Source organism: Tursiops truncatus, chromosome 10, assembly GCF_011762595.2.
Source record: "Tursiops truncatus isolate mTurTru1 chromosome 10, mTurTru1.mat.Y, whole genome shotgun sequence".
Classification (NCBI taxonomy): Eukaryota; Metazoa; Chordata; class Mammalia; order Artiodactyla; family Delphinidae; genus Tursiops; species Tursiops truncatus.
Window position 1 is genome coordinate 86,821,206 of NC_047043.1, and position 72,089 is coordinate 86,893,294.

At 37.6% G+C, this 72,089-nt stretch overlaps 1 pseudogene; it reads right to left on the reverse strand.

Moving 5' to 3' along the window:
• Positions 1–6,932: 6,932 nt before the first annotated feature.
• On the reverse strand, positions 6,933–44,253 carry LOC101331272 (ubiquitin-conjugating enzyme E2 Q1 pseudogene; annotated as a pseudogene).
• Between the last annotated feature and the right edge of the window lie 27,836 nt (positions 44,254–72,089).

Below are 72,089 nucleotides of genomic sequence, written 5' to 3' on the forward strand. Positions count from 1 at the left end.
TTACAAAATAGGATTAGAATTCAGGTTTCCTATCCATACAGGACTTGGCTTTTGATGTGCATTTATATGTTTAGCAAGCCATCTTGTCTGTGCTACATGAACCCGAATTAGTAAGATTTCTTGGATAAAAACAAGGAATAAAATAAAGAATAAAAAAAAAACAAGGAATAGCCACAGATATATTTCTTTTGTACATAAACCCTAATTATACCTGTAAAAATAATAGCATCTGTTTAAATGCAGGTAATAGTTTAATATAGATGTCAAAATGTGTTAACATTTCAAGTACTTGGGGTGCTTCGGATGGCTCTATAGCTGCTAGCATTTAACATACCTATTGCTTAAAGCTTTGCATGGGGTATCTTTCGACTCAGATTCAAAGTAAATAGGAGATGGCTTTGGAATAATAACAGAGGGATTTTGGGAAGTCACTTAACCTCAGTGAGCCTCAGTTTCCTCATTTGTAAAGTATTTATAATATTAGTAACTTTAGCTTAGTAATAATGTAGGTAAAAATCAAATGAGACAATATCTGTGAAGTATGTAGCACTGGGCATGGCACATAGTGCCTTAGTCTGCTCATGCTGCCATAAAAAAATACCACAGACTGTGTGGCTTGTACAACAAAAATGTATTTCTCTCAGTTCTACAGGCTGGAAAGTCCAAGATCAAGATCAAAATGCCAGTCAAATTGATTTTTAATGAGAGCTGTCTTCCTGACTTGTGGATGGCTGCTTTCTCACTCTGTCCTCACATGGTCTTTCCTCCATGCTTCTGTAGACAGAGAGAAAGAATGTGTGTGTGTGTGTGTGTGTGTGTGTGTGTGTGTGTGTGTGTGTGTGAGAGAGAGAGAGACAGAGAGAGACAGAGAGAGACAGAGAGACAGAGAGACAGAGAGAGAGAGAGAGAGAGAAAGAGAGATATCTTTCTATTATCATACCAGTAATCCCATCATGAGAATCCCACCCTATTAAAGAAAAAATTATTGTGAGCCTTGTTAAAGTGGTAAGGCAAGCTGTGTTCAGGATTATCAGGCTAGGTATGAGGGCTACTGCAATGAGGTTTTTGAAGTAAGAGAGGTGGCTCAACTCTAAATACAGCAAGAAATGGTGGGAATTTGTAGCCAAGGATCAGGGTGGGGGTCAGTAGACGGAATATTGCTAAGAAGAAACATCAGGGGTAAGAGAGGATTCTAGCTAAATGAACCTAACAGGATTCTTGCTTAAGGGGCCAGGGAGATCAGATGTCACCTGGCGTAAGGTGGGGGGAAGAGGAACCCAATTAGCTATTGAGGGTGATCAGATATTGAGGTGGGAAATTCTGGCTAAATTGACTTAGCAGGACTCTTGCTAAAATTGTACAATGCAAGAGGTAGAAAGAGTAGGACAAAAGTTGAGGCCCAGTTGGGAAGAAGATCAAAGGAACCTGACTAAAATTTGGTCAAGGAGAGACACTTTCTCAAATCTCATGACCTCATTTGACCCTCATACCCCACAAAGGCCCTCTCTCCCAATACCATCACATTGAGGGTTAGGGCTTCCACATATGAATTTTGAGAGGATACATTCAGTCCTTAATGATTAGTAAGTGTTCATTTTAAGATTATTATCATTTTGTTTTCCTAGTCTTTCTTTAGCTCAAATATTAAACCTGAGCCTAGGTTAGCTATTTGGAAGTTTTTTCTATCCTCCCATATGTTATAATGCTTTGTTTAGAAGTCTGGGATTTTGGTGAGTTTCCTCAGGTATTTTGTCATGTAACAGACTGTGTAACAGAAGTGGAGTGGAGCACGCATCTGAAATGGGTACCAACCACAAGTTGATCTATTTGTATGAATAATAGTACAGTTAAAAATAAATAGGCAACCATACTTCTGAAAAACTGAACTACAATTTCAGGAAGCCAGTGAGTTCATTAGTTTCTTTTAATGATCTAACAAGTAACATTTCACCGGAACGCTAAAAAAGATAATTAAGCTTTTTGCATCACAGCCTGTATTCTGTTGGTATGATACGTAGCAATCCTACTCACAACAGCAAGACGTTAGAGAGGGATAGTACAGGGGAAAGGATGGGAAGGGAAGACAGCAGGGCAATACCTGGAAATCATGTTTGGAAAGAACTGTAAGACAATCTTTTTTCCCCCCAGATGTAAAGCATTTGATTGGAACCAAGTGGTGTGTATATTTCACTGAGTTCCCAAGGGGACTTGAGGAGATCTCATGAAATTGAGGCTCAAATTGGTACCAGGCAATATCCTCATCTCTTCAGTCATTCTCTATATTGGAATTTTCTCTGTGCTTCTCACCCCATTCAGAGTAGCAAATGAGGGGCTTCCCTGGTGGCGCAGTGGTTAAGAATCTGCCTGCCAATGCAGGGGATACGGGTTCGAGCCCTGGTCTGGGAAGATCTCACGTGCTGCAGAGCAACTAAGCCTGAGTGCAACTAAGCCCGTGTGCCACAATTACTGAGCCTGCGCTCTAGAGCCCGACAGCCACAACTACTGAGCCTGCATGCCACAACTACTGAAATCCACACACCTAGAGCCCATGCTCTGCAACAAGAGAAGCCACTGCAATGAGAAGCCCGCGCACCACAACAAAGGGTAGCCCCGGCTCGCTGTAACTAGAGAAAGCCCACGTGCCGCAATGAAGACCCAATGCAGTCAAAAATAAATAAATAAATTTATTTTAAAAAAGTAGCAAATGATTAATAGGATTCCATTAAAAGGTCAGTTACCTTTTAGAATTATGGTTCTCAAACTTTAATATGCATACAGGTCACCTAAGAATCACCTTCAAATGCAGTGTGGGACTTGACATTGTGCATTTCTAACTAGCTCTCAGGGGATGTCTGCCATGCTGGGGTCTGCAGACTACACTTTGAGCAGCTGTGCCAATAGAACTCTCTGGGACAATGAATATTCTGTATCTGTGCTGTCAGATAGGTAGCTACCAGCCACATGTGGCTTTTAAGCACTTAAAATGTAAATAGTGTGACTGAGAAATTGAACTTCTAATTTTATTACATTTAAACATAAATAGACATGTGGCTTGTGGCTAGTGGCTACCTGATTGGACAGTGCAGCTCTAGTATAAGACGAATGTCAACTATAACACTGCCAGTGTCCTCTCCCCCATTAAAGCCTCCAAGAGGTTCCCTCTGTATTTGTAGAATAAAGGAGGAGCTAGTCTACAAGACTCAGCTGTCACCTCAATGGCTTCTTCTCACAATCTGCTTCCCCTTCCCTGTTGCTATCACGCCCTGGGCTTTGTGCATTAGTCCTTCTCTCTGCAAGCTCCTTTACCCACCGTGTGATTTATGACATCATTTTCCTCTTGGCTGGAACACAACCCCCTTTTCCCCTCTTCCTGAGTTCATTTATACTCAGCTTTGGGTTTCAGTTCAGAGATGCCTTCCTTGAAATTCCTGCCTAACTGTCCATATTTCTGAATTTCTCTCCTTCATAGCCCGGATCCCGGTTGAGAGTCTGTGCTTGTTTGTGTGGTGGTTGTTTACAAATATCTGGCTCCTCACTAGGCTGAAATTTTATGAGGACAGGGATTATATCTCTTTCTGTTTATTATTATATTCCCAGAAATCAGTATAGGAAATGGCATCTAGTAGAGGCTGAACATTTATTTGTTGAATAACGTTTAATGTATATATTATACACACACAAATTACTTGGGGGTACTTGTTAAAAATGCAAACCCTTTTGTCCTACCTCCTCAAATTTCAGTTCACTAAAAGGTCAGGATGAGGGGTAGTGGTCCTCCTTTTTTAACAAGCACTCAAGCTGCCTGTGATGCAGTTGTTGTCTGTGGGTTCTATTTTGAGAAACAGTGCTCTAGGCAGTCCTAGAGGACAGCTAAGTTTAAGTGTATTTTTGTTTTCTTTTGGTGAGAGGGGCAGTGAACAGTAGTTTCTGCCACTCCCTTTCAAGAACTAAAGGAGAAGCCCTCCTCCCTCCCTCATATGACATACTTAAGCAAAGCTAGAGCAGAGCTGCGCACAGCTAGAAAGTATTGCTTTCGTAATACAGCCCTGTGGAGTTTCATAATGCATCCAGCAAGCAACTCGTATCCCAATAAAAGAAATTATATTAAAGGGCAGTATGTATAGAGTGGCAAAAGAACACAGTATTCCAGTGAATTGAACACAGTTATGATGTAGTTGTTCGAAAACTGCTGCTATTAATAGTATACTAGCAAGTTGTGCTATATTTATTTAAAATAAAAAGGTAACATGCTCAAGTTAAAGGGAAAACACACTGGCTAGCAAAGGTTATTTGCTTTACAGATGCAAATCATTAGTGTGGAGCTGGAAACTGAGTGAAGGTGACGAAAATAATAAAGGAAAATCCAACATATTTGGACACTCAGCCAACAGGAAGGTGGCCCATCTCATGTTGAAGGTGAGATGAGAAATGAAAACCTCACTATTCTACCTTCTTGCCTGCATTCCTCTGGTGAGAAAAAGATAATCTTAGAAGAACTAGAATTCACTTTTTTTCAGAAGGAGGTAGGGACTACCAAAGAAACGTGATCCTGTTGATATGACAGCGCTTCCTTCTTTGGTTGGTTCAGTTCATTCAATCGATACATATTCAGTAGAAGCATAGCATAGTGATCAAGAATATTCTGTCTGGAGCCAGACTGCCTGGGTTCAAATTCTTTCACCACTTACTAGCATTACCAGTTGGGAAGGTTGCTTATATATTTGAATGCCCCAACTTTCTTATCTATAAAATGGAGATCATAATAATAATAATCCCTATTCCATGGGTTGTGGCAGGAGCAAATGATTAATATATTTTAAAAGCTTAGGACAGTGATGGCATTCTAGGTTCTATATTAGTATTAATTTTTTGTGTATATGGGTGTATTTTTTAGTGCAGTTTTGTTTGAGGAACACTTCAGGGTGAAAACCTACCTTTGTAGAATTTACAATCTAGTGAGAGATGAGACAGTCCACAATAAACATATCAGTAAATTATAATAATAACAGTAATAACCAGTAAGTAATAGAGTATGCTATGAAATACAAATGGACTGTGGAAAAAATAGCATTAAGAAAAGAGCTGGGGACTTCTCTGGTGGTCCAGTGGTTAAGACTTCACCTTCCAATGCAGGGGGTGCGGGTTCGATCCCTGGTTGGGAAGCGAAGATCACACATGCCTCATGGCCAAAAAACCAAAACATAAAATAAATAGAAGCAATACTGTAACAAATTCAGTAAAGACTTAAAAAAAAAAAAACAGAGTGGAGTTTGGGCCCTGAGAATAGTTATTGTTATTCCCCAAAGGACAGAGAGGTTCAGCAGTTTTCCCAAGGTCACACAGCTAGCATGTGAATTCTGACTCCAGAGACCATGACCACAGTCACCTGATAGGTCATGGTACATCCCACAGAACTTTGCCATTTGGAGGAGGAGGAGGTGGAATGAACCATGCACGTCAGGAGAGGAGGGACTGCAGGCCAAGGGGACAGCTACTACAAAGGCATTAACTTGGGTCCATCACGGCACGTTGGAGGAATTGCAGTGGATTTGTTGCGACCAGAGTAAAGTTAAGGAGTGGGAGGTAGTTGGGTCAGATAGATAATGAGAGGATGCAATTCATGTAGACCTCTGCAAGAATTAGGCTCTTACTTAAAGTGAGATGTATGTTTATTGAAAGTTTTTTCTTTTTTTAGCAAATGATTGTCATAGGAAAATATCAAATATAATAAGTGTATATTAAAAAAACAAGATGCAGACGATTATATATACAATTCTAGAAAATAAATTCTGGAGAGAAATACAATACACTGTTAACAGTAATAACTATCTTGTGTTTGGAACATGGCAGGCTTTTATTTCCTTAATACCTTTCAGTATTTTCCAAATAATATAAAATGATATGCATCATATAGTCAGAGAAATAGAATATTATTTTCTAAAATACAGGTGGCTGCTAAGCAACCAGAAGTGAAATATTAACATCTGATAATATAATTATCAGGTACTTGGCCACTTTACTGATGGTCGCCAAAGAAAACTTTTTACTGTGTCGAGGCAAGCTGATTAAGTTTTCTTTACTCAATTACAGAAAAAACACTTCACCTATATTATCCAGAAAAATAGGTTTATGTAGACTTGACTCTAGGACAGATATAATTTATTCTCTCCTTCATCTGAGGTATTTTTGTGTCGTGTTTATAAACCTGGTATTAAATTTGTTCATTTTAAATTTAGTAGAGTTTTAGATAGTCTTTGTTTTTCAAGTTAACAAACTGTAATTGTGTTCCCAAAGATACATTTTTTTTTTTCATAAACATCCATCATACACTGTAACCAAAAAAAGCAGTGTACATGAAATAAGGGAAAATAAATTAAAAATCCATAGCATAGGTAAGGAGGCTCTCGTCTGGAGCACAGCTGAGTTTCCAGCCGTATAATGAGGCTCGAAAGTTTCTTTTATAAGAATGCCTGCTAGCAAAGGTTCCAGCCAGGTGGCTGGTTGGTCTGTAAGTCAGTCTTGAGTACTTGAAACAGTTCTGTGTCTGTTTTTTTTTTTTTTTTCCTTAGCGTTTAGAATAGCCATCATTGTCCTGCAATAGGCAGAGCGATCATGTCCAGGAAAAGTGAGGGAGGGAACCACAGAGGCAGAGGGAGATCCAAATACAGCATTCAAAGGTAACTGGTCCAGAGGCTTCCCTGGGGCTTCCCTGGTGGCACAGTGGTTGAGAGTCCGCCTGCCGATGCAGGGGATGGGGGTTCGTGCCCTGGTCCGGGAGGGTCCCACATGCTGCGGAGCGGCCGAGCCCGTGAGCCATGGCCGCTGAGCCTGCGCATCCGGAGCCTGTGCTCCGCAACGGCAGAGGCCACAACAGTGAGAGGCCCGCGTAGGGCAAAAAAAAAAAAAAAAAAAAAGGTAATTGCTCTAGTGATGCCTAGGGAAGGAGGAAGGGGATGGCATTCCCGGGTTAGCCATCTTCCTTCGGGGGTGTGTACCAGCCGTTTTTTTCATGGATCTGCACCAAGGACTTGTAGGCCTGCTGTGCTCTTGTCGGGCTGTATTGAGATTTGTTGGCTCCAAACTGCGCTCGTGCTTTTCCCTTCACCCGTGTGGCACTGATCTGCATGATCGCTGACTCTACTGAGTAGGCACTGCTCCAGCCCTGCTTGGTGAGAAGTTCCATGCAGATGGCACCTCCGCCCAGAACATACCCTCGGAGAGGACTGGAGACACAACCCTGACAAACGGCACGTCAAAGGGAAAGTTATCTGTAAAAGAAGAGTTAAGTAGGATGAAGTCGGCTCCTTTCTCTGAGGATCTGGAGATGGTTGTGCAAAGCACTGTCCTGGTCAACTTTGAGGAGTTTGACATTCCAATCATACAGGCTGTCATTCACGAGTTCGACTGTATAGTTTCTGCCTTTGAACCTCAGTGATCAGTATATATCCCTGAGCTCCTTCATCACCTGGTCAGTAGCCTGCGCCGAGCCAGACACCGCACCATTTAAGTAATCTTGCCTCTGGGTCTTTTTAATTTTCTTTGGTATGGCCAAGTTTTCTTTTCCAATGCCGTCATCTTCAGATTTCTTGCCCTCAGCTGGCGCTTCTTCTCTCATTTATTTCATAGTGATCTAGGTCTTCTGTGTCCTCAGGCATCTCTTCATCTTCACCTTCCGAAGATACATCTTCCTGTGTACACTGCTCTTCTGGCAAGGGCTGATCCAGCATCTCCACATCTGGATGCTGAGGGAGGTTACAGAGTTTACACAGGTCGGAGATGATCCTCTTCAGATGCTGCAACAGCAGAGTATTCCCCTTCTTTATGTCCACCAGCCTCTCCAAGAGAGCAGCCAAGTTAGCGTCACTGGACTCCGCTGACCAGATGGGGGGCACAGCTGGGTATGACTCCGTGATGTTGCAGTGGATGCAGACGGGATCCCCAGGCACCGACCCCTGTGAGGAGAGATGCAGTCCGGGCGCGGCCCTCGTCCCGGCCCCTCTGGCCTCAGCCAGCGGGAACTCGCATCTCAGCTGGTCCAGGAAGGCGCTGGCAATGCGGAAGCGCTCGAGGCCGCGGGGGAGAAGGAACTGGAGCAGCTTCAGCTCCCCACCCAGGCAAGGCCCCGGCTCCGGGCCCCGCCCCCATCCCGGGACTGTCCCCCTCCCCCCGGGCCCCCCAGCTGCTGCCGCGGCCCTGGCTGCTGCTGCTGCCCCAGGGCCGGCGGGCAGGAGCCTCCGGCCTCCGCTCCAGGCTCCACTGTCGCCCCCGCCGTCCACACTTCCTGATCCCCCCTTCGACAAGATGGCGCCACCGCCACCTCCGGGACAGGCCCCCCCCAGCTGCCGGAAGCCAGGCGCCCCTCCTGCTCCTCCTCGGCAGCCCCGCCTCCCTCAGATAGTCTCTTATACTTCCTGTGAAGTTTGGAAGATTATAAATTTAGGTTGAACTGATAAAATATTTTGGCCTGCAGGAAAAATATTATAATTCTATTATATCTTTGAAATGTTAATCTTACATTGGGATTTGGATAAACTATAATTATGTCAAAATGATACTCACTTTTACAAGAAAATTATATGAATAGAAGATTTAGACATGTATTTTGCATATGCTTTTATAATTATTCTGTTCCTGCGATAAATTCTTCTTTTTATACACATTACAGAATAACTGAGTGTTTCAGTTCAAATAAAGGAAAATTGTGTTTAAGAAAAATATTTTCTCTGGATAAATGCCGAGAAGTGGGATAACGGGATCATATGGTAGTTCTATTCTAAATTTTTTGGGGGGAACCTCCATACTGACTTTCATAGTGGCTGCACCAATTTACATTCCCACCAACCTCATCCTCACCAACACTTGTTATTTCTTGTCTTGTGAGCACATTGTAGGGTGTACAGAAGTATAATGCTGTGCACATGAAACTCATATAATGTTATAAATCAGTGTTACTCAATAAACAAATTAATTAATTTTTAAAAAGACAAAAAAATATTTTCTCTATTTCTTATCCTTTAAATTGACACCATAGATACTGTATCCTTTAGGAAGCTCTCTGTGGTCAGAGACCATTAACTCAATTAAAATTAGATTAAGGAATAAATGGAAATTGTCAACACATATAAATATCCAGAGCTAGATTAATTTTCAAGTATAGTTGGGTTCAGAGACTGGGCCACCTCCTCAGGATTTGTTTCTTTCTGTTTCTTGACTCTATTTTCAACTTGGTTGGCTTAAGTCTAGGTAGCACTAGATTTCTCCTTGTGTCAGGAAGATGTCGGAAAGCAGCTTAAACTTCACATTCTTCTAGTAAGAGACTATAAGGAAACAGTGAAATTCTTTTCTGGTAGCTTTTCCAGAAGTCCTGAAATTTATTGTGATTGGCCAAACTAAAATCTTATGTCCATAACTGAATCAAATTACAGTGACCAGAAAAATGCCAAGACTTGGTTTACTCCAGAAACTCCTTCCTAAAGATATGGAATGAAGGTGGATCTTCGATTAAAAATCAGGGAGACAAATGCTGGGGCGGTAAACATGAAACATCCATAGTATAAACATTTCTGGAAAAGCCTTTATTAAGGGAAATAGTAATTTCTGCTGTTAACAAACAAGTTCAAAAATCTCACTGGCTTACAACGACAAATACCTTCTTTGCTTTCAAGTCGTGGGTCGGCTCTGCATTTCTCTAATTAGTTAATAGTCACGTGAGGCATGTTTCTCTAATGGCAAATGGCATGAAAACAAAAAAGGTGAGCAGAGTTATGAAATGCCTTTAAAGGCTTCAGCTTGTGTCTAGGGCCCATCACTTTAATCCACATGCTATTGGACAAACAAGTCATGCGGCTAAACTCAACATCAGTTGAATGAGGAAACATATTCATTAGTGCGAGGTAATGCAAAGTCCTGTGACAAATGGTATGGAGTAATTCGAATACAGGACAGAAGTGAAGAATTAAGAGTAATGAACCTATTTACCAGAGGACGTTTCTAGTGCTCACTTGATGACAAAGTTAGCTGTCAGAAGAATTTTCTCCAATTCACGTCTCCATAGAGTTTATTATTAAGATCCAAGAAGATAGTGTTCATCACCATTACATTTCTGTTCAGATTAAATTATACACGAATATCTGTATATAAATTTGTTTTATAACAGATAAGTAACCAAAACAGTAACAAATGTAATTTATTTTTAAATTATTATTGACATTTTCCCATATTATAGTTTTTGAGTACCAAACTTTATTGAAATCTTTTTTATTTTTTTTCGGTACGCGGGCCTCCCACCACCGCGGCCTCTCCTGCTGCGGAGCACAGGCCCCAGACGCGCAGGCCCAGCGGCCATGGCCCACGGGCCCAGCCGCTCCGCGGCATGCGGGATCCTCCCGGACCGGGGCACGAACCCGCGTCCCCTGCATCGGCAGGCAGACTCCCAACCACTGAGCCACCAGGGAAGCCCTATTGAAATCTTTTATACTAGTTCCGGAAGAATTCTGATATCAATTTCAGGTTTCCAATTAAGATTTTTATACTATCTTTGGTTTATTCCTGTGGAGTATATTTTCTAAATCCCCACAAAGGAAAGTTAGGTCAAATCACCATTAATTCTGAATATGCTTGTGTTTGGTTAGTGTCATAACTTTAATATGAGCTAAGTGTATTTTTATGCAGTAATTTGGTAAATCATCTCAGTAGATGATAGCAAATTACCCACCTTTTTTCTGCCTGATGTATAATATGTTCTAGTTGAGTAATTAGGTATTAGTTAGACACAGCTGCAGCTTGTGTTCGACAAGTACTTTTTCAGTCACACATTTATCTCTCTCTTTGTGGATGAATTGGCAACATGCCTCATACGGGTCTTTAATGTACTGTTTTTATGCAGCTATAGGCTGCTGTCCAAAGGGTTTATGTATACAGTTTGATATATACGTAATACCATCTTTGAAGAAGAGGACAACTTTTTCTTAAAAATCATACATGGCAATATTGATATATTATTATTTTTTATATAATACAATATTTTTAATCTTTCAATCATCCCTACATAATTCTTTCTTTTAGGCTGTCCTTTCCAACTGTGAGAGTTTAAGGGTTATATTTCATGACTTTGCAGATACCATTTGCCTATGCATAATTAGTATGTCTGAAATGCTGGAGACTGTGCCATTGGCTGGAATGCCATTGTGCTACAGTGGTGCTCCTTTAAAGTGGCATATGTCAACCTGGGCATAACTGAAATTTTGGGCCAGCAGATAATTTGTTGCAGGAGGCTGTCCCGTGCTTTGTGGGATGTTTAACAGCACCCTGGCCTCTACCCACAAGATGTCTGTAGTACTCTGCCCTACCCCAGGTTGTGTCAATCCAGAATGCCTCCAGACATTTCCAAATGTCCCCGGAGGGGCAAAATTGCCCCCACTGAGTGCTACCGCTTTAAAGTAATTTCTAATTAATGGTGACATATATTATAGCAACCTCTCCCTCCTATCTATCATACTTAAAAGTGTTGGCCTGAAAATTGATAAAGGAATGAGGAAGAATGAGGCTAATATGTCTCATTTAACATAAATCTCTGAATTTGGACAATAGTGAATTACATGTTAGAAAAAATTGTTTACATTCTTTTATTCAGGTTTTTCATGTAGACCTTTATAGGATAGGAAGGTTCTGGTCTACCAGTTTTCTCTTTCCTTTCATTAGAAATGTCTCTCTCCATTGTTATTTGTTGTTATTATTGTTCCCTTAATGGCTATTAATTTAAAAGGTTTCATTTATTCATTTTCTTTGCTGTGCAAAATATTTTAGAATAGATGTTGTAAGTGAATTCCATTATGTCTATGAAAACTTACTCTGAGTAGGTGGTTTCTGTAAATTAGGAGGGTCTGGGGAGTAAGATTTTTTTACATTTGCAGAGAGAATGATTTGGGGTTAATTGAACGTAGTTATTAAACAGTCTCACTCCTTCAGTGTGCATGTTGACAGGGATAACAGATGAGGTTTCATATCTCATTTCTCTGCAAGAATACTTTGCCTTCTAAGTTCACGATTTTTGGAATCTAAAACAATTTCATGAGGCTTGAATTCTGGGCTCTCGAACTTAAATTCTAGGGAAAATCCAATCTAGCAGAAAGAACATGGGTTTTGATTAAACAGAACTGGATTCCAGTTCCAACCCCTAAGTACTTGCTGTGCAACTTTGGCTAAGTTACTCAAAATCTCTGAAACTGTTTCCTCGTCAGTGAATGGAGATAATACATGTTATTGCTGAGAATGGGGCAGGAATGAGTTGGTGGTGGGAAGGTTACTGCATTTATTCTCTCCACTTTCTTTTATCCTATTCTTTATATTTAGCATCAACTGTTTTACTGAAAACTCCTCTCACAGAGTCTCCCAAAACCTACTTGCTGATAAATCCAAAGGACTCCTGGTAGTCCTATTTTTAATCAACTGCTCTTTTGCTTTAAAAAAAGGACTGGCAAACATTTTCTGTAAAGAGCCAGATAGTAAATATTTTTGACTTTATGAGATAATGTCTGTCTCAATTACTCAACTTGGCCATCATATGTAAAAGTGGCCATAGACAGTGTATTAATGAGTCGACTTGGCTGTGCTCCAATAATACTTTATTTGTAGGCTGTGGGCTGGACTTGTCTCACAGGTGTAGTTTGATGATCCCTACTCTAAGCTCCGCATTGGCTTCTATTTCACTTTATATCCTCTAGTTTTCTGGCTACAAAGGATTCGTCTCTTGTCAATGATAACTCCTCCTCTATCTCCTTCACTGGGTTTTCTTTTCTTGCTCACATATTAATTGTTTAAATTAAGATAGTGCCGGTTGGGAAGAGGAAGCAGATGTGAATCAAAATGAGACCATCATTTTCTCTCTCAAGCCTTTATCCTCTGTGTGAAGGTCAAATCTCAGAGGCATACAAGGCTCTTTATTATTTAATTTCTGCTCAACTTTGCATCTTCTTCTTAAATTCCTCAAAGCTGTTACCCTCCCAAGCTATTTACATTTTCTCAGTTTGTCTGGTGCTCCCTCTTATCCCTGAGCTCGGCACATATGACTTTTTCCTCTCGAAAGATTTTTTCTTTATCTTTTTTTTTTTTTCCTGGATGGAGAAAGTTCATTCTTTATACTCTACCTTAATTAGCTTCTGCTCTCAGCAGATTTCTTTAAATCCCCACCCAAGATTGGATTACAGCTTTTTCTACATGGTTTCTTTGAGTATATTTTAAATTATCTAGAAATAAAACTTTAATGAAAATATCAACGTAGTCTGTTCCATAATAGAGTTATGGTTGGATTGCTACGGGACTGCACAGAAAGGGTACTAACCCTATTCTTGGAGACAAAACTGCCAGGGAAGGCATAAGTGGAAAGTGATTTTTGAGTTGGGTCTCGACACAGAGGACCAGGGGAGGAATGTTCTGCCAAGCTGATGGAATGTCAGAATTCAAGACTGTGGGGCACTGGGCAGTTCATGGGACAGTTCATATTCTGGATGACATTCTATGATTCACGTCTGTTCTCTGCAGTAAAGCTTCACTTAGATAACTGATGCTCAGTAAATGTGCATGGTCAGATGACAAATTTCTTGTTAGAAGTTACAAGTTAGGCTAATTTTTTTTAAGGTAGGCATTTACTTTTGATTGATCTTAATATATTCATCAATTAAGATAATTTAAAATGCACTGACCTTTAATCACAATACTCTAGGTGAGCTTTCACAGATGTATGTATGACTAATTCATCTCCCCTCCACCCATTCATCTCCCCTCCATCAAAACCCAGCATAGTGCACAGAGAAGGTCTTCATAAATATTTGTTGAATGAAAGAAAAACACTGAATGTTCCAAGGAGGTGGCACCAGATAGAAGACAAAGAGTAAACAATTTGCTAAACTCAAGAATGCACATATGCAAGGCATAAAATAGATCTTGGTACTACTTGTTTATAACAAAATAATTACCTTTTAATCATAAAATGTAAAAGCAACTAGAATATTAAGCAAAGGAGAAATACAATAAAGAAAAATGATTATGAAAATTCTAAACTCTGAGTTGAGATTTATAATAAACTTCCATTTTAACTAAGGCAGTCCAGTGATATTCATCATTTTCTCTTGCCGTTCATCATTCATGCATTCCAAAAATATCTACAGAATACTACTTATGCAAAGGCACTACTATAGGCTCTCATTACCCTTCTTATTAAATTCTGAAACCTTAAAAAAAAAATTCTGAAATCTTGGTATTAGCTATGTATATATTTACACACACATACACAATTATGGATACACATATGTGTACATATACATGCAAGATGAAATTGTTTCTCAACACCTGCAATTACCATGTCTCCTGTACTGTACATTCCTTGACTACTTCTGGCAAAATGCCCTTATATTTCACGCTAAGTTCTTCTAAAAGCTCTTCATGAAGTTATTTATGCTGGGAATAAAGTTTATGAGAGAAAATAGCATTAAAAAAATAATTCTTATTGCAATGTGACCAAAATCCAGGAAAAGACAAAAAGGGGGAAGCTGGACTTTCTTACAGACCCCCTTCTACTTATTCTCAGAATTGGAATTAGGAGATATAACTTATGGAGAACATACACCATTGAACAGGTGCCTAGGGAGTTAGAGCCAAATTCTCGTTTCAATGGGTGAACAGTCAGTCGCTGCCATATGGGCAGAACACGGTTTCTTCTCAGATGTCTCCTAGGTATTTTGTGCCCTATCAACTGTGGCTACATCCACTCCATTTCTAGGCCCAAAATATTAAATATAGTTCAAGTATCTTATGCTGTATTTTCCAAAAGAATGTTCTGATAAAACAATGCATATCGGGGCTTCCCTGGTGGCGCAGTGGTTGAGAGTCCGCCTGCTGATGCAGGGGACACGGGTTCGTGCCCCGGTCCGGGAGGATCCCACATGCTGCGGAGTGGCTGGGCCCATGAGCCATGGCCGCTGAGCCTGCGCGTCCGGAGCCTGTGCTCCTCAATGGGAGAGGCCACAGCAGTGAGAGGCCCGCGTACCACAAAAAAAAAAAAACAATGCATATCATATATATTCATAACCTATTAAAGAGTTCATCACAGACTAATTAGTTGCTCATTAAATATTTGCTGAGATCAAAAGAATGCATTATAACTCTATCAATGTAAAAGATTTGTCAAAGTCCACAAATGAAGCAGGAAGTTATCACTCTTTACAGACATATACAATAACATCTCACTGTTGACAACTTCTTGATAATTCACAGATCACTCATGCTCAGGAAATAATAAGGGAGTACACACAGTATGATTTGATTTGGGGTGATTAAAAAATGAGGATGTTCTATCCTAGGATAGATGTAGTAGTAGAACTCGGTGTCTAATTTCAAGTAATTCTGCCAGCTAGCTGTAATCCCTCTGAATATAGGAATAATAATAATTTCCTCAAAAGTTTTTAGTGAAATTTAAGTGAAACAATGCAGGTAATGTGTTTGATTCAATACTTATCACATCATAGAATCTTATATAAGAGAAATACTAAGATGAGATCATGAAATCAAAATAAAATAATAAAAATAGTGTTCATCTGTAAATGTTTGTACTACAGTTTCCTGTGCTTTTAATAATTTTCTATAAAATAAATTTGTGCTAATCATTGTCAGGTTTGCAGTGTTCTGATACTCCAGGGATGTAATAGTAACCATATAATTTGAGAAAAGATAACAATATTGGTTGTAGCCTTTTCTGTAATTCTCAATGGCTATTTCTTTCTTTGCATCAATCTTGGGACCCATGAAGAGTGGGAATAAGGAACAAATAAAATCTTTAAAAATGTTGTCAGCTTGAAGGTTCTCCTTTTTCTATACTATTCCTTCAACACCCTAAATGATCAGTGCTGGGGAAGAGGTCATCATCTGACTAGGAAAATGAATTATTTTATAAGTGTGGGGAGAAAATCATTTAAATTAAGTTATATAGAGAATGATAAAAGAAATTCCTTGAATATATGAATATTTACTATACATTTTTCTTTAAGCCCTTCTCTTTTCTATTCTTATTTTTTAAAGAAATGGTAAACAATCATTTTATGTTCTCCTTCTTGTTCTAATTTTCCTTAACCTTTCCCAATTCTCATTTTCTCATTTCCAACCACCCCATCACCACAAGCACCAAAAAAGAAAAAAAAGGAAGTCAGACTTGTCAGACTTTGTTATCATCGTCCCAGAAGGGAATTACTTATCACAACTTCTTTTCTTTCTATTCCACAGCTAGTTATTTAAAATTTCTGTTGGAACCAGAGAGATTACTTTATTCTAGGATTTCCCCTAAGACAAAAACTCTGGTAACCATAGCAGCATTGCCATCCAATCTCTTGAATCCACAACAAAATGCGGCTAGAAATGCTTAGCGCAGTCTCCCAAGGCAAACATTGCTATGATGAGTGACAAACTGAAACAGTAGGAGCTGCTCCTGTTGCCATGGAAACAGGCCTTTCCATCTGAGAGGTTCCATCCCAGGATTCACAATCTAAAGCTTTGTAAAGGTATGCTGGTCTTCACTCCCCTACTGGTTAGCACTTACCACCAGACTAACACTGCTGAGATGACTGATATGGAAAACTAAGGGCTATCCCTCATTGCCACAGTAACCCAGGTTTCCAGTAATTTGCCTTAATAGAAAGTTGAAAGAGCTTTGTAGCAGATGTCTATAGTAGCTAAATCAAATGACAGTTAAAGAGAACAAATGTGGTAAGTTCCTTAAAAGTTAAATGCACACCTTTTGGGGTATCACTGGGGTTGTGTTTTCTAAAAAAATATATGCTCCACCATGCTTTTAAGGAATCACAATTTAGATCATGAAGCACTGGAACAAAATATGTTTTATGCACTTGTAAAAATGTTTATAGAGAATACAAAGTTCTCTGAATATAAATAGAAAGCACTAAGTTATTAAACACTTTTTCTTTGGGAGTCCTTCAACAGGAAGGACTCTGTTGAACAACAAAGGACAGAAATCTCATTGAATTAACTGGCATATTTATGACTAATCATATATCCTAATGGCATTTTTTAGCAAATGGCTAGTCAAAATATTAGATTTGGAAAGTTATGATGAGCTGATAATCCATTACCATTACTAGGGGATTACCATTACCATTTAGATCCAAGTTATTAGGCTTTTTCCAACGTAACTGGATTGTCAAAGTGTACATATAGTCAGATGTGCATGAAAATTATAGCTTAATTATTTTATGCAACTGACCTAGACATTGTCACAGACTCTTATCCTTCTAGGCAGTGAGGAGACATATGTTGTTTATCAGCAATATTTCAGCATCTTCCAGTTTTAACAGCACATTTCAGTTTTAAGTAGACCCTCTATGTTAAATATTTAGTCAGGTTAGAAGTCAAGGCTCTATCAGGGCTGCCTCACCTTTCCCCTTCAGTCTTCCCCCAGGTGGCATCTGGACGTAAGTGACAGGTCTTCACTATGTTTCATGGAGTAAGAGCTGTCTGAGGTTTTACCTACTACTGGTCTACTCTCCAGGGCGACGGATCTGGTATTCGTCAGACACTGGTGGTGTCTGCTGAGGTACAGTTAGTGAGCTTTACTCCAGGGCAGCTAGCTCTTTCTGCTACTATAGTCTATGGCTGGTGACCTTGGGGTCTGGTTTCTTAGCTCAGGCTTGATGATTTAGCCCCACCTCAGTAACTGCTGGTGTTACAGATCCACCCTGAAGGTGGCTGTGACTGCCTCCGAGCTTCATCCTTAAGGACCAACCTTCTTGTTCTCGGCTACAAGGCCACTCTGGCCACACTGTTCTTAACAGTGATTCTCTTTTGGTAGTTCCCCCAGCAAGATTTTTAATTCCTTATCTCACTATTATTAATTTGTGATCCATATCCATATTTCTAACATTTTGTTTATCTTTACATTGTTTCTAAACTCAAACCCAGTTTTTGTTTAAAGAAAAGGGAAATGAAAAAGACATACACACAGACAAAAGTTAGCTTAAGTTTACACAGCTTATATCCATTGAACAAGGTAACTTTTGCAATGCCTTTCAGGCTCTGTATGATCTATTCATCAATACTTTTACCTATAGGAATAGGATGCTGCAGTTAACTCTGAAATAAAAGACTACTCTCCTGGACACATGTGATTATGTCCAGGAAAGAAGATGAATGACTTAAACTGGGCCAATCATATTCTTTTTCCAAAGGTGCTCTTATTTATCAATCAGAAGCAAAAGGAAGAACGGGTAGTTTCTCAGAGAAAAAAAATAGAGATCAAATAATTCCTGTTTTCCAGATACTTTTCTCTTCCTTGTTACCATCCTTCTCTGAGGCCTTGCTACATCCTCACCCTTGGAAAATACAAAACACTTTGAATCTTCATAATGAATTCCCATTATATCTCTATAAGCTAGCTCAAGTTGATTTCTAGAATATTTAATTAAAGAGTTATGATGAACACATCTGTGGGGTTTATTTCTTTCATGGCCAAATTACCTCGCTGAAAATGAAATGGAAATTTTGGCCTTTATTTTGGATTCTATACAAGAAAAATGGCTCTAAGAATTTAAGGAAGGATAATCTCCATTTGTAATTCAAAGGTGTGACACCGGTTCCAGCGGTGAGCAGAATCTTTCTGTGTTCTTCATCTGAGTCTCCATATTGTCTGCTTTATATTACCATATTGAGTAATTCAACCAGTTACTGCAGGTACAGCAAAAGAGAAAATCTATTTCTGTTGGCTGATGTTTGAACATTTCCTACCTGTCCTTAATATGGGTATGCTGGTGAACATTTTGCTTTAACTACTGCTGGAATTTTTTTTAAAGCAAAACAGTATTATTATAATTTTTTTATTCTTAATGTAGTGTTAGCAGTGATTTCCTGCTGTCTTGGATGGTGATACCTAATAGCTTTTCCTACCTGCATCCGTTTCACTTTCTTCCAGTTGCTGCAACTCTGTTTTCCTTTAGGGAACTGTTCCTCCTCATTTCTTGCAGCCTTGGTGAGACTGATAATCCAGGTACTCTAGCTTGATCTGAGAAAGTCTATCAGCTCCTCTCCTTCTCTAGATCCTGATGTAGTTACTGGACTTTCTGAGCCCAGGTTTTGCTAACTTTCCTTCAAAATTTGCTACTTTCCATTTATTTGTGGCATCTTCAATTTCTTTCATCCATGTCTTATAGTTTTCAGAGTACAGGTCTGTCACCTCCTTGGTTAAATTTATTCCTAGGTATTTTATTCTTTTTGATGCAATTTTAAGTGGAACTCTTCTTAATTTCTTTTTCTAATAGTTCATTAGTAGTATATAGAAAGGCAACAGATTTCTATATATTGATTTTGTATCCTAAAACTTTTCTGAATGCATTTATTAGTTCTAATAGGTTTTACGGGATTTTGGGGGTTTCCTATGTACAGTACCATATCATCTGCACATAGTGACAGTTTTACTTTTTCTCTTCCAATTTGGATGCCTCTTCTTTTTTTCTTTTTTCTGATTGCTGTGACTGGGGCTTCCAATACTATGTTGAATAAAAGTGGCAAGAGTGAACATCCTTGTCTTGTTCCTGATCTTAGAGGAAAACTTTCAGCTTTTCACTATTGAGTATGATGTTAGCTGTGTGTTTGTCACATATGGCCTTTATTATGTTGAAGGATGTTCCCTATACATCCACTTTGTTGAGATTTTTTGTATCATAAATGGATGTTGAAGTTTGCAGATGCTTTTTCTGCATCTATTGAGACGACTGTATGATTTATATCCTTAATGTTGTTATGTGGTGTACTGCTTGATTTGCAGATATGGAACTATTCTTGCACTTCTGGAATAAATCCCACTTGATCATGGTGTATGATCCATTTAATGTATCGTTGAATTCAGTTTTCTAGTATTTTGTTGAAGATTTTTGTATCTAGGTTCATCAGGCATATTGGCCTGTAATGTTCTTTTTTGTAGTGTCTTTATCTGTTTTTTTTTCATTTATTATTATTTTTTAACATCTTTATTGGAGTATAATTGCTTTACAATGGTGTGTTAGTTTCTGCTTTATAACAAAGTCAATCAGTTATACATATACACATGTTTCCATATCTCTTCCCTCTATCCGGTTTTAGCATCAGAGTAATGCTGGTCTGGTAAAATGAGTTTGAAAGCATTCGTCCCTCTTCACCTTTTTTGCAGCAGTTTGAGAAGGATACGTACCAACTCTCCCTTAAATATCTGGCAGAGCTCATCTGTGAAGTTGTCTGATTATGGACATTCTACGCCTGAGTTTGGTTAGCATCTTTATGAGTATTACTTTGAAGTCTTTATCTATTAAATTGTTTATCTTCATTTTGTTTAGTTCTTGTTCTGAGGTTTTGTCTTGTTCTTTTTTGATTGTCTTTTATTTTGTTTTTTTCCTTTGGAAGGTGGTTTGTCTCATTTTGCCTAACTTTCTGCATTTGTTTCTATGTACTAGGTGTTATCCACTACCTCTGTCGGTCTGGAAACAGTGGGCTCATGTAGAACCTGCTCTGTGAGGCCCAGTGGCGCAATACCCTCTGGTCTTTAGAGCCAGGTGCTCCAGGGGTATCTCCTGTGTGGACTGTGTGTGCCCTCCTGTTATGGTTGGGCTGCCATTGCTACATTTGTGCTGGTGGGCAGGGCTGGCCCCCGGCTTAGCTAGCTGTGTGGCTTGCCCTCAAATGCTGTGGATTCCTTGTTGGGCAAGTCTGGCACCCGGCCCAGCTGGCTGAGAGGGCCAGCTATGACTACTGCAGGCACGCTGATGTGTGGGACTGGCCCTTGGCCCAGCTGGCTGTGAGACTTGGCTGAAATTCTTAGGGGCACACTGGCATGCCGGACTGTCCCCACAGAATGGGAGCTGCTGTGGAGGGGTGCCAGTGCTGGTAGAGACGGCCCACTGGGTGAGACAGGGCAGGAGCCATGTTGAAGGGGCAGGCCTGGATGGGCAACTTAGGCAGGTTGGGTCCTTGGGGGAACTCTGGGGTGGGGCACAGGATATTAGCTAAGTTGATGGAGAGTGACAGATATGCACAAAAATCATAATGGCACCTGCAAGCACTTCCATCTCAAGAGAAAGCTCCATCAGACCCCTGCCTCTCTAGCACACGCCTAAAATTAGTCAAGGAATTTCCTTCTCATATAAACCAGGTGCTTTTCAAGATGCTGCCTCTGCACTGTGAGTATCAGCTAGTGAGTTTGTGCAAGAGTCAAGAGTGGTGTCTCAGTTTCCCACAATCTTCCAGGTCTCCCAGATGCAAGCCCTACTGGTTTTCCAAGCCAGACTTATGGTGGCTCATCTTCCTGGTGCAGGTCCCCTGGGCTGAAGAGCCAGACATGGGGCTTGGAGTCCTTGCCTCTTGGGGAGGGGGGACCTCCACGGTTGTGATACCCCTCCTGTTTATGGGTCACTGCACCAGGGGTGTGGGTTCTGGTTAGACCATGCCCGAGCTCACCCTCCCTGTCTTGACATGGACTTTGCTTTATATCCTTAGTTTCAGAAACTCTATTCTGCTAGTCTTCAGGTTGTTCTCAGAAATAGTTGTTGTGTATGTAGTTGTAGTTATCGTGTGTCCATGAGCAGAGAGAGGTGAGCTCAGAATCCTCCTACTCTACCATCTTGATCCAGACTCCACTTTTGTAATATTTTGAAGCAAATCTCAGACATATATATTTCCTTTGTAAATATTTCAGTATACATTTGTCAAAATTAATAAATGTTTCTCTTCTTTAGATATAACTGGAACAACATTATCATATCTAAAAACAAAATGGAGTTTCATTTCTGGTAACGGTGGAATAGCTGATATCAGACCTACCCTCCTGATGAAATAATTATAAGCTTTGGACAAAACACATTAGAAAAAAAAAAGAACAATTGTTTCTAGTCAGATGAATCTAGCGGGTATGCTCCATAGTGAGAGAGACCATGACTCAGCAGCTTGCGTGGATACGGGAAGGCCAGGCTCTAGGGTCAGCAAAACTCCTCATTTGAGGATTAGAATACGTAGGATCTGCACTCTGATGCCCAGAACTTGGTTCTGCAGGTGAGTGAAGCTGCTGGTTGGGATTACAACTTGGGCACTACAGAATAAGAAACAAACATGTAATAATGAGGAGGTGCTTGCTGTACTAAGCCATGAACTGGGGCACTGGAATTTGGGACACACAAAAATATCGTTATTAGCCAGATGAATTATTTCCTGTGTTTTTTCTTGTTTGCTGTACTAATTGATTGAAAAAGAGCTTTTTGCTGTGTTTGGTTATTATGGCAGCCATTATGCTCTAATTGGACTACTTATTGGATCATCTTCCAGTTTATTTTTAATCATCTTAATCATCTTCCAGTTTATTTTTCCACCTTATCATGATGGTCTTTCTTTTCACCTAACAGCCCTAAGCCACAGATTTGACTTTCAAGCTGATGCATTTGCTAAAAAACTTGGAGATGCTAAAGACACATGCTGCTTTAACCAAACTGAACAAAGGTAACTTGGGATTCCCTGTTTTTGACTGGCTGTTTTCAATGTCACATTATTCTCATCCTCTAGTACCAGGGAGACTTCAAGCTTTGGAAAATTCAAAACAAGACTAGTTGTCCAGAGTCTGTGATTGAAGACACTTCCGATCAGTTTTGTCCTGGTGGCATATTCTAGCTCTTCCTGTTTTTAATTTTTTCTTTAAGAAAAATTATTAAGTACAGAAAATCCAAGATTTAAATAAATTTAATATCTCATTTCAAAACTGATTTTAATAATCCATTTCTTAAAGAAAATGGATGAAATTTTTAGGCTTAATGTTTTAAAAGGCATAGTTTTTCTTGAAGTATAGTTGATTTACAATGTAGTGTTAATTTCTACTGTACAGCAAAGTAATTCAGTTATGCATATACATACATTTTTTTAAAAAGTTCTTTTCTATTATGGTTTATCACAGGTTATTGAACATAGTTTCCTGTGCTATACAGTAGGACCTTGTTATTTATCCATTCTATATATAATAGCTTACATCTGTTAATCCCAAACTTCCACTCCATCCCTCTGCTATCTCCCTTCCCCCTTAGCAACCACAAGTTTGTTCTCTATGTCTGTGAGTCTGCTTCTGTTTCATAGATAGGTTCCTTTGTGTCAAATTTTAGATTCCACATATAAGTGATATCACATGGTATTTGTCTTTCTCTTTCTGACTTACTTCACTTAGTATGATAATCTCTAAATCCATCCATGTTGCTGCAACTGACATTATTTTGTTCTTTTTTATGGCTGAGTAGTATTCCATTGTATATATGTACCACATCTTCTTTATCCATTCATCTGTCGATGGACATTTAGGTTGCTTCCATGTCTTGGTTACTGTGAATAGTGCTGCAGTGAACACAGGGGAGCATATATCTTTTTGAATTACAGTTTTGTCTGGATATATGCCCAGGAGTGGGATTACTGGATCATATGGCAATTCTATTTTTAGTTTTTTGAGGAATCTCCATGCTGTTTTCCATAGTGGCTGCACCAACTCACATTCCCACCAACAGTGTAGGAGGGTTCCCTTTTCTCCACACCCTCTTCAGCACTTATTATTTGTAGACTTTTTAATGATGGCCATTCTGACCATTGTGAGGTGGTACCTCATTGTAGTTTTGATTTGCATTTCTCCAGTAATTAGCAATGCTGAGCATCTTTTCATGTGCCTCTTGGTCATCTGTATTTCTTCTTTGGAGAAATGTCTATTTAAGTCTTCTGTCCATTTTTCGATTGGGTTGTTTGATTTTTTTGTTGTTGACTTGTATGAGCTGTTTGTATATTTTAGAAAATTAAGCCCTTATTGGTCATATTGTTTGCAAATATTTTCTCCCATTCTGTAGGTTGTCTTTTCATTTTGTTTATGGTTTCCTTTGCTGTGCAAAGGCTTGTAAGTTTGATTAGGTCCCCTTTTTTTTCTATTGCCTTGGAAGACTGACCTAAGAAAACATTGGTACGATTTATATCAGAGAATGTTTTGCCTGTGATCTCTTTTAGGAGTTTTATGGTGTCAGGTCTTATGTTTAAGTTTTAAAGGAATAGTTTTATCTTTAAAATCAAATTTATCATCAACTTGTAAAATTATTTGAGAAAATACAGAACTTGTTTTACTTACACACTTATATGGAATCAGGTAAGTTTGGGGTCATATGTTTAAAAGAGGTAGCATCACTTCTAAGTCCTCTCTGTAAGACAGAAATAGTAGTCCCAAATCATTGTGCTCATACCTGAGTTGAGACTTGTTATTACTTTCATGCTTTTAGGATTTAACCTGCAATCAGTGTTTTAAGTGAAAAAGAAAAGTAACAATTGGTAAGGCTGATGTTATTTAAATGAAAGTAGCTAGAAATATGCTCTACTGTTACACCAAATTTCTCTGTTTGCTCTCTTGCTACAAACTGATCAGGAGTTTCTAATGATGCTTTGAAATTAGAAATTATGTGTAGAATGTTTTACATCATTGGGCTTTATTTTTGTTTCTAAGAAAATCCCAGTCTTTATTTTTCCTTCTACGTACTGGGAATGATCCCATTATGGGTAAATTAGTATTTTTAAAAAATATTCAGCTTTCTCCTCATTCATAATCTTTTAGTCAATAAACAGTGCATCTTTTCACTTAGCAGAAGTTGCCATATTGAACAGCTTTTACTGTTTTTAAAGTGGCAGAATGTGGATAGAAGAAGAAATGACATTTTAAGAGACACAGGGTGAAACACTGGTGGCTCTCCTATAATATTGCAGGAAAAAATATAGTCTTCTATCTCTTTCAAGGACAGAAGAGTTTCACTTTTTATTTATAATCTTATCAGTAAGTTGTAAGTACTGTTTAAGCAGGCCTGATTCTGTTCTTGATAATTATAGTTTTTGATATGCAGATAATTTTTATTTTCAAATCAAATGTCATAAAATTTTTCTTTTCCAGTTTTCAAGGATCCATATTTGACTGCTTTAAATTTCTGTCCACTTTCTGAATGAGAACTGACTTTGTCCCTAGAGCTCCCACCCATTGGTGATATCTGCCTTCTGGGGATTTATTCCAAAGTAAGATCAATGATGCATCCTTGGTATCTACCCAGAAAGTCTGTGGCTCAGCAGATATCTGGGTGATGTCTTTACATGGAAATATAATTAAAAATAAATATCTAATTTAGTGCCACATTATTTATTTTCCTAAGGCTAAAGAGGAGCAGTCCTATGATTTTATCCAGCATCCTATATCTTTGAATTCATGCCGTGACAACTGCCTTTCCTTCCTTCTGTGACTTTAAAGACAAATTTCAGTTGTGCACAAGTGAAACATTAAAAATTGCCAATGCAAATTAAAAAGAGTTTGAAGGCATTAAAGAGGCACCAGAAGCAGAGAGAATAGAGAGAAATAGAACTCTTGAAATGAAATAAACTAGGTGAGATCCACACGTAACTGACTTTTCCCTGAGGGAATTCTCCAGTCTATGTGAGCACCCCAGAGTTCAAGGTGAAAGATGCAGTCTTACTTGACTGTAGAGTTAGACATAACAATGTGAAACTGACAAAGAGATTAAAAATTGAGAGGAAAATGATAGAAAGTAGTTAGACACAGAACAGGAAGACCTAAATATGCATACAGACTCCTATAAAATTTTCAGTTTATTCCTAAAGTGTAAATGTATAGAGCAAGACTTCAAGGGACCCAGCAGAAAGCAACAAATAGAATCCTTAAAATGTGAGCAAAGATTTCATCAGCTTCAACACTGGAGAATAAGAGTTTTGTGTTGGAGTCCTGTCAAGTTGGGGTGGTTTGATAAAAACCTTGCTTTCTGTGTAAAACTTAGAAGGGGTATACTTTAGGAATGAAGTCTCCAGTAAGGGCCATGCCCAAGGACCAAGGGCAAAAGCAAAAGAGTCCTGCCCTAACAAAACCTAGTAAAAACTTTCACAGAATTAAAGCTATCTGTAAACAATATAAATGTGTGCTAGAAAAAATTCTGAGATACCTAACAATACCTAGCATTTCTACAAAGCATTATATTCAATTTTCAATATAACAATACTATAAAAAATTACTATACACATGAAAATATCAGGAAGTGCCATCACATTCAAGAGAATAAAGAGCCAATGGAAGCAGACCCAAAGGTGACTCAGATATACACAGGCTTTATAACTTATTAGTATGTTAAATAATTTACAAGAAAACATGGACATAATGGGTGAAGGCATTTTCTCAGGAAAGGAATAAAAAGTGTAAAAATGAAGCAATCAGAAATCCCAGAACTAAAAAATACAACATCTGTAGAAAACATCATTAGGTGGGATTATGAGCAGATTGGACATAGTTTAATAAAAGCATTGAACTTGAAGAAGGGTTAATGGAAAATTTGTGGGTTCTTTAATCTTTGTATTTGTAATTTGCAACTCTGAAACTCTAACTCATGTTTAATTTAAAATCCAAAGCAAATATAAACACACAAAAATTAAAGTTTGAGAGTTTAAAATGTTAAATATACATAAAACTTAAGTTTTTAAATTTGAAGGAATTTCCACTATTTCTCCATTTCTTTTGATGTGTTCATGACTGCTTCAGTCACAAAGGCTTAAACTCTACTAGACATGGCTCTCTTGACAAATTCATCTAGTGAATCATTAAGTCAGTCTCATGGCAAAAAATTTCTGTTCATTCTTTCAGTTTCTTTTTTTTTTTTTCCTGCTGAAATTACCTTCCTCCCTAAAAATAAATATGCCCCTTGTCAAAATATGAATATAAATTGATAGGTGAATGAATGGGATTATTCAGTACTTAAAAAATGAACAGTTTTCCCATGGCATTGAGTAAATTAATAAAAAGGAAGATCCTTTTCTTCTGCTCAGGGAACGCAGAGCTCCTTCAAGGTTTATGTGAGAGACCTTACTTATTACTTATCCACAACTCCCCCTTTCTTGCTGGCTATCAGAACCACAGTTGTTTTTTCATTTTGTTTTGTTTTGTTTTTTTGAAGAACAGTAATATGTCCAATATCAGGGAGTAAATCATGACTGTTCTAAGTGAACCCCTGTCTCCATCTTTCCTATTTGCCATGTACAAATTTTCCAGTGTCACTTATAGCCATGGGAACATTTTCTGGCCCATAAGATGTAATGAGATATCTTTTTTTTTGGGGGGGGGGGGGGCGAGTCTTCAATTAAAGCTTTTATTTCCTGATAAGAAGACATAGACTCAGGAGGAGAAAACCCTCCCCTCTCTTTCTAATTTTAAATATAACTGTGACATCTGGAGCTTGCAGCTATGAGGCAATAAACCTAAGACAAACAAACTAAGGCAATGAAACATACAAAACCAAAAGAGCCAATGTGTCAAAAAGAATGGGCAAATGGAAAGAGTCTAAGTCACTGATGATTACATTAAAATTTGAACTAGTCTTTAACTTCCTATCTCTGGACTTCCTATTAAGTGAAATAATCATAGCTGTGATTTTAGCAACAGTTAGTTGGATTTTTGTTATTTGCTGCCCCCAAACTCTTGATGAATAAAGATTACCTCCATGAAATAATTTAATACCAACACAAGAAAGCATGTGATTGTTACCAAAAATCATGATGGATTATTGTAATATGAAAAGACAAATTTGATAAATGTGTACTTTTGAGTCAGAAAAACTATCATGGAATGTTTGCCTGTAATGACCATGAGTTGTGCTGATTCTTAAAGTTTTCCTATCTCAGAGAACATGAATAGTACGTGAAAGTAAACTCAAAACTTTTCCCACGTTCTATTTTCATGAAGGTTGAATTTACTGGATAATAAAGTTCTGTTTATGAAAATTACCTCTGCTATCATTATCCCTAGTAAATGTGTAAAATGAGGTAATAGTGTATTTATGTTTTTCTCACAAAGTTTCTGGATTGGAAAAAGATCTTCTGAGCACAATACCTTTCCAGTTGTTCAATTCCCTTTACACATTACTGTTAAATGTTTGGCAGGCCTGTTCCTAAGTTCCACTGGTAATGAGGAACTGGAATCAGTACACTTTATCTTCTAGCGGTACTGGACTTATGACAACTCTCTCTTTCTGTGGACTAGAAATATGTATTCTGTAGTTTCTTCCCATTGGTGTGAATTAGTATTGGAAATGTATAAAGATAGCTATTATTTCCTCCCTGACACTTTTTCAGTTTACTCATCCCCAGTTCTGAAGAGCAGTTTTATAGTAAAGTTTTATAAACCTTAGTCATTTGTGGGCTACCTTCATGTTTTTTTCCATATCAACTAAACTATCATTTATTCAATAACTTATTAATGTGACTCCTCATCTTACTTAAATAATTCTACCTCCCCCCCATGCAGTAATAGACATTAAATCACTAGTTTGATTCCTTAGTTATATTTTTCTAATAGGCATTATAATAAACATTAAAATAAAAATATTCATGTTTAGCCTAAGTAACATGTGTAACACATATTGAGAAATACTGCATTAAATATATTCCTATAAAGATTTTGTGTGTCTTAAAACCTTTCTACTTTCTCTCCTGACTATGTTAAAGCCTCTTTTTCATTCTTCGTTTCCATCCCTCTCTCCCTCCCTTCCTTCCTTGTGACAAAACAAATTAAACTTATTTACCATGAAGCTAAAAAGTATAATGAGTTTGAATCTTTCAACTTGAAGAGAGCTCTCATTTCATGATTACAAACACGTAGGTTATTTTTTCTCTTAGCTACCACAGAAATATTCAGGTACCCTATACTTGTTGAAGCATGCATTCTTTAGGACTGAAGTAAACATAGTTTTTTTATTAAAAATTAAGAAGAAAAGTGAGATAATTTTTATCCATGTTATTTAAATTGATATAGGAATACCTCAGTTGGAAGGATAGCTGTTTTAATAATAGAAGTTCATCCTATTTTTAATAAATATAATAAGGTAGACATGGTTGTAATTATTTTCTAGGAAACAGTTGTGGCTATATCAAGGAAATTAAATAAATCTTAATATAACATTTTCCAACATTTTTAAGAATCAAATCCTACATTTTAAAATAAGAAAATACAGTGTAGATTATAGCCATTTTCATGTGTGAGATGGTTCCTTATCTCTTTTTCTCTAATCAAGCTTTTAGTTGCTTCACATTGTCTGGCCAATTTTAGGTTTATGCCCATCAATGCTTGGCAGCCTCCAGCATGTCATAGTCTTGTTTTATGAAGACCCTAGACAACCATTCAAACAGATTGTGTGATTCCAGAGAGGGCTGAAGGTGAGGTTTAAAAATGTCAGTAACTCAAATTTATTACACTTCAAGATGGAGGAAGAATAAGATGTGGAGATCACCTTCCTCCCCACAAACACATCAACAATACATCTACATGTGGAACAACTCCTACAGAACACCTACTGAACACTGGCAGAAGACATCAGACTTCCCAAAAGGCAAGAAACTCCCAATGTACCTGGCTGTGTGGCTGAAGGGTCTTGGTGTTCCAGCAGGGTGTCAGGCCAGAGCTTCCGAGTTGGGAGAGCTGAGTTCAGGACACTGCACCACCAGAGACCTCCCGGACCCATGTAATATCACGTGGCGAGAGCGCTCCCAGAGATCTCCATCTCAAGCTCCACTGCTGGACACCCCATGCTAAACAACTAGCAAGACAGGAACACAACCCCACCCATTAGCAGAGAGGCTGCCTAAAATCATACTAAGCTTACAGACACCCCAAGACACACCATTGGATGCAGTCCTGCCCACAAGAAAGACAAGATCCAGCTTCATCCACCAGAGCACACGCACCAGTCCCCTTGGCTATGAAACCTACACAACCCACTGACCCAACCTTACCCACTGGGGGCAGACACCAAGAAAAATGGGAAATACGAACCTGCAGCCTGGGAAAAGAAGACCCCAAACACAGTAAGTTAAGCAAAATGAGAAGACAGAGAAATACGGACCTGATGAAGGAGCAAAGTAAAAACCCACCAGACCAAACAAATGAAGAGGAAATAGGCAGTCTACCTGAAAAAATATTCAGAGAAATGATAGTAAAGATGATCCAAAATCTTGGAAATAGAACGGAGAAAATACAACAAATGTTTAACAAGGACCTAGAAGACCTAAGAGCAAACAATGATGAAAAACACAATAAATGAAATTAAAAATTCTCTACAAGGAATCAATAGCAGAACAACTGAGGCAGAAGAATGGATAAGTGACCTGGATGATAAAATAGTGGAAATAACTACCACAGAGCAGAATAAAGAAAAAAGAATGAAAAGAATTAAGGACAGACTCAGAGACCTCTGGGACAACAATAAATGCACCAACATTCGAATTATAGAGGTCCCAGAAGAAGAAGAGAAAAAGAGAGGGACTGAGAAAATATTTGAAGAGATTATAGTTGAAAACTTCCCTAATGTGGGAAAAAATAGTCAATCAACGCCAGGAAGCGCATTCCAAGGAGAAACATGCCAAGACACATATTAATCAAACTATCAAAAATTAAATACAAAGAAAAAACATTAAAAGCAGCAACAGAAAAGCAACAAATAAGAACAAAGGGAATCCCCATAAGGTAAACAGCTGATCTTTCATCAGAAACTCTGCAAGCCAGAAGGCAGTGGCAGGACATATTTAAAGTGATGAAAGGGAAAAACTACAATGAAGGTTACCCAGCAAAGATCTCATTCAAATCAACGGAGCAATTAAAACCTTTACAGACAGGCAAAAGCTAAGAGAATTCAGCACCACCAAACCAGCTTTACAACAAATGCTAAAGGAACTTCTCTAGGAAGGAAACACAAGAGAAGGAAAAGACCTACAAAAACAAACTCAAAACAATTAAGAAAATGGTAATAGGAACATACATATCGATAACTACCTTAAATGTAAATGGATTAAATGTTCCAACCAAAAGACACAGACTAGCTGAATGGATAAAAAAACAGGACCCATATATATGCTATCTACAAGAGACCCACTTCAGACCTAGGGACACATACAGACGGAAAGTGAGGGGATGGAAAAAGATATTCCATGGAAATGGAAATCAAAAGAAAGCTGGAGTAGCAATTCTCATATCAGACAAAATAGACTTTAAAATAAAGACTATTACAAGAGACAAATCAGGACACTACATAAAGATCAAGGGATCAATCCAAGAAGAAGATATAACAATTGTAAATATTTATGCACCCAACATAGGAGTATCTCAGTACATATGGTAAATGCTAACAGCCACAAAAGGAGAAATCGACAGTAACACAATAAACGTAGGGGACTTTAACACCCCACTTTCACTATTGGACAGATCATCCAAAATGAAAATAAATAAGGAAACAGAAGCTTAAAACGACACATTAAACAAGATGGACTTAATTGATATTTATAGGACATTCTATCCAAAAATAACAGAATACACTTTCTTCTCAAGTGCTCATGGAACATTCTCCAGGATAGATCATATCGTGGGTCACAAATCAAGCCTTGGTAAATTTAAGAAAATTGAAATCGTATCAAGTACCTTTTCTGACCACAACCCTATGAGACTAGATATCAATTACAGGAAAAAAACTGTAAAAAATACAAACACGTGGAGGCTAAACAATATGCTACTAAATAACCAAGAGATCACTGACGAAATCAAAGAGGAAGTCAAAAAATACCTAGAACCAAATGACAATGAAAACACATGACCCCAAACCTATGGGATGCAGCAAAAGCAATACTAAGAGGGAAGTTTATAGCAATACAATCCTTCCTCAAGAAACAAGAAAAATCTCAAATAAATAACCTAATCTTAACAGCTGGAGCAATTAGAGAAAGAAGAACAAAAAACACCCACAGTTAGCAGAAGGAAAGGAATCATAAATATCAGGTCAGAAATAAATGAAAAAAATGAAGGAAATGATAGCAAAGATTGATAAAACTAAAATCTGGTTCTTTGAGAAGATAAACAAAATTGATAAACCATTAGCCAGACTCATCAAGAAAAAAAGGGAGGAGACTCAAATCAACAGAATTAGAAATGGAAAAGGAGAAGTAACAACTGACACTGCAGAAATACAAAGGATCATGAGCTATTACTACAAGCAACTATATGCCAATGAAACGGACAACGTGGAAGAAATGGACAAATTATAAGAAAACCACAACCTTCCAAGACTGAACCAGGAAGAAATAGAAAATATAAACAGACCAATCACAAGTACTGAAATTGAAACTCTGATTAAAAATCTTCCAACAAACAAAAGCCCAGGACCAGACGGTTTCACAGCCAAATTCTATCCAACACTTAGAGAAGAGCTAACACCTATCCTTCTCAAATTCTTCAAAAATACAGCCGAGAGAGGAACACTCCCAAACTCATTCTACGAGGCCACCATCACCCTGATACCAAAAGCAGACAAAGATGTCACAAAGAAAGAAAACTACAGGCCAATATCACTGATGAACATAGATGCAAAAATCCTCAACAAACTACTGGCAAACAGAATCGAACGGCACATTAAAAAGATCATATACCATGATCAAGTGGGGTTTATCCCAGGAATGCAAGGATGCTTCAATATACACAAATTAATCAATGTGATAAATCATATTAACAAACTGAAGGAGAAAAACCATATGATCATCTCAATAGATGCAGCAAAGCTATCGACAAAATTCAACACCCATTTACGGTAAAAACCCTCCAGAAAGTGGGCATAGAGGGAACTTACCTCAACATAATAAAGGCCATATATGACAAAACCACAGCCTACATCATTCTCAATGGTGAGAAACAGAAACCATTTCCACTAACATCAGAAACAAGACAAGGTTGCCCACTCTCATCACTCTTATTCAACTTAGTTTTGGAAGTTTTAGCCACAGCAATCAGAGACGAAAAATAAATTAAAGGAGTCCAAATAGGAAAAGAAGAAGTAAAGCTGCCACTGTTTGCAGATGACATGATACTATACATAGAGAATCCTAAAGACACTACCAGAAAACTACTAGAGCTAATCAATGAATTTGGTAAAGTAGCAGGATACAAAATTAATGCACAGAAATCTTTTGCATTCCTATAATGCTGAAAAATCTGAAAGAGAAATTAAGGAAACACTCCCATTTACCATTGCAACAAAAAAAATAAAATACCTAGAAATAAACCTACCCAAGGGGACAAAAGACCTGTATGCATAAAACTATAAGATACTGAGCAAAGAAATTAAAGATGATACAAACAGATGGAAAGTTATAATATGTTCTTGGATTGGAAGAATCAACATTGTGAAAATGACTCTATTACCCAAACAATCTACAATCTACAATCCCTATCAAACTACCAATGGCATTTTCTGCAGAAGTAAAACAAAATATTTCACAATTTGTATGGAAACACAAAAGACCCCGAACAGCCAAAGCAATCTTGAGAAACAAAAACAGAGCTGGAGGAATCAGGCTCCCTGACTTCAGACTATACTACAAAGCTACAGCAATCAAGAAAGTATGGTACTGGCACAAAAACAGAAATGTAGATCAATGGAACAGGATAGAAAGCCCAGAGATAAACCCACGCACATATGGTCACCTTATCTTTGAAAAAGGAGGCAAAAATATGCAATGGAGAAAGACACCCTCTTCAAAGTGGTGCTGGGAAAACTGAACAGCTACATGTAAAAGAATTAAATTAGAACATTCCCTAACACCATACACAAAAATAAACTCAAAATGGATTAAAGACCTAAACGTATGGCCAGACACTATCAAACTCTTAGAGGAAAACACTAAGAACATGTAGAACACTCTTTGACATAAATCACAGCATGATCCTTTTTTTTTTTTTTGCGGTACGCGGGCCTCTCACTGCTGTGGCCTCTCCCGTTGCGGAGCACAGACTCCGGACGCGCAGGCCCAGCAGCCACGGCTCACGGGCCCAGCCGCTCCACGGCATGTGGGATCTTCCCGGACCTGGGCACGAACCTGTGTCCCCTGCATCGGCAGGCGGACTCTCAACCACTGTGCCACCAGGGAAGCCCAGCATGATCCTTTTTGACCCACCTCCTAGAGAAATGGAAATGAAAACAAAAATAAACAAATGTGACCTAGTGAAACTTAAAAGCTTTTGCACAGCAAAGGAAACCATAAGTAAGACGAAAAGACAACCCTCAAAATAGGAGAAAATATTTGCAAACAAAGCAGCTGACAAAGGATTAATCTCCAAAATATACAAGCAGCTCAATATCAAAAAAACAAACAGCCCAATCCAAAAATGGGCAGAAGACCTAAATAGACATTTTTCCAAAGAAGATAGACAGATTGCCAACACACACATGAAAGGATGCTCAACATCACTAATCATTAGAGAAATGCAAATCAAAACTACAATAAGGTATCACCTCACACTGGTCAGAATGGCTGTTATCAAAAAATCTACAAACAATAAGTGCTGGGGAGAGTGTGGAGAAAAGGGAACCCTCTTGCACTGTTAGTGGGAATGTAAATTGATACAGCCACTATGGAGAACAGTATGGAGGTTCCTTAAAAAACTAAAATTAGGGCTTCCCTGGTGGCACAGTGGTTGAGAGTCCGCCTACTGATGCAGGGGACACGGGTTCATATCCTGGTCCGGGAAGATCCCATATGCCGCCGAGCGGCTCGGCCCGTAAGCCATGGCCGCTGAGCCTGCGCATCCAGAGCCTGTGCTCTGCAATGGGAGAGGCCATAACAGTGAGAGGCCCGCGTACCACAAAAAAAACCAAAAAACAAAACAAAAAAAGAACTAAGAATAGAACTACCATATGACCCAGCAATCCCACTGCTGGGCATATACCCTGAGAAAACCATAATTCAAAAAGAGTCATGTACCACAATGTTCATTGCAGCACTATTTATAATAGCCAGGACATGGAAGCAACCTAAGTGTCCACTGACACATGAATGGATAAAGAAGATGTGGCACATATATACAATGGAATATTACTTGGCCATAAAAAGAAACAAAATTGAGTTATTTGTAGTGAAGTGGATGGACCTAGAGTCTGTCATACAGAGTGAAGTCAGAAAGAGAAAAACAAATACCGTATGCTAACACATATATATGGAATGTACAAGAAGAAAATGGTCCTGAAGAACCCAGGGGCAGGACTTGAATAAAGATGCAGACATAGAGAATAGATTTGAGGACACGGGGAGGGAGAAGGGTAAGCTGGATGAAGTGAGAGAGTAGCATTGATGTATATACACTACCTAATGTAAAATGGATAGCTAGTGGGAAGCAGCTGCATAGCACAGGGAGATCAGCTCGGTGCTTTGTCACCACCTAGAGGGGTGGGATAGGGAAGGTGGCAGGGAGACACAAGAGGGAGGGGATATGGAGATAAATGTATACGTATAGCTGATTCACTCTGTTATACAGCAGAAACCAACATGGCATTGTAAAACAACTATACTCCAATAAAGATGTTAAAAAAAATGTTAGTAACTCACACATGAACCTCTCTAAATCAACTCTCATTTCATTTGCAGAAAGACAGTTTTGAAACTTGATTTCTAAGGATTTAACAATAAGTAAGCTCACTGCTCTCAGGATCACATGAGATAGACTAGGGACATGCTCACATTAATATATCTTAACGTAATGTTTTTCAAACAAATATCACTGTATATTTTTAATGTCACATAAATGAGAAAAAATATCCTCTGATGTGAATTAATATACATGAATGCAAAGAAAGTCAACAGAAATTTACAGAGATTGATAAACTGGAATAAAGTAATGAAAACTTTTAAAAAATAGCTTTATATGAAAATTATAATATGTTCTTAAAATGAAGAGAAAGAAACTCACATAATTAAAAAGTGAACTGGTTTGGCTGCAGATATTTCAATCAGAAGGACACATTTTAGTAGATAAAATTATGTTAGATCCTCATGTATACTCATCTTGCAGGTGTGACTATTTGGATATATAATATATTGAGATGAAAATATTCAACGTATGTAGTTAAGATACATGGATTAGCCTCAAATTCAATTCCTTTCATCTAGATTTGTTGTGGGAGATAAATAAGTGATAACTATTCAAATGCTTGAGTAATGAGAATTCAAGTCAACAGTTTCTTTTGATACTACTTATTCTCCAAAAGCCCAATCGGGTCATGAAATTTCAAAACAAACCAAACAAAAAAAATTTATACGTTGCTTACATGAGGGAAATCTATGGACCTTCTGAAGATGTCTGTAATGTGCTTCATCGTGAGAAGCAGAATTCTTCAAATTGCACAATGTTTTTTATGGTTGGTATTTAAACATAAGCTTTTGGCGTAGGTTGACTCATGGGACAACCCCACCTCATCCTAATGGGTTTTATTTAAAGCAACACAGAGATTTTTTGGTTGAATCTTGCTGCTTTTTGTTGTTGTTGAATCTTGTTTTCATAGGTCTAAATCTCCCATTTAATCAGTTTCACAGTAGCTTCTTTGTACTGCTGAAAAATCATATATAAATTTTCCTCTCTGTTTTTATTTTTCTCTTCTATTTAAGTGAAAGATTTGTGAACCTTATTAAAATAGGATTTATCCATTCACTTCTGCTTTATTCAACTACCTGTGCTACTTTGTGATATGGAAGTTGCTTAGTTGCTTTTATACTTTGGGTGCAAGTATCATATTTAAGATCATATAAAGATGTGGTAGGCCATTTGCTTGGTGTTCCATGGAATGAAATCTTTAAGAAACCAGAAATAAACACAATTATTATCAGTATAAGTTCTCTGCCAAGAAACAGAAAAAAGATTCTTGAATAAGAAAAAAATACTCTGAGCGGGTGATACCATGGTCTGTGATCCATATTTGTGCTGAATTAGATGTTGCTGATGGTCTAAATCAAACAATTTTTCAACAGATTTGAAATCTAATTTTTTTAATCATAAAGATTTGTTTACATTGATTTCTCTATATTCTTCTATTCAGTCATCCCAATGGTAATGATCTATATTTGGGAATCAAAGTTAAAAGTCAAAACATAAGCCAAGAAAAAAAATAGGAGTAGGAAAATTTGCCTGTTACCTCATTAACTGATTATCTAACCATCCAAAGTTAAGGTTTAAATATTATTAAAATGGGATTAATTTTCCCCTCTTCTAAAACCACCTTCTTATCACAATCTATACTTAGATTGTGTTAATTTATATGTTGACCTCTGTAGAGTTGGTTGCCTGTCTGTTATAAAATAGGTTTCATAAGGACAGATACTTTGTCTGTTGTAGACTCTACTATATCACTGGCATTTAGCACAGTACCTGGCACCTGGCAAATGTTTGTTACAGTTGAGTGCACAAACGGCTTAGGATAATGGTGCCATAAACCAGGCACTATCCGTGTTTGCAGACCATAACCCAAAGTCCTAGGTTGGACAGGCATTTAAAGCTCACCAGTCCAATTCCCAGTGAAGAATTCTACACGTTGTGTAATTAAAATATTGTCATATGGATTTTGCTCCTTGGAGCAACAGAAATGAAGACACTACTGTAACTGCTTGAGACAACTATCATTGCTTCTGCTGTCTCCTATTGTTTTCTCTCTGACTAAAGCACCAGAATTTCATTCTGCTCACTCTCTTTTGAGTTCTCTGGTGTGATCCTCTAGTATTTCAATGCTTGACTGTGAGAGGAAAGAGTCCTTGCTTTTAGATACACTACGTTGCTGGATTCAGTTAATACAGGTGACTGATTACGAAGTCCACTAGGTGATTAAGTCTGGCTGGAACCAGAAATGGAAAATCTTAAGAAAAACCTTTATCAGGGTTCCACAGTGGAGAAACACCAACTCTGAATGGCTTTACAATGTTACAGTGTAGATAATAGAAACTAAAAACGTTATTAAAAGGAGTATAGAAGTTTTCCATTTCTATCAAGACATCTAAATTTCTGATTTCTTTGGCTCTCTGATTAGGAAAAAAGTACATCTTTACATATTTATATATAAAAGATAAAAATAACTGTTTGACTATAAAGTTTCCAAAGTTATTTATAATTTTAAAAAAGTACTTGATAATGCAAATGCCTCTCTTATTGGTTTAAGAATGAGGAAGAAGTGAATGATTAGAGAAGAATTCATTTTGAAAAGTCATCTACTTAAGATGACTCTGGAGGAGTAAACATAAGCTTCTTTAAAATAAGCATGATTATGAGACAACAAATAACAACAAACTAAAGTCTGAACACATTCACACTGAGAAAGAATTCTAGCCCCTGACGTGCAGATAGAACCTGGTGTTGCTGCAGGCTGATCTGATGCTCGCAGTCATGCCGCGGAGTTCCCCTGTTGAACATAAACTGACTTAGAGAACATCAACATCAGACGCGGCAACCCCATGAGCATGATGGATCAAGACAAAAATAAGACCACTGTGTAATCACGCTTGAACACGGACTAAACATGAACATTGTCTAAACCATGAAACACCAAACACTTCATTCTCCCATATGGTATGCGTGACTGTTGCTCTAGAGCTGAAGGATTTAGTCTTCCCTTCTTCTAGATAAGACTTATTAATACATCCATTCATAGAATTACCCCACCTCCTGAGAATATCCAGTCCAGACCAGAGCCCCACATCCTTAAACTCTCCCCAAGATCACTTAACATGATCCCAAATTCTTTAACAAGAATATAGTGTTTTCTAACCCTCTCTTACTGAGTCATCCCATGGTTCCCATGGCAAGTGTTGTCTCTCACTGCTGTGGATAATAAACCTAACTTGTTCACCTACAGCTGTAACACTGGTGGGCTTTGGTTGGAGAGCACTAGCAGCAGACAGGTGCCTTGGACACTTTTGGTACGATGGTGCTTGTGGTAAGGGTAGGGGTGAATAACCCTCTTACAGTTTTAACTGACACCATCTTCCTAGCTAACACTGGGAGGTGTTTGAGCCATTTGCACTGCCCAAGTGCTCCACACTTAAAGCATATCTACCGCATGTAAAGACAGATTTCTACAATAGTTAAAGCAGATTGTGTGTTACCTCCAAGGATTACTAGTTGTGCAGTTCACTCTTAACGGAGAGTCCTTTTAAATAACAAATTCTCCTAGTGCTTTTGAAGTGTGATTGATTATCAGAAATTTGATTTAAGAGAAACTTTTCATGAACACATTGAAAGCAGAATACAGCTGTAAGGGGAAATATTAGAACTTGTTGGTCTAGACAGTAATTCGATTTGCATTCATTTTTTAGTATCTAGATGCACTATTCTAAACTTAATTAAAGCCAACAGGGAAAAAATTCACTTGAAGAAAGGATGTTTCTTAAGGGCCCATGTGAAATACGAAAACACTTCTGATTTTTTAGACGAACATTTTATCACCTGAGGTAGAGAGAAAAATGCACTTTTTCTGTATTTCCCAGAGAATAAGTTGGCATAAAACATTTTTAGTAATTCAGTTTTTAAAGATAAACAATTCCTATTTTCTTTCCTATGTATCTTAGTTCTTTTTCAATGTTATGTAACAACAAGACACTCTTCACAGCAGATGCCTTGTATGAATGAAACTGGCTTTAAAAAATTCTATTAGATCTTGCTTTACAAGGACTTTATTGGAAATATGTATATGTTTTTAATATTGCTGAAAATGCTTCATTGCTATAAAATGGTTTCCTTTCAAATTGTTGCCATTGTTTCTGACAGAAGCTCACCAGCCAGAAAGAGCCACATTTCTGCTCTTTTCTGCTATAATATACCTGATGAAGAAGTGATTTCTCATGGAATCTATGCAAAACTTGCTCACTGGATTTCATTCATCGTATGAATGGCGAAATACAATGTTTTAAAATTTTAATCGCAATTTCTACCTGCCTTTACTGTCACAAAAATAACCATACAGTTCATCTGAGTGAGCCTTTAAAATGTAAGAATAGAAATGGCAAGGTGAACCTCTTAAGTTTCATTTCTATTTAAGGTCAATATTGTGTTCTGAGGAGGTGGCTGAAGGTAGTGGTGACTTGAAGAATACCTAGGATGGCAAAGGTGCATGGAAGTAGCTGGTACATGGTGCACAAATGCCTTGGAGGGAAGCATAACTTGGTTCACGTATGCAATCGTTTGTGCCTTGAACTTCCTCTACCTTTATGTTCCCATTTTTTTCAGATAAATTTATTTATTTAAAAGTGATTTAAACTAATGATTTAAATAAAGTAATTTAACCAGTGATTTAAACTAGTCACGCTAGAACATCTGGAGATTATCATTACCAGTTTATTTCATCTTAAGAAAATACTTTTAATCTTAGTTTTGAAGAACATAGTTTTTTTTTAAAATTAATTTATTTAATTTTGGCTGCATTGGGTCTTCGTTGCTACACGTGGGCTTTCTCTAGTTGAGGCGAGCAGGGGCTACTCTTCACTGTGGTGTATGGGCTTCTCGTTGCAGTGGCTTCTCTTGTTGCGGAGCACAGGCTCTAGGCATGTGGGCTTCAGTAGTTGTGGCACTCAGGCTCAGTAGTTGTGCCTTGCAGGCTCTAGAGCGCAGGCTCAGTAGTGGCACATGGGCTTAGTTGCTCCACGGCATGTGGGATCTCCCGGACCAGGGCTCGAACCTGTGTCCCCTGCATTGGCAGGCAGATTCTTAACCACTGCACCACCAGAGAAGTCCTAGAACATGGATTCTTAAACTGCTGTTTGAAGATGAAGTCTTCAAATCAACTAGTCCAATGGTTTACAACATCAATTTAGAGACAGAACCCATTCTTCTGTTAAAGCTCATTTGACATCCCCAAATGTAAAATACATAACATCAGAACTTACGCATTATTTTTATGTATTGAAGTAGGAGAAAGAGACATAAAGCTCTTCCTGCTCCAATATCCTGTTTATTCCCTCTCTCCTTCCCTAGCTGGGTAGTCACTGAGGCATTCTGTGAAATTCTATGATCTTCAGGAACGTGGGTAGGAAACTTCAGAGGATAAAGGCCTTCATTGTATCAGGGAAGTGATTCAGTTCTTTCAAGAAGAATTGAGTTTTTTGAGAGGCGACAGCCATTGAATGATAAAGATTGAACCCGAATACAAACACCTTCATTCCAAGCCTGGTTGTTTTCCATAAATCTTATTACACATTAGTGTAATTCTTTAATCATTAGGTCATTTTTAGAAAAATAAGGTGCATGTCAGAAGGAACTGAAAAGTATTTCCATTTGAGTAGAAAAGAGAATTATGAGGATAATGATTTATACTCTTGTTCTTAAAATCTTCTACTATATTTCTTCTTGAAATTATAACTATAATTACTTTGAAACCAACATACAATCAGTTGCCTATATCATAGAATCTCCTTGTTGAGCAGACTTGGATACGGGACCATAAGAACAAGTTAAGATTTCATAAAATAAAATTTTTGCTTCATGTCTCACTCTAACTACTACTAACATATTTAGTAAAGAAAATAATAAATTGGTATCTTTGCACAGCTAGCTGCTTCTCATCCTTCCGGGACCAAGTTAAATTTCATTTCCTCAGAGAGGCCCTTCTGCAGGTTCTGCTTGTCATTTTCTACAATGACATTTGTTTACTTCCTATAAATGAAATAATCCAGATTTATCCTTTTTTTTTTTAAAGGGCTTCAAACGCTTGGCTTTTTTAAAAAATTGATTAATTAATTTTATTTATTTTTGGCTGTGTTGGGTCTTCATTTCTGTGCGAGGGCTTTCTCTAGTTGTGGCAAGCAGGGGCCACTCTTCATCGTGGTGCGCGGGCCTCTCACTGTCGCGGCCTCTCTTGTTGCGGAGCACAGGCTCCAGACGCGCAGGCTCAGTAATTGTGGCTCACGGGCCTAGTTGCTCTGTGGCATGTGGGATCTTCCCAGACCAGGGCTCAAACCCGTGTCCCCTGCATTAGCGGGCAGATTCTCAACCACTGTGCCACCAGGGAAGCCCCAGATTTATCCTTTTTGTATGTGCTTCCTTAGTATTTATCTTTCTGTACATCTGTACTGTAAACTCCATCATACCAGAGTTCATGTCTTTTGTTCTTGGTCATTTTTGTATGGTTAGCAACTAGTATATTTCCTGTCACATGGCAGGTCCTCAATACATAATTACTGAACAATAAATGAATATATTATATAGATGGCTATCTCATGTGTGTAAATTGATCATATATAACACTTTCTAAGATGCACATCACATATATTTATGTACACGCATTCCCAAATTGATACTCAATTTTGAAAAGTTAGAGTTGTACATGTTCCTACACTTGTTAGTGGCAATTTTTGGATGATATCTTGATGTGCATTTGTGGTGCTTATATTCACTTACAGAGTTCAGTGAACAAACTTCATGAGGAAATATTCAGCCATATGCTGCTTCAGAATTGCAGTAAGAGTGTGACTAATCTCCGCAGCTCTTTCTTTCAATAACTCTGAATTTCCAAATGGTTCAGTTACTTTCATTTTAGGTTTCATTTTTGGCTTTCTCTCCAATTGCCGCAAAATTACAAGGAAAGATTGGACATAAATAGAATGTTTTCTATCCCTTGGGTACTTATAACTTTGAAAATAATAATGTACAAAAATTACTGGATTATGTTTAATAAACAGCTCAGAGTGTTCTAATCAATCAAGTAATCAATTTAGCATCTCTTTATTGAGTCCCCATATGGGCAGCACTGTGATACAGACACATAAATATATAAACAAAGGTCCTTTCCTTTAGAGAATATAGTATCTATTAATGATAAATATCATCCTACAAACCAATTCATTAATTGCTTAAGCCAACTAGCACTAATTATGTGTGGAATCGAGGTAACTGAAAAAATGAATGATCACTGTGTGCTGGAATAATGATGAAAGGTTTAATGGAAGTTAGATTTAATCTTAACTTTGAGGGATGGGAAGTATTTGGAGAGGTTCTGGCCTTTTGGCTTTTTCAGGACCTGGTAAGGGTGGGAGGGAGCAATGCACAAAAGTTCAAGCTTCCAAGGTTAACGCAGACAAAGAGGGTTGGTTGAATATGGTAGACCCAGCATTCTGAGAAGGAGAGAGAAATGAATGGGTGTTTTTAGGTTAAGAAAAGTTTATGGAAGACCTAAAATGTGAAACAGTCTCACGTAGTACGTAATAGGGAAGAATCTTTTATCCCTAAGTAATTCAGTGATGGGATGCAAAATGTATTTTTAGAAAAATTAATGTGGCAGTGATACACAGAATTAATTTAAAATCAAAAATGGAGTTAGGGAGAGGAAATAAAAATATATGCTTAACTATTTTCTCAATACGTTCTAGTTTTTTAAAAACACTCTTTAGTCATCCAAGACATAATTTCTGACTAGAACAATATACGAATCACTCACAGCTTAAATATGACAAGGTATGTACTAAACAAATCCCAAATTGCAGATGTATAATTTAGAGACATTTTTGTTTATGAAGATATATCTATTTAAGTACTTCTTACCTACAGTTATATTGAAACAAAACACTCATAGACATCTCTGTGACAGCTCTATGTAGATGAAATGTTTTCATTAGGTTTATAATAATAAACTAAACTCAGAACAAATTCATAGAGTGTGTTTAATGGTAGGAGATGAAATGAGAAGAAATTCATAACAATATCTCAGTAGCATTCAAATTGAACAGTAGATAGCAAGTGGGTGATTACCATTGATCTACTTCATATGCACATACAACAGATATTATCTTTAAACACCTCCAAAATTATGTTTCTTGCTGAAATCCACAATCAATAGCTTTAAAAATACTGAAGATTTGATGCCAGGGACGGAAAGCTGCTGGCAGCATCTGGGGCGTGTCGGGAGGAGAATGAGCATTTCCAAAGGTGACAAAAAACAGTTCAGTCAATTTGTTCTTGGATTTAGTTCCAGGACTTAAAGGTAATTTTTTTTTTTAAAAAAAAGCTACATTAGATTTAGCGACATCAACAGCTAGGATGACTTTATTCCCAGGATTAACCAGTTACCTATCTATCCAGCTGAGCAAACCAGAAACCCAGGGCTCATTCTGGGTGTGTTTTTTATTTGCACAGCCCGCATCCATTCCCTTATCAAGTGCTGTTGGTTTTACATATACCACTGTAATCAGTCAGCTTCTCATCGTCTCCACTGCCTCACCTTTGTCTGAAATAGGATCATGTCTTCTGTGATTACGTACCCTGCATTCATGCTGGCCCTTGTCTGGTCTGTTCATGACATAGCAGCCAGCATGATCTTTTCCATACCTCTCCCCATTCCCACATTTAAATCTTTCCATGACTTCTTATTCTCAGGAAACAATTCAAATCCTTAACAGTGGCTAAAGGACAAGTGTGTTATTATCACTGCCTGTCTCTGCAGACTCCCTGCTCACTACGCCCTCCCCCAGTCTTGTCCTAAGAGCCGTTCTCTTCCCCCACATGGGTTCTGTGCACATACTGTTTCTTATGTTCGGAAGGCCCTTGTGCCTCCTCTTTTCCTGCCTGACTATTATCGGTTCCTTGAAAATTAGCTTCAACATACTTCCTGAGGGAAGACTTCTGTGAACTCCTAGTTTAGAACAAATGATATTACGTGTTATATGATGTCCTAGGATCATGCTTCTTTTATTCAAATCACTCAACTTGTCTATAATTATAAACTTGTCAATGTGACTTTTCATTTTATTGACATTTTATTGATACATTTGTCTCCTGTACTATATTTTGTGTGCCATGAAAGCAGAGGTCATGGCTCCTTTCTCTTACCGTTTTATCCATAACACCGAGCAACATGTCTTGCACACAGTGGGTATCTGATCTGCTTTTACTCCCACATTTATGACTGGTACTTCTTAGATCCACTGACAAGTCCCTTAACCACGAGTCATTGTTTTCCAATCAATAAAATGGGTAATAGCACTAAGTCCCATTTCTGTCAAAATGTTTTCCTTTTGACAGTATGTGCTTAAGCTAAATAGATGCAGTTTGACTCAGGAATTTCCCAAGACCCTCTGACTCATGAATTCCACTCCTAGGTATAAACCCAAAAGAAGTACATACCTATGTCCCCTAGTAAATATGTATAAGAAAATGTTCCTTGCAGCATTATCATACTAGCTAAGTTCAGAAAACAGCCCAAATTTTCATCAAGTACAAAGTGAATAAATAAATCATGATTCATGCAATGAAATATTACCCACGATGAAAATGAAGAAAACAAAAGTGGATGCAGCTCATGAGCGTAACAATAAGCAAGAGAAGCCAAAAACAAAACAGTACATACTGTGTACTTCCAGTTACGCAAATTTGAAAAATATGCAAAACTAATAGGAGTTAGAATAATGACTAAATTTAAGGGGATACTGACCAGGAGGTGGTGTGGTAAGAGCTACTGAGGTGCTGGTAAAATTCTGTTTCTTGATCTGAATGGTAGTTACGTGGGGGTTTTTATTCTGCAGAAAAATTAATGAGTTTAAAATTCATCACTGTGTCCATTTTCTGTATGTTTGTTATACTTTACTAAAAAGTTTAATGTAAAAAATCCATGATTATAGATAATTCCAAGTCCTAATATAATGGGTGAATATGAGAAAACAGGTTTTATCTAAGGTATGTGAGGATATTTATGAAGGTGTTAAAGTAATTTTCTCAAGAAAAGACTATATGAGATGTACAGATTAAGATACTTAAAAATAAACAAGTTATTGTTCTGGATGGAGTAAGCTATTTAAATTTTGAATCATTTCTATGTTGTTATACTATATTAACTAGAAAATGATAATTTATATTTTCAAGATATTAACTTATGTACATTCTCCTGATTGTTAACTGAGACAAATATTTTTATTGTTTTGCACTTAGACACTGGCTAAACTCTGTAATTATGGGCAACATTAAGTGAGCACTTATTATATGCCAGACATTGGGCCAAATACATTATATACAATATATTATTTAATCTCCATGACAACCATGTACACTTGGCACTATTATTTTCTTCAACTTAAAGAATGAGGAGGGACTTCCCTGGTGGTGCAGTGGTTAAGAATCCACCTGCCAGTGCAGGGGACATGGGTTTGATCCCTGGTCCAGGAAGATCCCACATGCTGCGGAGCAACTAAGCCCATGTGCCACAACAACTGAGCCTATGCTCTAGAGCCCCGCAAACCACAAATACTGAGCTTGTGCACTGCAACTACCGAAGCCCGCATGCTCTGGGGTCCGCATGCCGCAACTACTGAGCCTGCGTGCTGCAATTACTGAAGCCTGCGTGCCTAGAGCCCATGCTCTGCAACAAGAGAAGCCACCGCAATGCAAAGTCCACGCACCACAACGAAGAGTAGCTTCCACTCACTGCAACTAGAGAAAACCTGCGGGCAGCAACGAAGACCCAACGCAGCCAAAAATTAATAAATTTTTTTAAAAAATGAATGAGGATGCTGAAGTTGAGAACTTAAATACCTTGAGGAAGGTGACAGAATGAATAAGTGATGGAGCACTGAATTGAACTGAAATTGAGGGTTCTAGTTCCAGTATCTTAACTGTTACTCTGGCTCTCAACAGATGCTGAATAAACTCATCAATATTTGTTTAATATAAGAAATAAACTGAAAAATTTTTACATAGTTATATTTGTTAAAGACTTTCTTACACTGCCTAAGGGATAGGCCCTTGCAATCTAAGTGTTTACATGACTAGACCACTTATGAATTTTAGGGATTTAAACTAATGTAATTTTTAGTTCATCCAGAATAGAATAGCTAGAGCTGACAAGGTCTTTAAGAATATGGGCAAAGCGAAGACAACCTTTGGGATGGGAGAAAGTATTGTATATGATGTGACCAAGAAGGGAGTAATTTCCAAAGTATACAAACAGCTCATACAGTTTAATATCAGAAAAACAAACATTCCAATCAAAATGTGGGAAGAAGACTTAAATAGACATTTCTCCATAGAAGACATATAGATGGCCAACAGACACATGAAAAGATGCTCCGTATCACTAATTATTAGAGAAATGCAAATCAAAACCACAATAAGGTATCACCCCACATGGGTTGGTGAAGCCACTATGGAGAACGGTATGGAGGGTCCTTAAAAAACTAAAAATAGAGTTACCATATGATCCACAGATCTCATTCCTAGGCACAAGTCCAGAGAAAACTCTAACTTGAAAGATACATGTACCCTGGCGTTCACAGCAGCACTATTTACAATAGCCAAGACATGGAAGCAACCTAAATGTCCAATGACAGATGAATGGATAAAGAAGATGTGATATATATATATATATATATATATATGCAATGTATATATATGTATGTATGTATATGGAATATTACTCAGCCAGAAAACAGAAAGAAATAATGCCATTTGCAGCAACACTGGTGAACCTAGAAATTATCATACTAAATGAAGTAAGTCAGATAGAGACAGATATTATATGATATCACTTATATGTGGAATCCAAAAAATGATACAAATGAACTTATTTACCAACAGAAATAGACTCACAGACATAGAAAATAAACTTATGGTTACCAAAGGGGAAAGATGGGGGAAGGGATAAATTTGGAATTTGGGATTAACAGATATACACTACTATATGTAAAATAGATAAGCAACAAGGTCTTTTTGTATAGCACAGGGAACTATATTCAATATCTTGTAATAACCTACAATGGAAAAGAACCTGTAAAAGAATATTATATATAACTGAATCACTTTTCTGTACACCTGAAACACTGTAAATCAACAATACTTCAATAAAAAAAAATTTTTTTTAAAGAATTTAAAAAAGAATATGGGCAAAGCTATAAAAGAATCCCAATGTTTCTCTAAAAATGAGAAATAATATCTGACTCGTGCTACTACATTTTATGAACAGAATAAGAAAATAAATTATATATTTGAATAATGAGTAAATATAATTTATCAAATTGCTAAATCTTAGTAGCCTGTTATAGAATTAATAGCCTATTTTTCAGAGCAAGTATTTTATGTCTGTAAATGTACTCATTATATAAATTTTGGTATACTCCCACCAAATAACTTTTATAATGATACATCTGAAATATATAAAATAGTTAGTACTCTTCAATAATTTTTGCAACTGAAGCAAACTATTTAAAATCTCCATGTAATCTACAAATGATTAGGAGCATAAAAAGACACAGAGAGAATAAAACTGGATGAATTTGCAAAAGATTTGTTAGCTCTAACTTTATAATCAATCATATTTTTTATCCCGGAGAACATTCCAAAATGAAGTAAAATAATTTGTTAAGTTTTCAACTGTAAGAAGTTATTTATAATGCTTGTATAAAAAATAACTATAAAATATTTATTAGAAGGTGAAAACTGCCAACAGTGATAGTACAGTGATCTGTGTTGATATTAATGCAAAAATAATAGTAACTTTCTACTGAAAGTTTCCTCCGATTAAATAGGGGGAAAAAAATCACATGAGCTAAAATAGTTACAGATAATGCCTTGCAGGCACTGAAAACAATAACAGTTAATGTGACTTTCAGAAATAAATCTTGGGAATTCCCTGGCGGTCCAGCGGTTAGGACTCCTCGCTTTCACTGCTGAGGGTGTGGGTTCAGTCCCTTGTTGGGGAACTGAGATCCCACAAGCGAAGCTGTGCAGTGCAGCCAAAAAAAAAAAAAGAAACAAATCTCCTAATTCTGATTTTCTTTCAATTTGCTATTGATCCATAAGTCCCCTTGGATTTAATGAACAACCAGTATTCATGCTAATAATCAACATATTTCCATCATTATCTCTAAGAAGTGAACTAGCCCTATCGTCCTATCATTGCTAATAGAATATATCATATCTGTGTGTGTATGTATATATATATATATATATGTATATGCACACATATATCATACATTCTACTGAAAAATTATTTCAATATTTCCTTGACTACATTGATAAATCAGGAAGCTAAAAACTTCAAACAAAATGGCATTATTTTATTTCATTATATTATAAGCTTGGTTTCGTATCAGGACTAATGTTATTCAGATTCTTACTGTGGCAAAACACTTCAATGAAATTATCTTTACTTTCCTGGAACTCACTTCCCTGGGATTGATGATGTCTGCTGGATGGTAAATAAATTTCAATGACCATGAGTTAAGTGCACAAAATAGATGCTTCAAGGATTCACTGAAGGGAAATTGGGACAAGTATTGCCATCCCTAAGGATGGAATGACTTATCATTCATCTGTCTCTCGGGATAGAGACGTAAAAAAGAGACAGTGTGTTTTGCCTTCTCTTCTTCTTGTAGGTGTTTTGTCTGGAAATAATCACTGTTATTTGATTCAGCATCTGCTGTTAACATTAGAACTTAAAAATCTTGTCACTGATTTCCTCATTCTGAGACCTAGCAGGAAGAAGCGAAACTCTTTCTCTTGTAATCCTTTAATAGAAGCTGAATGTAATAACTACAGTGATGCAGAGATGAGCAAAGTTAGGAGAGACTGCCTACAGAGACTCCCATTCTGGGTCTGGCCAGTTCCTTCCTTATTTATTGTGTGACGTCTGTGAGCTGGAGTCGACTTGAATAGGAGCGTCTTGGCCCTTATTATTCTTCCCACTCACATAACTCTAACTCCTTTTGACCAGCTCATATCTGCCTATCTCTAGCTGATGCCCTTTTGCTCTGCTCATATTTCCAGGATCCCTTTTAGAAGAATGGCGCCCAAAGGCTCTCATTCACATCCTTGTTCACGGTATTGCCATTAGGCATAGAAGCTGCTTCCCTTGGAGGGGCTTGGGAATGGAGCCCCCCAGCTGACCCAGAGCCAATGACTACATGGACAGGAGATACAAAAGCTCAGCTATTTGCTTCCAGGCAAAAGAGATTTCCTATGCAATTTGCACTCCCTTGTGGAATCAGACTGTGGCTAGACATCACCTGAAACCACATCCTTACTTAGCTTCTTCCTTTCTCCGGAAAGGAAAGCGCTACTTTAATGAATTTCTAGAATGAGAATCCTCATCTCAGCCTTTCTTTTTTAGGGAATCTGACCTAAGATAATACGTAAATTGTATTTGTATGTTTAAAATCTAGTACAAATGGCATTTTGTCAGCAAATCTTTCACTAATCGCAGAGAAGGAAAAAACTGCTTTCTCTCTGGGAACGCTGTACATTGCTTAGAGCTTTTATTACTTCCTATCATTAATCAGAGCTATCAGTAATGTGGGTTTGCTCCTCACTAGAGTGGGTGCTCCTTGAGACTAGGAAATGGTTACAGCTGTGTCATGTTCACCACTTCTACCTCTTTTTTTCATGCTGTACTAGGGAGGAACCTTTTGTATTCTATTACAAGTTAATTACTAAAGGGATGTTGCCTATAAGCTTAAATTATCCATAATGGCCCATATCTGGGAACCCTGCCGTCCAGGTAATGAGCATTAAGCTGAAATACCTTTGTTTAGCTCTCAAGGAACATCCTGACCAGACCCACCTGTGAATGACTGCAGGGAGGAAGAAATTAACACATCCCCTCTGGAGTCTGACCGCAACCAGGATATGTTTGACTTTACTCCCTCCTCTTTTAGTATAAAAGAAGCCTGAATTCTGACTCAGGCAAGATGGTTTTTTGGGGGCGCGAGCTCACCATCTCTTGGTTTGGCCTGTTGTGTGGCGAACAGTATGAGCTTAGACTCAGTAACAGTGCATCTCAACCTCTTGGTTTCTCGGTCTCTCCTCCAGCCCCCACTGCCTTCCTTTTAGTTCCTCCAGCTCTTTTCTGATTCTAGACCTTTGTTCTTGCTATTCCTTGTGGCTGGCATGTTTTTCCCCTCTGCCTTTTTTACAAGCTGGTTCATACTTCAAGTCTCCCCTTAAAGTCACCCTCTGGCAGATGCATTTTTCCTGACCACCCTGTCCTATAGCTCCTGCCACATTGTTTTCTGTTATACTCATCTGTTTATTTTCTTCAGGCCTTTTGTATTAGTTTCCCACAGCTGTCTTAAAAAAGTACCACTAACTGGTGGCTTAAAACAACAGAAATTTGTACTCTCATAGTTCTGGAATGTAGAAGTCACAAATCAAGTGATGGCAGGGCCAGGCTCTCTTCGAACAGTCAGGGGAGGACCCTTCCTTGACTCTTCCTAGATTCTGGAGGTTGTTGGCATTCTTTGACATTCCTTGGCAGGTGGGCACATCATTCCAATCTCTGTTCTGTCTTCATATGACCTCATCTCTATGTGTCCATGTCTCTACCCAAATTTCCCTCTTTTTATAAAAGCAACAGTAGTATTGGATTTGGGGCCCACCCTGATTCAGTATGATTGAATTAGATGCAGCTTGATTAGAATGGGAACCCATTCAGGGGTTCTCAGCAAACGTGAATTTTGGGGGACACTAGTCAACCCAGTACATCTTCTTAACGTTTAACACAATCTCTACTTTTGGGGATTAGTCTCCTGTTTGTTTCTTGTTTGTCTCTTGGCTGTGTCTGCTATGTTCACAGTTGTATCACCTGCTCCTAGATTGAGTACCAGACATATAGTAGGCACTCAATAAATGCTGATTGAATGATTACAAGAAAGCATTTTTCAAGCACCAGTTGATTCCTAAATAAAAATTGTCATACTCACTAGTTATACATGCGATTAGTTGATAATTCAGTGCCTGCATTATAACAAATAACGTTCTGCAGGCATGAGTTTTGTCTACCTACTTTTAGAGAAAGAACAGTTCAGTTTCAATCACAAAACACTGAAATTTAAGTGATGACTCATCAGCTTACTGATAAATATCATTAAAAAATCTGCATCTTTTGCTTGGAACTCAATGTTTCTTTGCTTGCATTAAATACACATATTTATATGTCTCTATAAACAATGGAATTTAACCAATAGAAGTAAAGGCAGCTCAAAACATCATAAAGGTCTGTATTCTGGATAAGTTATCAGACATGTCATTGTTAGTTGCCCATAATCTACATATTCAGTCTACTCTGAGTATGAACTTTTTTGGAGAATGTATCTTCTTTCAACACGGAGAATGATTTCATAAATAGACAAGGGCTGTAATTTGCAAAAACAATGAGATGTATTCAGAAGCTCAATGAGGCTGGTGCTAATGAGGGAAAAAACAAACATAAACAAAAACCTTTGCATATAAATGATGTTTCAGCTATTAATTTAAATTAACTTGATGGGATTCAATATATGGTACCACTAGCCTCCAACTTTTAGTTTTTTTAAACAATTCTAAGCCCAAAGGGTATATTCAAGTTAGTACCATCAAGGTCACTGGGTATATACAACACAGAATTAGTTGCATAAAACACATGGATTCAATCCACAGAGCCCAGAGACCTATTGCAAGAGTGTTTGTTGGTACTTGCAAGTAATGGTAGAGCTGTTCAGCTATAGAACCAGGAGTGTAGCTGTGTGACCATTAACAAGTCATATAACCTGTTTATAACTCAGTTTCCTCTTTTATAAACTGGAAATAATCATAGTACTTCCCCATAGGGCTGTTGTGAGGATTTAACAGGTTACTACCTGTAAAATGCTCAAAGCAGTGCCTAGTAATCAGAGCTCATATGAAGCTACTGTGATCATTATATGGTAATAATGATAAATAACATCAGAAGTTATTTTCAAGAGTGCAAACATTTTTTATCTTGAGGCAGGATAGTTTCGAATGTCCATCTGGATAAGACCTTTCTTATGCTTATAATTATTTTTCTTTTTTCCTCAACTAATTAACTTTTTTTCCATTTAGTGAGCATGACTTCAGATCTTTAGTTTCAGTTTTAGCCTTTGGTAAATAATGGTTTTAACTGAGTGGCAAGAGTGAAGAATAACTGTTTCCCTTCCTGGTGTACAACTATCAAGAATTTGGGGTTTCTCAGGTTTACCATGGGGCATCAATGGACTAGCAAATGACATGATAAAACCTGGAAGACAAATGTGAAGTTCCAAATCCGAGAATGGATGTGCCAACGTAAGATAAATATGATTCGAGGTGAGTACATTTAGGAAGTTCTAAATTTGTAGCTTCCTAACCTTTGTGAAAAGCTTGTGTAGTGGGGGTTGGCAGCCAGATTTAGATTTAGTCTGCAATGCATCTTGACCATGATGGCATGGGATAGCTTCACTCTAACGTTTGCTGGTCAACAGTGTGTCCTCAATGGTATTATTCTGAGAACCCACAACTACTGTGCAAGGGGCTTGGGAGCAAGGGAGAAAACATCATACAGTGTATTCAGTTCTGTTCTCTCCATCTGGAGCTAGCCTACAGGTTGATTATATTTTAATACTTTTTACATAATATTAGAATGGCACACATTGTCATCGTTTTGATGGGAAGTTTCACTAATCTGGCAGCTATCATGTTTTTACTCCTTGTATTTTTCCCTTTTAGTTCTATTCTTTTCAGCTACAAAGATGAAGTGTTTAATACTAAATGTGGGGGGAAAATAATCATTTTTGATCTTTTTTTTCCTCCCACCCATTGCTTTTCTTTCAAAAATATTTTTGTACTTTCTTTTGCTTCTATTTTCACGACAATATATTGCATCTAAGCTCTTCCTGCTGTCTTACATTGTTTGTCATTAAATCATCTGAGATTTGCTCCCAAGAGCAAATTTATTTATTTTATGGCATTCGCTTCCAATAGCAATTTGTTACATTTATCCATTCCATTGTTAAACAGTTCTTATTAATGAGAGATTCTTAAACTTAAAGTTTTGAAGGACTTAAGGATCCTCTCACAATTCAGACTATCTTAAATGTAAAAGTTAATTTATTTGACTTATCTAATGCAAAAACCTAGGAATAGATTTCCTGTCTTTAGGCATGGGTAGAACCAGGTGCTCTAAAGATTACCTGGTTTCTTTCTTATTTTTCAAATCTGCTAAATCATTATCAGAGTCATGTGGTCATTTAAAACAGGCTTCCATTCTCTCATGTGCAAATCTGTTGAAAAAGAGATTGCTTCATTCTCACCAGTTTGAACAAAGGCATTGGGCCTGGTTACATTGGTCTAGTGGGTGATATGCCTAGCAATAGGTATTTGAATTGCTGCACCTCACTCAAATATCCACTACAAAAGCTTCATCTTTCAGATGGTTATGACTTTTCTCATTGAAGATGTAGGCTTTCCAGCAGTTATCCAATAATTCTAGATAGGCTTTCTTTAAGTCCACAACTAGATGGAAGCTGCATCAGCAAAGGCTTGATTATACTATACTATACGCATAGTATATTATATACTATAATATACTGTACTATAATATTTGAGGAATAACACGTGTACATTATAGTATTCTGCTTTTTTGTTATGGTCTTATATTTTTGCATTTAATATGTCATAAATGTGTTTATAATATTAATGATAATTGTAAGCTATTTTTTAATTGGTAAAAATGGCCAACTACTTTGTTTCATCATGGTGTATTCTATGGGAGTCCGAATAGTCTTTGGATTCAGACTTTTGAGAGTCAAATTTCAAAGTCAAACAAATTTGTTGGAGAGTCAAACAAATTTCTGTTTGTTAAGCTCCCTAAATATCTGTCTGTCATCAGAAAAATGGACACAAAATTACTGGGATTAAATCACTAATTGAGATAGTGACTGAAAAGGATCAATGTGGTATGTATAATTTTCTGGCTTAGATTTTATGCCATGCTTCCCAAGGACCATTCCTCTACTTCGAATATATGAATTCTTCATAGTTTCCACTTTATAACCAGTATAGATATCTAAGGTACAAATCTGAATCAGATCAAAAAGTTTATAATTTTAGAAGAATGTTCGTGGTTGAGTAACGTGTACTTTTGCTGTGATTTGCGATCATCTGTCTTTTCAGTGTATTCTGTTTTGTTTTTTTTATTTGATTTTGTTTTTAATTGAGGATTCTCCTTCTTTGTTGAAACACGGTGGCTGGTAAAGTGATCAATGAACAGACCAGGTGCTGTTTTTTGGATTCTCCAAATTCTAGAAGCTGAGATTAAACTTTTACCAGAGTGCCGTAGTACTTGGTCAATAGGTCTCTTTATTTTTTACAAAAACGTCAGGGCTCTGAAATATTTCTTTCTCTAAGCACCTGTCAAAAGTCAATGAAGAAAAAGAGGATATAAAAACAGATGGTTGACTCATATTTATAATCTTAACAACTTTGATAGTTTGCTGAAAAGTATCTTGCTCTTGGTAAAGACTGACAAAAAAAGAGAACACCAAATGCTGGACATCTGGAGGCCAAATAAAAATAAAGACATATGCCCTTTGTGGGCCCTCTTGCCTTTTTAAGACACTGTTTCTTTGGAAAAGATATATAGTCCATGGGTCACTATTAAACATGTGCTATAACTTTTATTTTCTTATATTTGTGAAAAATGAAGTGAGGTCTGATAGCTTACAGGCAACCTAAACTACCTGGTGAGACGGAATGATATATCTTGATGGTAGAAGGGGAGTAAAACAATATTCAACCACCCCAGTATCTGCTTTGTCCTATATAACTCATCCTCAGTCTTCCTCTCTTTGTTATGAAATAGAGGTTTTCAGAGAAATAATACTTTGATTCATAGGTTTATTATGTGAACATAATAGAAGTTGTCAATAGTTACAAGCAAAGATATGAAAAACAGTAATACCTAAAACTTAAAGAATATTTCATTGCTTTAAAAACTGTTTCAGATGCACAGTATAATTGATACACTCTGCAAAATTTTAAGGGTTGTGGGGTATACATTTTCCCATATTATAGGTAAGAATGCAAAAACTAAGAAAAGTTAAGTGTTTTACACAAGGCCATCCAGATAGACAATGGCTAGTTGGGAGCAAAATTTGATTATTTTATTTCTTACCCAATGTTCTATTTCACAGAACTATATCCCAGAACATGTAACTATATCCCAGAACTATATCCCAGAACTATATCCCAGAACATGTAAAGTGATATTCACATAAATGAATCCAAAACCTTAAAAAAAAATCCTAAGAAATTGTTTTCAAACGTTTAACAATCATTAGCCAATGTGAATATAGGCAAGCCGCAATCCTTTTTTTGTTTAAACTTTTAGAGGGGGGTTTTCACCATATCCAACTAATAGAAATCAGATTTAAGTTCCTAAGACTATTTCATTTATGTTTCCAAAAGCACGGTGAGCTTCACACAAAACAATTTTCCATCTTTTAAGTCTTGCTAATCCACTTTAAGCTAGGGAAGAGTCACACATCATCTCAGCTGCTGTGATCACATACAAATCACTTCTGCTAATCTCTTTGAACGGGATTTTCCTCTGCACAGGCATACTGCACAGCATGGAAGTTAAAGGCAGTACCTTGCCAAGTTTCACAGGTTCATTTATAATTCAGTCCTTATCCGAAAATTATAGCACGGAAGATCTCTTCCAAATAATTCCAGCCCCTTTCACTGCTGCCTTTGGTTTTCTCCCTAGCTTTTTAATAACTGATGAAGTCAAGGATGCAGTCTTTACAGCAAGGATTAACTGTGATCCACATCTTTTATTTGCAAATGGAAATAGAAAACTACCCTGATATTTGACACATCAAGTTTACAGGGTGTATCCAAGGGTTTTGGTCGTTGGGTTTTCTTAGCTTAGTAAATTATTAAAAAAAAACACAGTAATTCTCTCTTGTGTCTCTGAATGCAATTTCCATTTTAGATCAGGCATTTGAAAATCTTAAGCACGATTTAGATAGCTTCTAGTACATAATGAATAGTATTATAAATAAATTTGAACACTTAGGCAAAAACACAAGCACAATTTTTCTTTAAAAATTCAACAGAAATCTAAAACTGAAAAGAAGTTAATAAATACTAGCTTGACACACTTTAAGACAAACAAAACTACACAACTGACATATTCCAGAAAAAAAAGTGAATAAGTGTAATCAGCAAATTCAAGGATATGAAAGTAAAATCTTATTTTTCTATTACATTTGTAATGATATTCTGCAACTATGTGATTTAATTCCCCAAATTGTAGCTTGGGAGATATACTTTCATAGTCCTGTGTGTTACAACTTTGGAAAAGTTTATGGTTTAGAATCCCTTTATAATTCAATGTAGCACATCCCACAGGAGTCAGTTCAATTCCGATGGTAACTCAGCAAAGCATGCTATCATTAACAGGATGGTCACACATCCTTTTGTTGTTACGTGGCAAAATTTATGGGATTCTAATTTTAATTTAATTCTGCTGAGAACTGATACTTTAAATGCTGAAAAATGAGGCAGAAGGTCATTAAACATCCTTTCTAGAGGACCTAAAATCATAACATTGCAGTCTCTTATTTGTCTAGATAAAATCATTCAGAAAAAGTCTTAGCAAGATGGATACCTTTGGAAAAATTCACACAATCTTTAAGAACCTTGAGCTGGGAAATGTATTTTTCTCGGGTTAGTTTCTTTTTTGGAACATATATTTCCTATCCAAAGAACTACAGTTGGTTAAAGAAAGAACAGTGTTTTTTTTTTTCAAAAGTATTGATTGCAATATTTTAAAAAGAAGTTTTTTTCTTCCTTCCTATCTATCTCTTCTCTGTGTGTGTGTGTGTGTGTGTGTATATATATATATATATATATATATATATGTATGTATCCCTCTCCCTCTCTCTCTCTCTATATATATATGTGTCCCTCTCCCTCTCTCTCTCTATATATATATATGTATCCCTCTCCCTCTCTCTCTCTATATATATATCTATCCCTCTCCCTCTCCCTCTCTCTCTATCATTTAATATCCCTAAGAAAAGAAGTTAAGTGGAATCCCTACCTTGGAAAGAAAAAAAGGGGGGGATAAATAATTCTCTCATAATTTTATATTCTTAATCTATCTTCTTTGTGACCAGATTTTAGATATAAAGCTGAGGATGTCAGAAATGCAGATTTTCTGAGACATTCAGTTTAGTAAGTGACACAAAACACCAGGATTTGATTTCTTTAAACCTAGGGCTTCTTAGATTGCAGGAGGAAAAAAAATACAGAATTGCAATTCAAATCTTAATCACTCCCTTGCTTGTTTCTTTGTGGTCTGATCTGAGAATGTAAGAACGGACATGGTACCTTCTGAAGCCTTTTCTAGTCCTGTGATATTTTCATTTTCAAATGTAATACAAGTCTAAAGAAGATAAACATGCCCAGCTTTTATTTTTTAACATCTTTATTGGAGTATAGTTGCTTTACAGTGATGTGTTAGTTTCTGCTGTATAACAAAGTGAATCAGTTATATGCATACATATATCCCCATATCCCCTCCCTCTTGCATCTCCCTCCCACCATCCTTATCCCACCCCTCTAGGTGGTCACAGAGCACCTGAGCTGATCTCCCTGTGTTATGCAGCTGCTTCCCACTAGCTATCTATTTTACATTTGGTAGTGTATATATGTCAGTGTTACTCTCTCACTTTGTCCCAACATGCCCTGCTTTTAACAGGTGCTTTGTGGTGAGTGCCAGTGATTTTACTTTACTATCAATTCTCCTTGCTGTCCACACTGACCCTCCTCTTTCCAGGAGACAAAAAAGTAATAAAATACATAATAACTTTTCTGCTCTTTACTATCCACTCCCTTTAAATTGTAACTTATATCAGCAAATAGTTCATTGGAAAGGGAGATTACTTTGTGGAAAAAATGTAGACCAGAATGATGTAAAAAACTCAGTTATTGCTTCCTTGAGCTGAAAGAATGGCTAGAACCTTTGGTCAGTTACCTTTGCATATTTGGATATAGTAAATATCACTAGCTTTTTTAAATTAATTAATTAATTAATTAATTTTTGGCTGTGTTGGGTCTTCGTTGCGGTGCGCAGGCTTCTCACTGCGGTGGCTTCTCTTGTTGCAGAGCATGGGCTCTAGGCGCGCAGGCTTCAGTTGTTGTGGCTCGTGGGCTCTAGAGTGCAGGCTCAGCAGTTGTGGCACACAGGCTTAGTTGCTCCGTGGCAAGCGGGATCTTCCCGGACCAGGGCTCGAACCCGTGTACCCTGCATTGGCAGGCGGATTCTTAACCACTGAGCCACCAGGGAAGCCCCCACTAGCTTTTTTGGGAGGGGAAAAATCTCTTAATAGAACAGCAGTGCGTTGTGAGCATCTCATATAATATGTCTTTAGAAAACCAGGTCAGGTTAGTTCAGTTACATCACCGAGGAGAAAAGCCAAGTGACCACAGAGGAGTGTCATATGTTTTGCCTCAGTTCTTAGTTCAGTAGCTGATAATTCTCTGGGGATAGGCAACTAATCTCTTGATTTGGAGCATAGCTCTTTGGTTGCATCCCCACACATCTGCATTCCAAACTTCAAGCCCCATTAGCATGTAGAATACTAGGTAGAGTCCTGATGAAGGTTTAGTTGGCACAGTGTGCATCTGGTTATGCACAAGTGCCTAGAATTAAAATAATAATTTCTAGTTGATTTCATGCTTCCGTAGCTTAATGGTCTCCAATGCTACATGTCTTTGCACAGAAAAGATGAACTGAAAGGAAATGTCAGCTTTTGAATAAACCTGTATCCAAATTTACTCCAAAATGAAATTGAAAAGAAAATTGGAAATATGACTTTATGAAGGATCTACTACTGTCTCTTTTCTGGGTAATTTGATACCATGGTATTCATAATGATCAGTGAAGTACTAAGGACAATTTTGTGCTCATTTCTACACCAATCTGACATCTCCTGTTTTTCCTTTAAGTGCAGTAGAATATAATTAGCCAAGAGCTTGGGGCTTGATTAAAATGTCATATTTTATAAATTTATGGTCAACTTCTGTGCCTTCCTGAAATTGAAAGACTCAGGATTTGACTCGACCTACGTGCCCGGTAAAGGTATTCCTTTGTTAAACAAAAGGGAAATGTACTGCCTGGTGGTATTCAGGAGTTTCCATAAACTTCCTTATAATGTACATGTAAATGACTTATAAAAAGTAAGCTCTTACATTATTAAGTGTATTTTGATTGCTAATTTCTTAAACCCAAAGCTATCAAATTTATCTCCCCAATTATTCAAAAGTAATGTTAATAGAACTAATAATAAAATTAGAGCCTGCTTTCTGATTGATCTGAGCCTCCAAATATGAAAGCTAGAGATGGTATGATGGAGTCTTTAGGCTGTGGAGTGTGTTTTCCACTTCTTGGCCTTTCTATATTGCATGAGACTTGCTTTAGCCAGTGGAATGTGGAAAAGTGACCATGGCCAGTTCTGAACCTAGGCCTTAAGAAGACTTGTCTATTTGCACTGGCTCTTCTGCAATCAAATGAAAAGATCTTTCGCTGGGAAATGGTTGCTCCTTCACAGGGAGCAGACCTAAGTGAGGAGTCAAACTCAGCCAGACCTACAGCTTGTTGTGGAGTCACTCAGGCCATCTTTCTCTAGCTGAGTTGGCCACCAACCAGCTGACCCAGAGACGTGTGATAATTGCTTATTGTCACCAACAAGATTCCATGGTTCTTGGTTAAGCAACAACAGTTGATTGGTACAGAAATGGAATAAAATGACATTTGGAACTAACTAAATAGTGCTGCTCATGGATACCAATTCTGGTATCCAGCAGAAACAAGTAAATTACTCACTTTTGGGGTAGATGTTTTAAAATTTTAGCACACGTTTTAAAAAGGGTGCTGGGAGCAGAAATTCTCTGCATCGAATTTTATATCTATATCTGTATAATATATATCTACATAATTTATTGTTTGCTGTTACTAATTAGTATGTATTATATATAAATATATATATTTACCTATTATATATACGTGTGTATATATATATATTTAAAAGTAAGCACTCTTGAGATATTAGATATTTGCTTGACTGAACAATAGGACAGTTTATTAAAGTGAACGCAGACTAACTTCTGGATTTTCTTCACCTGTATCATACTATATCAATCAAGGTTCTCATTTGAAGAAACAGAATCCATACATTCTTACTAGATTAAGCACCGAGGGATTCCTTAAGGGGCTTCGATAGCTGAGAGAATGTTTGGGAAGACTGAAGAAACAAACTCTGTTCTTAGCTTCTAGGAATGATTCTCAAAACTCATTATAGTACTGGGCCTCCAAAGAAGCTGTTGCCTGAGCCCTGACCAGGAAGGTGCTGCCCTCACCGCCAGCTCCAAAACCACTCACCCCAAGTGGTGAGTCACGCAAATAACACAGTTGCCTTTTTCTCCACCTAACTGTTGTAATCAGAGTGATTCGTGGAGCACAGAGATAGATGGAAGTCAGTATTTGTAGAACGACTACAGTGCCTACGATGTGCCAACCACTGGCTTAGGTCCTGTCCTCATGGACTTTACATTCTGGAATGGAATTAAATAAAATATAAAATATATAGTGTAATGGATGATGATAACTCCCCCGGCTGAGTGAGGGTACACAATTTAAACTCTTTGGTTAAAAAAAAACCCCAAAACTCACTTTAAAAGTAACAGCTGAGCAGAGTTTCGAAAGAGGGGAAGAAGTGAGTCACGCAGACATCTGGAGGAAGAGCATTCCAGGAAGAGGGAACAGCAAGTTCAAAAGCCCTGGGAGTAGGGGTGGGGGGGCATATCTGAGCATTTAAGGAATGGCAAGGAGACTGGTGTGAAATGAAAGAGGAAGAAAGTAGAATACAAGGGCCAGAGAGAAATGACAGAGGAGCAGACTGTGTGGGTTCTTTGCATGGCATGGTAATGACTGTGTTTTACCATAAGTGGGTTGGGAAGTTATCAGAGGGTTTGACCAGATGAGTGATTTGAACTGCCATTTTTCCCCCGCTTAGAAAAAATGGTAAAATCCAAATAATATAAAATAACCGTCTTAAAGTCCACAGTTCAGTGGCATTTACTACATTCACAATGCTATACAACTGCCACCTCTATCTAGTTCCAAAATATTTTGTAACCCCAAAAGAAAACCCTTTCCCTATTCAGCAGTCATCCCTCAACCTTCCATGGCACGGAAAACACCAGTCTGCTTTCTGTGTCTATGGATTTACCTGTTCTAGAGATTTTATATCAGTAGAATCACACAATATATGACTTTTTGTGTATGGCTTCTTTCACTTAGCATAATGTTTTCAAGGTTCATCCACTTTGTAGTGTATATCAGTGCTTCATTTCTTTTATGGCTGAATAATATTCCACAATATGTGTAGTCTGCATTTTGTTTATCTAGTCATCAGGTGATCCATTCATCAGTTGTTTCCTCCTTCATGTACAAGTATTTGTTTGAGTACCTTTTTTTCAGTTCTTTTGAGTATACATGTAGGAGTAGAATTGTTGGGTCACATGGTAACTCCATATTTAAATTTCTGAAGAACCACCACCCTGCATCTGCATCATTTTACATTCCCACCATTACTGTATGGGGGTTCTAATTTCTCCCATCCTCACCAACACTTGTTACTGTCTATGTTTTTATTATAGCCATCCTAGTGGGTGTGTAGTGGTATCATTTTGTTGCCGTTTTTCCAAAACAAAATCACTCTGGTTGTTATGTTGAGAACAGGCTGTATGAAGGCAAGGGTGAAAGCATAATAATTGGAAGAGTATATATCCTTTTCAATAAAACCTACTCTGGTAGAATGGAAAACAAATTTGCATTGTCTGTTAAAAAGATCTCTGAATATATAGAATGAAAAATCATGAATGTACAGATTTCCATAAAGGGAAAATTATGTGTAGTGTTAAAAGAAAGAAAAGTAAATGTAGGAGATATGGGGATGTATGTATATGTATAGCTGATTCACTTTGTTATAAAGCAGAAACTAACACAACACTGTAAAGCAATTATACTCCAATAAAGATTTAAAAAAAAAAAAAAGGAAGAAAAGTAAATGTAATAACATCCTTACAAAATGACCCCAGAATGTTGTACCCTGCGTGTTTGAAAGAGGTCACACAGTTCTAGAAGACAAAGCCTGTGACTGCGAGAGAGAATTTAGGCCTCTGTATTAGTCCTTTTCTCTTCAGTTGTAAGAAACAGAAAAGTCAAACAAAAACTGGATTAACTGATAATGGAATTAACTGTCTCATGCAGCTGTTATCCTATGGGAGTAGCAGTGGTGTTACACTCAATTCAGGAAGAGGCTCAAGAGATGTCCCCACAGGAACCAGTTTCTTCATCCATCTTGTCTGCATCTAGCTGTTCTTGTGTTTGCATATGATGTTAGCACTTGCAAAACTTATCTTTAACTCAGATTTAAATCCTCCAGGAAAGATGTGAGTTCCTTTCCCAGGTGTCCTAGCACATGTGCTATGGCACCTTGTTGATTCCAGTCTATCATGAGCCATCACAGGCTGACACTGTACCGCATGCTCTCCCCATGAAGGCCCCACACCTGCTGTACAGATGATGAGTGGAGGAGAGGTGGACTGCCAAGTGACTGTGAGCAGAAGGCAAAATGGATGCTAAGTTACCAAAATACAGCAAAGTCAGATATATCTGGATATATTTCCTGACTCTACCAGTTATCTGTTCTCTAGATTTGCATGTGTTCATATTTCTGAACCTCAGTGTCCACTTTTAATAACTGGAGATGGAATTCTCTGTCCATATGTTTATTGGGAAGTTGAAATGAGATAAAATATGTAAAATCCTTTATATATCTTAGGAACTGAACAAATGTTATCTGCTTTTATTTTTATAAAAATGATTATAATAACCACAGTTAAATTGAATAGCACTTAATGTTTTACATTTCATCACTTATCCTTGTGCTGTGCCCATAATCTACACTGAGTAGGTACTGTTGAATTGGAAACTGTCTGTCTTTGCTTCTTTTTATTTTTTCCACTGTTATTGAGAAATAATTGATATACATCACTATAAGATTAAGGTGTATGGCATGATGGCTTGATTTAGATATATTGGTAAATGATTCCCCATAGGTTCAGCTAACATCCACCTTCTCATATAGATACAAAAAGCATTCTGCTTGTGATGAGAAATCTTAGGATCTACTCTCTTAACAACTTCCCTAAATATCATAGAGTAGTGTTAATTACAGTCATCATGTTGTACCTTATATCCCTAGTACTTATTTATCTGAAAACTGGAAGTTTGTACCTTTTGACCATCTTCCTCCAATTTCCCCTAACCCCATGCTGCATTTCTGATAATCAAAAATGTGATCTCTTTTTCTGAGTTTGGTGGGTTTTTTTTTAAAGTATTTTAGATTCCACATATAAGTGAGATCATGCAGTATTTGCCTTTCTCTTTCTGACTTATTTAACTTATCATAATGCCTTTAAGGACCATCCATCCATGTTGTTGAAAGTGGTATGGGTTCCTCATTTTTTATGGCTGAATTATATATATATATATATATATATATATATATATATATATATATATATATGTGTATACACACACACACACACATACTTACACACACACCACAAGGTCTTTAACCAGTCATTCACTAATGGACAAAACTTAGTTTATTTCCATGCCTTGGCTATTGTAAATAATGCTGCTATAGACATGGAGGTGCAGATACCTTTTCAAGTTAGTATTTTTGTTTCCTTTGGATATATATTCCTGGAAGTGGAATTACTTTATGGTAGTTCTAGTTTTAATTTTTTGAGGAACCTGCATACTGTCTTCCATAGTGGCTGTACCAATTTATAATCTCCCAACTTTGCCTATTTTAACTAACACTGACAATGAATTTATTATATATATTCACTGAATGGAGTTCAAAATCCTCTCTCTACAAGTACCTTACAATAATTTCTTCTATTGTACTTGTTATTCTTATTCAAAAGACATGATCAGTTTACCAAATACAGATTTCATCACATTCTTAAGTTTATTCCTTGACTTCAATGTATATTTCTAGGCCACTAAAATAATTTTCATTTGTATCAGTTTCATGGAGACCTTTTTCAGAGGGTATGTCTTAGATTGGATTCCCTCAGAGCAGAATGTAAGACAAGGATTTGAATGCAACTGAACTCCTGGGAGATGATTTGAGGAAATGCTGAAAGAGTGGAGAAGTATGAAAGGGAAGGAAAGGCAGCCAATAAATGTTGCATTTCAAATCATCTACCACATGAGTAAACGGAACTTGATGCTTCTGTGGAAATTCTGAGACAGGATGAAACACACAGCTCTGAGTTATCCCACCCAATGGGCAAGGATTTATCCACCAACACTCATGCGTATGTATACCAGATCTCATGAGTCACTGGTTGAGGACGCTCCCAGTGGGGGTCAATTTTCAGCCTATGGTGTATGTAGCAAAATGTACTCCAGTGGAAAGAAAATATTCTCAGGGAAAGAAGAGTAGGAACTTACAGTTAGAAGAAAACAGGTTCTTCTAGGTGATAAGGGTCAAAATATGAGTAGGGCACAGATAGCAACTGCTGCTGATATATCTTAGAAAATAAAGTTAGAGAATTTAGTCATTCGTGGGACTTAGAAGGGAAACCTCTTGCAGTGGCTTACTAAGCACAGTGTGACCAGTGATGGGCTACAGGAGAGAGTGCTGAGCCTGTCACACTGAGATGTGGACCATGACAAGGACAGAACAGTGATCAATTGCCACAGTGCAGGTAACTTCAGAGGGGACACTCAGAACCTCATTAGTCATTTTTTTCCAACATATTCAGAAGTAACTGTGTGTCGGGATTTTTCCGGATTTGGGCTATCCAATGCCAGTATCAATAGCCATGTGTGGCTGCTGATCACTTGAAATGTGGCCAGGGCCATATATAGAAATTATATATTTTGCAGATACATTAGATTTTTACATGTAATGAATACATTTTACATTTATTTCACCTGTTGCCTTCTACTGTTTTAATGAAGCTTCCAGAAAACTTTAAATTATATATGTGGCTCTCATATTTCTCTTGGAGACTACTCTTCTACACATCTGCAAAGACTCTGTCCTCTTAGACTTTCAATTCTAGTGGAAGAAATGAGATAATGAACAATAAACCTAAGTGAATTATACGGTGTGGTAGAAGTTGGTGAGTAGTATGAGGCAAAATAAGAACTAAAGCAGCGTAAGAGGAATCAGGTGTAATGTAGTAGGCTGTTTTTGTCAATATGAGTGGGAGGGCAGGTTGCTTTAAGAAATTTGAACATTTGAACAAAGAATCATGCAGGGAGAGGAAGAGTTGCACAGGAAGTACCAAAGACCTTAATGTGGAAGCTTGCCTGACTTGTTTGAAGAACAGCAAAGAGACCGAGGTGTGTGGAACAGAGTGAGATTAAAGACAGCAGTAAGGACTGAGGTCAAGGAGGCAAGGAGTGTAGGAGGTGGGACAGTCTGTGTGTGTTTGAAGACCTAGACATTGATTCTGAATGAAATGGGGATCCAGTGGATGGTTTTAAGAGGAGGAATGGCCCGACTTCCTTTCATTTTAAATGGATTGCTCTGGCTAGTATGTTGCAGCCAGTTTACAGAAGAGTCAACTGTGGAAGCAAGAGACTCATGTGCAGGCTCTGAAGTAATCCAGTTGGGGGATGAAGATGGCTCAGATCAAGGGGGTAGCAGGATAGACTGTGAGAAGGGTCAGATCTCCCAACCATTCAGCTCACCAGAAAAATACTTTCAAACCTTTAAGCTTAGGACAAACTAGAGAGATCCTGAAGTTCTAGGGGGTATCCCTGCCAAAATAATGTGGAATTTATTTCTTGGTCTGCTTGTGTACAGATCTGAGCTCTGTTCCTTTTATCCCAACACAAGCTTTGAGTTATTTATATGTTACTTAAATAGGTTCAAGTGTTTCTCTGGGAAACGATTATCGTTAGGAGTCAGGAGCTTTGCATATTTGATTATCAGACATGCATTTCCTGCTTGGTGTCTATTTTCTATGAAACCTCAGATGGATGGTAATAATAAATGTTTGTTCAGCAGCAGCTTGTCCCAGATTGTTATTCTGTCTTGAACATATTTTATGTATTCATCTTCATTTTTTTAACCTCTTCTGGTAGCCTTTCCTTTTCTCTAGGCATTACACGTGAAATAAAAATGTGTAGCACTTAATGCGTCACTTTCACGTTTCTCTCGCTGAATTAAGTACAACTGTATTTATATAAAAGGCCTTATGATACCTGCTGTGCATCATTAAATAAGAACCTGAAGAACGAAGAAAAGGTCTTTCAACATTGCATAATGTTATGACAAATTTTCCAGTTTTTAAAATGTCTTTGTGGGGAGGTCTTTAATGTTGACTTAAGAGAATCAGCTGCTTTCAAAAGAATTAATCTAGTATTAGATTTGAAAGAATTTAGGGAAAGAATGAAAGAAGACCACATATCCATAAAGGCTACTATAGCATCAATACTCTTACCTTGTACTTAGTGAAATGAATTGTTTTAACTGGAGCATAGTGTTCTGTTTATGCTTATTTCAACCGTATTGCAAGCTTTATCTTATCACATTCTCCAGGTCAGTTTTAGATAGCATTTAGCAGCCAAAAACCTGGGAAGTCATATATTCTAATGCCTGTGTGATTTATGGATTATTTTTTCCTAACTAGACCTATCTAATCTTAGTGTGAATGACTCAATTGTTCATATCCATTAGGAAATACCACCAAATAAACCAATAAATTAAGACAACTTGCTCTAGACTTCTGACAGCGTGCCTTTTGAAGGCAGCATTAAATAGGAGGTAAGGCTATGGTCTTTGGTGGCAAATATCTAAATTCTGTCCCCAACTCTCTAACGTATCAACTTTGAAACCTCGATGAAGATACTCAGTATTTCTAAGCCTCCGTTTTCTCAATTATGGAGGTAGAAAGCCTTCCCTTGAGTGTTGCCATGAGCATAAAGGGAAATATTGTTTGTGCATCAGCTTCCAATTGTTGCATAATAAATTACCACAAACTTGGTATCTTAACACGCATTTTGTTACCCCACAGTTCTGTAGGTCAGAAGATCAGGCAGGCTCAGTAGGGGGATCTGTTTAGGGTCTCATGAGGCTGAAATTAAGGTGTCATGTCTTGGCTGGCCTGTGCTCTCATCTGGAGGGTCTGGGGAGAATCTGTTTCCAGGCTTATTCAAGTTGTTACAGGAATTTGGATCCATGTAGTTGTAGGACTAGGGTCCTCATTTCCTTACTGGCTGTGAGCCGGGAAACATTCTCAACTTCTAAAGGACACCTTCATTCCCTGGCTTGTGCCCCGTTCATCTTTAAAGCCAGAAACAGCACAAAGAACCCTTCTTGTGTTCAACATCTCTCTGACTTCCCTTCTAGTTCTACCTGTTAGAGCTCATGTGATGATACTGAGTTCACCTGGGCCTCCAGGCTACCATGGCTATTTTAAGGTCAACTCATCAGTAGCCTTCATCGCATCTGCCAACTATATTATGCATGTAACATATTCATGAAGGTAACACCAGAGGGCAAAGTCATGGGAGCTAAAATTCTGTCTGTCACAGTTTGCAAAGTACTTAGCATACCCTGCTTGAAACAGAATGATTGCTGACTGTTGGCGTTTACAGCAGCAGTGAGAACAGCACATCCACCATGTGTGGGTCTATATATTCTAAATGAATATGCTACCCTGAAGTGAATTCCAAGGCACATTAGTTACTATGTGTGTATTCAAGGTGCCTTGTTATAATGTTGAATGATATCAGAGAATTTCAATGGCAGCTTTATTCACCTGAAACTGAGGAACTAAAATCAGAGAGCAGCTATTAACTGAGGAACTAAAATCAGAGAGGAGCTATTGAAGTTTATAGGAGCTGGGAACTGAGCAGATTGATGATTAGACAGAATCCCACTCACAGGGAAGGGAACCCGCATTCCTGAAGGGAGCCCTTAGGTTAGAAATCGCTAGATAAAACATGACAGGAGACAATGGGATGGTGACAGCAATTTTAGCTATATACAGCAAAGAAAGATAAGGGATTTCTGCAAGAGCATAATGTCTCCCTCAAGAGAAAAGGACATTCCAAGGAGACTAGTCGAAGAGCAGTGAAAAGGAAGCTTACTGAGTCGAAGTGTCTTACCAGAGTGAAAAGACATAAGGCAAACAGCAGTGTGTACATGAAATATGGATGGATTAATTGGCTGTTTTTGATGTTTGCAATATTGAAACCATAACAGCTCTTGGAAGAAAATTAAACAAACACAAAAAAGTGAAGCTCGTAATATGGGAGCTACTGTTGATGCCCTGCCCTTATTTCTTCATCACTCCTCATTCACCTAAACCAAGATTTTTCAGCCTTGGTGCTGTTGACATTTTAAGCAATTTAAGTCTTTATTATGGGGCTGTCCTCTTCTACGTAGGGTGTTTCACAGAATTCCTAGCCTTATCCACCAGCCAGTAGTACTCTCCTTCTCCAAGTTATGACAACCAATAATGTCTGCAGATGTTGACAAATGACCCCTGGGGAACAAAACTGCCGCTGGTTGAGAACTCCTGCCTAGACCAGTGGCTCACACACTCGAGTGGCATGAGAGTCACTTGGAGGGCTTGGTAAAACACAGATTGCTGGGTCTCAGCTCCAGTGTTCCTGTTCAGCATCTTGGGTGCTGCTTGAGAATTTGCATTCCTAGTAAGTGCTCAGGTGATGCTGATGCTCACAGCCCAGAACCACACTTTGAGAACCAATGCTGTAGAAACCAAAAGCTTCCTGCTACAAACACCTGTCACTCTCCCTGGGGGCTTCCTCTGGCCACAGGGGATGCCCAGACCCTCCATAAGGCAGGCATTAAGGGCCAGAGAATCAATGACCTCAGGAGTAGCTGCAAGCAACTAGGGAGGGAAGTTGGTGAATAAATACCTCAGGTCCCTCACTTTTAGGGGGACAAAACTAAGGCATGTTCTTCACAGTCTCCCAGGGGTCCTGGTAGGATTAAGCCCCAGTGGCATATGGCAGAAATCTGTTCATTAACTAACCTCTACTGGCTTCTTCCCTTCACTGGCTCAGTTTCCTCCTCCTCTTCTGGTACTTTCTGGGACTACCTCCCAAATAAACTATATGACATTAAATACTTGCATTAGGGTTGTCTTCTAGAAGAACCTGAATTAAGGCAGTATTATAACTATAATTTCTAGGTTTTATTTTTTAATGGCTATTACTTTTTCCCCTTTTAGCTCAGGGGTTCTCAACTGGGGGCAGATTCGCCCTTCTCTGCCAGAGGACGTCGGCAATATCTGGAGACACTGTTGGTTGGCACAAATGTGGATGGGAAGTGCCACTGGCATCTAGTGGGTAGATGGCCAGGGATGCTGCTGAACATACTACAATGCACAGAACAGTCCCAAATATTAGCAGGGCCAAGGATGAAAAACGAACTCTAAAGGATCTAAGGAAGATGCATTCCCAGCACTATGCACTTATCGTTTCTGGAATTACAGGCTTGAGGTTCAAGTTCAGGGACTGATAAGATTCTGAAACTGTAGCCATTCATCTGCCTCAGGAATAGTAATCACATTTATTCTGTGGCATTTTTTCTTACCCTGTGAATTGGACTATTCCTAGACAAACTTCCAAAAGATCTCTGAACTCCTTAAAATGTTTCCAAAAGTAAATGTTCAGTTTTCAATGGATAAAATTTTATGAAGGATGAAAATAATGCAGTTAATGTGTTAATCGTTACTTTTGAAAGTCTTACCTTTCCTGTCTTTCTCTCATTTTCCTTTAAAGAAAACTAACCAGCTGCTTCTTGTGTTTAAAGTACATTCCAGGTCAATGTATTATGCAACTGTATATGTGCAGCAGAGTGTCCTATAAGATCTCCTATAAGGACAGTGATCACCAGGTTGTTTCTACAGAAATAGCAAACTAACTTCTGGCAGACGATTGCATTGCCATTGCACAGCTGGAAGTTGGTATATTTGGATAACTGTCTGCAAGTTTTCTCATCTGTTCATATTGTTACCATTCAAAGATGTTTCTGGATATCTGACACATAGGGCTTTTTTTTTTGGTCAGTGTAATCTTTTGAAATATTGAATGCTAATGAAAATGTTCAAACCAATCAATGCAAAAAATTTAACTTTGATAAAAGTGTAATAAAAGATAACTGAAGAAAGAAAAGAATTATTGCATAAATTCAAGTGCTTCTTTTTTAAATACAAAAGTTTGAGATCAGTAAATTAACTTGTGAGTTACTGAGTTTTAAAAAGAGAAAAAATAGGACCAAAATTATTATTTTCAACTGTTATCAGTGTCTTAGTAATCTAGACAACTTTAGATTTAACTGATTTTTAATCCTATTTATCAGAAATCTGACATCACTAATTCAAGGTCTAAAATTCAGTTTAGTATTTCTTTTGTGACATCACACAGCCTTTCACACAACCGTTAAATAATCAGCTACAAGTAATTCCATTTGCAATAACTATTAGAAAAAAAAAACCTTCTTAATAATATTTGTTGCAGATTGAAAGAGAAGGTCATTCTATGTCACAGTACTTGATTCAGTCGACTTTTTGTTATAAAAATGTAGTCATAAGACAGCCACTATATTTAAAACCATAGATTATTTATGCTCCCCCATATGGAAGACAGTGTTTTACATTATAGCTTTTCTAAAGACTATACAGTGAAGTAATATGGGTGCATGAGCAAGAGAGAGGAGTGGGGGAGGGAGGAAGAGAGAGATGATGGATGAGAGATGTGGTTTGAAGTGTCTGATTAGGAACAAAGATTTTAGGGAGCACATTTCTGCAAAATACCTTAAAAATACAAGTTTTACTCTGTGGAAGACATTACTTTTTTCCTGCATATATATGCATCAAAATGAAGTGATTATGTATCCAATATCACTCAGGAATTATGAAAAAGTAATATCAAATCAGGTCTTATTTAACAACTGAAGAGAATAAATGAAAACATTTTTTAAAACCTATATAATTTAGATGAATAGCTATTCCATATACACATTTTATTGTGATTTATTTTTTATTAACTAGAATAAAAAGATTTAATATCAAAAAATGAATTTCTGAAACTGTGACATAGAAGTGGAAAAAAAAAATTAGCATTCTCTGTGATGGGAAACAAACAAAAACTTAAATATTCCAACTTGGACATGCCATTTCACTTTCTGTTTTTGTTTTATCCTGAAGAAGAGGGATACGTGTCCCAGGCTCTTTGGGCATGCTTTTCTCCAAGTCCACCCAAAATCAGAAAGATGATGACCATGTTTATAGCTTTAGACAACAGTAATGCAAGGCA